We start from the raw sequence: 72,089 nt of genomic DNA, 5'->3' as shown, positions 1-72,089 counted from the left end.
AAGGAGGAAATAATGCTGAATTGTTACGAAATAATCCGGCATATTGGGAGATACAGGAAGACTTCCTAGAAAATGTGATGCCAGAAACTGGGTTTTGAAAGATTGAAGTTGGCCAAGCCCTGGCCTTGGTCAATGATTCATCAAAGGAGTTTCCGTTTCTAGACTGTATGAGCCTAAGTTGCAGAAGTATAGCCTTCCCAAGAAGTGTTCCTCTTATGAAACCAAGTTAAGAGGTAGCTATAAATAACCTGATTTGCTCACCATTCTGTCTTCAAAATGGCAAACTGAGAGAAAGCCTCCTTTCCTGGAGACAGAGAGTTATTAGTTACAGTTATTAAATAAATAACAATGACATTTCTCATTGGAAATGTAAATGGGGAAGGATTTTTCTCCTAACGTATTTTATAGGCAGTTAAGAATCGTTGGGCCAAGGGACTATACAAGGCTAGGAAAATCCACCAACTGCAACGGCTGTCAAGGCAACACACAGACGTGAGATTCTAGCATCTCCACCCTGATATTATCCCCCTTCTTCTTTGTATCCCGCTTCCTTGCAAAGACATACTAGGAACTCTCTAAATGACCAGTTCATAGACAGCTGATCCTTCATCTTTCAATCAAAGTTTAGATTGACAGAAAGTTTACAGCGCTGGGAAGGTAAAGGTGCAGCATCGATTAAGCATCTGCCATTGCTCTTGCTTTATTAAGCGTTCTGTGCACCTAATGTCATTGAATCCTCTCAGGGGCTGTTGGGATAAGCCTATTACCTCCACTTTTTATATGAGGAAGCTGAACCAAGAGAGGTAAAGTAGTATTTCTGAAGTCACATGCCTACTTCTCTGTACCAATAAAAAGAGTGAGACCACACCCTACACACGCACACACAACTGAATCCTGAATTCCATGGGGTGTTTCCTGGGCCACTTGGAGATCATAACAGCTTCACAACTTAGCAAAGCCATGGGGACCCTTGAGTCCATCCTTTCCTCCCCAGGTCTCTCAAGAAAACGTAGAACAGCCAGATCTCACCACAGCAGGTGACAACAGCCACAGTGGAGTTCCAGCCCCACTGTGGCCTCCTTCTGTGTGTTATTCCCACAGACATGAATAGAAGCAACAACTCCTTTAAGATCAGAACTTTTGTTGATTTTCAAAATTTCAGGTCAAATTCAATTTAGGGTGCTTCTTTTTTGTTTGTTTACTTATTTTCACTTCTTTATCTTTCATTATTTCATTGTTAGACAAATAAATACTTATTTGTTTTTGAAAAACAGAAAGCACAGGTACACCTAAAGCAAAATAAAATCTATAGACACATTACAAAGATAAATCCATTGATCCTCAATAAGACAATGAGTCCAGCACTTTGTTTTCTCCACAGCCCCCATCTCATGTACTTCTCAGCCTTTGTTAATAATTATCTCAAGTTTTGGGTCCAGATCATTATTATGATTATTATTGTTTCATACATTACATGCACTCTGTTTCCTGAATGGATTTCATGCTTTAATTCAGTTTTATAATCATAATGGTGACACTTAGACTTATCTCTCCTTTAATTGTTGTCACCGCTCACTGTCCATCCTATACGGTAAGTCCCGAATTGTGGTTCTTTATTCTGGTGTTCACACTATGTCTTAAAGAAATGTTTTCATGGAGGGTCTGTACATAATATATTTTCTGTCCTATATATGTCTGGTGATATCATTCTGTTCCCTTTATGCAGAAATGGTAACTGGAATATATGTATAACATTCTCGGGTCGTACCTTTTTCTTCTTCCACTTCTGCAGATGCTACTAAATTGTCTTCTGGCATTTAGTGTGCTAGGAAGAAGACTAAGGTTAGGCTGATTTTTAACTTTAGAAACAGCCTTATGTTTTATGTCTGGATATTTCGAGAATGTTGTGTTTATCTTAGTAGCCTGAAACTTTCTCCAGGCTATATCGGTGAGAGGCTTTTATCCATGGGTTGTCCTGAATCAGGGTCAGCTCTTTCTGTCTACCACAGGCTTTCTTTCCTTGTAGCTCAGGAATGGTTACTTGTGTCATATGTCATATGACATTTTCTGGTCTATGTTTCTGAAACTTCCATTATTGTCTTTCTCACCCTTTCAACTCTGTGTTCCCTTTTTCTAAATTCTGAGTTTCTCAAATGTGTTCTCCACACTAGTGATACACCTTCATGCAGGATCAACACTGCTTTCGTTAGCTTCCAACAGGGATTGAGTTCCAGCCATTGAGTACTTTTCCCTCTTGCTTTCTCCCATTGCTATCCCCACATCGAATTCTTTGGCCTCTTTTCTCTCCAGGTCTCACCTTTAGACTTTCAGCTTCTATTCCAGAGGCTACATCTTCATCCAATCTGTGCCGGTGTCATATAGTTTTCTGCAATGATCAGGTAGGTTCTGAGGTAAATCATTTTCAAGTCTTGCTCTGCCTTACTGATGTTAGTCCTTTTTTTTTGCAACATTTTTCATCAGCTCCTTGTCGTTGATGTTGATGATATTGTTGTTCCTTTTACTCATTCTTGAACAGGAAAGGTTGGTTTGTCAATGTTTGTTAACAGCCAGGAAAAGTGATTGGCATTGTACACTGCAGTGATGGTCAAATTCTCCTCTGCAAACCTCAGTTTATGTTCACAGAACCTAGTGCAGGTCTTACTTAAACCAGGCTCTCACCTGGGATGCCCATGCATTGAGTGTGCTCCTGTCTTCCTCTTCACCCATCAGTCCAGCTTCCGGTACTCAGAGATGGTGAGAGATGGCAACAGCTCCATCCCTGACCGGCAGAGCTAGCACAAGACTTCTTGCCTCTCGGCTATTTTCAGAGCTTTCTCAGGGGAATTTGCCTCCCAGAAGCCATTCAATCTCTCCCTACTATCTGCCTAGCTCTTTGCAGATTCTGCCCAGCTAATTCCCAGAATCTGCCTGGATTGAGGGAAATGGGAAGGGAGGGAACCTAAGAAGAAATAACTCTACTTAAGAGAACAATGCCTGAGAAGGGAAGAGGAGGTTGATCCACTTTCCCATTGATGCAGGGCCTGGGGCTGAGTCTGGGTAAGAAGGTGTGCAGGTACAAAAGCCTCTTCTTACCTCCTACCTTTCTAGGAGAATTTTTATCATGAAGGAAAGCAACAGTATGTCATATGCTGGAGCCAAGGTAGGTGTTTTTCCATCCAGCTCCATCTACCCTAAAACTGTTGTTAACCATTATAGCCTCTGCCATTAGATTGAATTGTTAGTCTTTGCTTTCTGCCCACCAAGTGTGTGTGTGTGTGTCTGTGTCTCTCTGACAACAACAGAAATTTATTCTCACAGTTCTGGAGGCTAGAAGTCTGAAATCAAGGTGTTGGCAGGGCCATGCTCCTTCTGAAGGATCAAGGGAAGAATTCTTCCTTGCCTCTTCCTAGCATATGGCAGGTCCCAGCAATCCTTGGCACTCCTTGGCTTGTAGCTACATCATTCCAATCTCTGTCTCCATCTTCACATTGCTCACCCAGTTTTAACAAGAAGGGTTAGGTGTCCAGCTTAGACCGTGTTCAGCCAGCCGATATTTGGGACCAGATGTCAGTGGGCAGCTTACCTCTAGCTTTTCCAATTTCTAAGCAACTGTTATCCCAAAGGGTCAAAAAAAAATATCCAAAGAAGTCACTAAAGCCCTGTTCCTCTCTCTCCTATCCAGCCTCGTTGAAAACTTGCTCACAGAGCAAGAGAAAAAAGGTGACAACGTAAGTTTTTAAATAGTAAATGCTCTTCACAGAGTTTTGCAAACTGCAAGTTTAGTTTTCACTCAGCCTTGTCAGCCTCCGCAAGCTGTGCCAGCAGCCGTTGCTCCTCCACGGAGCCCTCAGGCTGGGTCTGTGAAGTCCCATGACTCACAGGCAGCCGTGCAATCTACAGAAGGCACTTCTGTCTTCCTCACTCGGAGGCCCCGCGGGTTCATCCTGATGGGGTGGTGGAACTGGAACCACACACTTGGGGTCTGGGGAAAGAAGTTACCACACACACCCTCTGACCTTCAACTGTAAATTTTAGACAACCCTCTTTCACCTTCCATCCCTTCCAAATAGCCTCTTCTCATCCAACTCCCAGCCCTCTAGCCTATCTAAGGGCTATGAATATCATTAAGTCCACTAAAATCGCAAAAAAAAAGAAAAAAAAGCAAAATGGAAATCAAGGGCAAAATCAATTTGAAAAGAAAAGTAACACAATTAAGGTATATTCATATGCAGAACAGCATGATGGTTAAGGTTGAACACTCTGGACTCTGCCACTAAGTATCTGTATGAACTTGGGCAACGGAACCTCTCTGTGCTTTATTTCCTCATCTATAAAGTGGGACAAAGAGCACCAACCTCATAGAGTTGTTGTGAGGATTAAAGAGTTCATATGCTCAAAGTGCTTAGAGAAGTAAATGTTCAACATCTGTTAAATGTTCAACATCTGTTAGCTGTTAAGGCAAGGAGCCCTGGTGGCACAGTGGCTAAGAGCTTGGCTGCTAACCAAAATGTCGGCAGTTCGAATCCACCAGCTGCTCCTTGGAAACCCTGCGAGGCAGTTCCACTCTATCCTATTGGGTTGCTATGAGTCGGAATTGACTCAATGGCAATGGGTTTTAGTTTTTTTTTTTTTTTTTGGTATTACAAGGCAAACACTTTCAGGTATATTATTGCTAGGTGTTCCATCCTACTGTTCAGTCCCCATCCCATCCAGGCAGGCTTGCCCAGGTTGCAATACATGAAATGAATAATAGGAGACAAAGGCAAAAACCTCTCACCAGGCAGGAGAACACCATTATTACTCTCTTCCCAAAGAGAGGAGAGTTAAGCAGCCAATCTCCGTCACAGTGTGCAGAACACTCCCGGGTTCTAGAAAGGCCGGTTCTGTGTGTCAGTCCTTGAGCCCACTCGGCCATCCCTCTACACAGACAAGGATGTCCTACCTGCCTCTCCCACCCAAGGGCAGACTGAGAAATGGAGTGACCAGCCTGCTAGAGATATAGGGTTAGTCTGCTTACGCGTAGCAGCAGAATGTGGAAAGGAGAGATCACACTGAATGGACCACGTTCTGACTAGTAACTTCTTCCTTGGAGACAGACTGGAAGCCGGACATACACCAGGAGCTACCTAATAAGAAAAAGGCTGCAACATTACACCACAAACTTTGAAAAGCAGCAGCTAAGGAAAGGAACAGAAGACTCTGGTCCACTGTAACCAATTTCTCCAATACATTCTCCAACTGGAAGAAGAGTAGATGGGAAGTGCAAATATGCCCAAATAGATGGCCATGAGAAAGATCAAGGACAAACATTTGAGATAAGAATTCCCTGCATAACATTGCTGCAACAATGGGCTCAAGCATAGCAAAGGTTGTGAGGATGGCACAGGACCGGGCAATGTTTTCGTTCTGTTGTACACAGGGTCGCAATGAGTCAGAACCGACTCAACGGCACCTAATAACAGCAATATAACATTCATTCATCCATTCAACAGATAATTATTGAGTGCCTACTATGTGCCAAGCCTCATTTTAGGCACTATGGATACAGCAGGGAACAAAACAAACAAAGTCTCTGTCCTACATTTTAGTGGTGGTTCAGGGACGAATCACAGGATTAAAATTTTTTTAAAGCAAGCAGTAAAACAAACTATTCCAGATAATGTTAAGTGCGAGGAAGAAAAACATTAGAGAAGGGGAAATAGAGTGTGCCTGGTGAGTTGCTGTATAAAATGGCATAGTTAGGGAAACAACCCAAGTATCCATCAACAGAGGAATGGATTAACAAATGTAGTATAACCATACAATGGAATATTATTCAGACATAAAGAGAAATGAAGTTCTGATACCTGCTACAACATGCATGAACCTTGAAAACATTATGCTCAGTTAAATAAGTCAGACACAAAAGGAAAAACACTGTATGGTCCCACTTACAAAAAATACTTGTAAGAGGCAAATGCAGAGAGACAAAAGTGTATTCGTGGTTACCAGGGGCTGGGGGAACTCCCTGGGTGGTGCAACTGGTAAGCTCTCAACTACTAACCGAATGATCAAAGCCTTGAAACCCTATGGAGCAGTTCTGTCTGCACACATAGGGTCGCCATGAGTTGAAACTGACTCTATGGCAGCCAACAACAAGGGCTTGGTGGGACGGAGAATGGGAGACTATTACTTCAGGCGTACTGAGTTTAAGGGTGATGAAAAAATTTGGAAATGGATAGTGGTGATGGTTGTACAACATGATGAATGTAATTAATGTCATTGAATTGTACACTGAAAAATGGTTAAAATGAAAATGAACATAATCAATGTGACTGAAGTATACATGTGAGCACTGTTTCAACGCTAAATGTTCTGTTACATATATATTAACCACATAAGAAAAAGATGGTTAAAATGGCAAATGTTTTGCTATACATATTTTACCACAATTTTAAAAAAAAGCATAGTTAAGACAGGCCTCAATGAAATACTGACTTCTCAGCTAAGACCTGAGGGAGGTGAGGAGAAAGCCCTGTGGGAACCTGGGGGAGGGTACTCGAGGCCAGGAGAACCACTACCACCAAAGTCCTGAGGAAGAGGTAGGTCTGGCATATTTGAGGCTCAGCAAGGAAGCCAGTGTGGCTAGAGCCGTGGCACCAGCAATATGCGAGCAGCTCCAGGGGCCACAACATGGAGAGCCCTGGAAGCAATGAACTACTTTGGTTTTTACTCTGAGTGAGACTGGAGTCTTTGAGGGAATTTGGGCAGATATGACAGATATTTTTAAAGAACTGTTATGACAGTTGCATTGAAAATATACTAGTGAGGCACAGAGGACTTCAACAGAAATAGCAAGTGCTACAGGGGAACCCAGCGTTTTCTACTGCTCCTTGATAAGACAGTGGAATGAGCAAGGGACACATTTAAATGGCTGAGTGGTGGGCCCTGGTAGAGGACACGTAGTGGGATCTCAGAAGAAAAGCAAGTTCAGGTCAACCAGCAGCTAGAGCTAAGCTCTCACTTACCCCACACCCTGCTACTTCAGAGTCCAGAAAAATGTTCAGAAAGAAACATCCAGCCCAATAAATTTAACTAAAAGTGACAAGACCACCTGAGCAAAGACAAGGCAAAAAGGGAACAACCAAATATTTTCCCACGTGGGTCAGAGCAAGGAGAAGATCTGGGTGGAGCTCTCCATGCTAAACATGAGGAAGAAGAAAAAAAAAGGCATTTCAACCATGCAAACATTCTAGATCACAAAGGGAAAAGAAAAGTAATCTGCAAAGGAACAATAAAAAACTCACTATGAACTCATTTATACAAAACTCAAAAATAAGATGATGAAGCATGTGCTGGGATGGAAATGGAGATTACCGGGTTAGGGAAACAATCAAGGGCAAAGCAACATCCTTACAGATGAAGTAAGTAAGTGTAAACCAGCGAAGAGCAGACCAGGCATGAGTAAAAATCAAAACAATGGCATCAAAAACAGCCTTTAGAACATCACAGTGAATACAAAGAAAAAAATAAACCAAATAAATCCGTTAGAGAGAATGATTGAAAAAAAAACCTTCAAAGTAGGTCACCCATGAGGATCACTGATATTTCTCAAGGAAAATACCCAATGTATGGAAAAGAGTTCAGAGATGTAATTTCACAAATTTTTCTGATATTGGAAAAATTCTCTATTTGTAGATCTTAAGGCAATTAATATACTAGATGTCTTAGTTTCTGACTGCTGCCATAACAAAAATACCACAAGTGGGTGACTGTAAAGAATAGGAGTTTATTGTCTCACAGTTTTGGAGGTTAGAATTCCAAATTAGGGCATTCATTGGCTGTAAGGGAGGGTCCTTCCTTGTTGGTAGCCTCAGGGTTCCTTGGCACTCCTTGGCTTGTAGAGGGATTTTCGTATGGAATCTCCCTTCCCCCGTGTTTTCTTTTATTACTCTGCTCTTTTTATAAGACACCACTCAGAAGATAGACTCACTCCTCACTTACCTACATGGCTAGTGTTGTTATGCAAAAATCAGCATTATGCACAAATGGAGGATGTCCACATCAGATCACAAAATGGAAGATGACTACATCATTACATAACTGCCAAATTGCATCATTACATAACTGCCAAACCACTGAGAATCATGGCCCAGCCAAGCTGACACATAACCTTAACCATCACAGCCAATGTTACTGCCAGGCATACATCGTTAATGTGCAAAAGATTTGGATAATAGATTTTTTTACTTTCATCAATGTGAAATGTCAGGTAACGAGATAGTCGATAAGTTTTGAGTAGGTATATTAGGTTTAGGACCCACCCTACTCGGGCAGGACCTCATTAACATAACAAAAGAAAGAACCTCCCCATTTCCAAAAGGGTCACATGCACAATGACAGAGGCTAGGACTTCAACATATATTTTGAGGGCATATAATTCAATCCAAAACTACGGAAAACTAATGGAACTTACATTGAGGCATTGAATATATCCTGATCAACTTTACAGAGAGAGATTTCATCCAGGAAAAAAAAAATTAGGGTTGGAGGTAGGATGGGATAAAGCTGGATTCAAGTTTATCCACATCAGAATTCTTTCTGAAGAAATCAGACTAATGCCCTCAAAGTCCCTAATGAAGGAAAGGGTAACCCAAGTATTATAACTGAAGATATTCTCAAACATGAAAAACTCAAGGAATACAGAATCCATGAGCCCTTTCAGAAAATGTAAAGGAGGATTAAATCCAAACAACCACAAGAAGAATTTATTAAAAAAAAAAAAACAAACTCTCTAGAGTGGAGAAGTTATGGTTAAAAGAACTAGTGTTGAGGATGAAATTCATTTTAAACAAATGCTTGCAACAATAAAGATTTTGATTACTGAACACAATGTGTTATGAATCATTTTACATTCAAAATTATAAAAGCAACAAAAATCAGGAGGTAAACGAAAGGGAGATTGAAAAAGTATAAAAGTGTGAATCACCTCATCTTCCACCCCGTTGCCGTCAAGTCGATTCCAACTCATAGCGACCCTACAGGGCAGAGTGGAACTGCTCCAAGGAGCAGCTGGTGCATTCGAACTGTCAACCTTTGTTAGCAGCTGAGCTCTTAACCATTGCGCCACCAGGACCTCTCACCTTTCATAGGAGGATGCTAATTAATACCACGTTAAAAAAAAAAAAAATAAGATGTAAATTGTTTAAAAAATGGCTTCAACTTATTTGACTTACGTCAAGTTTTTACTTAACCTTAGAGGGATATTGGAGGAAACGATACCACTAGCAGTGAAAAAACATCTACATTTCAGCAAGTCCTTGAATTTCCCTTCAACTTATTTTTCTCTTGTTACATTCAAGTGAATTAAATTAATGCTTTTATTTTAGTAAGCATGCCCAGTATTATCTCTAGTCAGCTAGCTAGCTATTTATCTACCTAAATAGCTTCCCATCCTTCCATCATTTCTACACACAGACATAGCTGGAATGATGTCCACCAATTGTTAATGCTGCTTATTTCTTGCTAGTGGAGTTTTGAGTGATTTGTTGCTTTCCTCTGTGTAAGAAAATGCAACCTAATCTACAGGGACATAAAGATCAGTGGTTGCTTGGAGGGGCAGAAAGGAGAGCTAACAAAAGGGTATGAGGAAACCTTTGGGGTAATGGATATGTTCACTATGTGGATTGTGGTGATGGCTTCACACGTGTGTAACACTTATCAAACTGTACACTTTGAATATGTGCAGTCTATTGTTCGTCGATGACACTTCCTCAATGAAGCTATCAAAATGTAGGGAAAAAACTGAAACATACAATTTTTTAAAAAATCATTTTATAATAAACATTTAACATTTGATAAAAGAATAAAGTTATTTTTAAACAGCATAGGCTTCCTTAAATGTAATACGGTGATGAGTCACTATTTGATGGAGTGTGAAACCAGAATTATTATTCAATAGTAACTGATCTGTTCAGGGCTTGCTCTGTGCCAAGTACTCTGGAAAGGGCCTTATATAAACAATGCCATTGACTTTAAGTTTCACAACTCCATAAGCTTGTTCCCATTTTAAGGATGAGGAAATTAAAGTTCAGTGACTAGTACAATACCACACACTTCCAAGGCGCAGAGAGGGAGCTCAAAGCCACATTTTTTAATTCCAAGTCTATTCATCCATCTACCAGTTTTGTACTGAAGTCCCACTCTGTTCTAGGCTGTATGCAGGCTCTCTTATGGCACAATTTCTAGACTTCCTCCTGATGACTAATTTTGACTAAGAATGTCCTCTTTAGTTGATTTAAAAAGTGTATGGCAATGTTTCATACTGATTTGCAGACTCTCATTCATAAACCCTCCCAAAATGGGACATGCATTCAGCTTTCCTTTCATCTTCTCTTTGAAGATGAAATAGTTTCCGATTTTACATCTACTCTGCAGATTTATTTTATTTAAAAAATAAAATACACTGAAATTGGGACCGTGGTGTTCCTTTATGATTCTTTCAGCTGTACAGTTATGCTTTGTGTCTTTTCTGTATATGGTTATATTTCACAATAAAAATAAGTTTTAAAAAAGACTGCTTTTTATATTCTTCTTATTGTTTCCCTGCTGTCTAAATTGCCCATGGTAGAGAAGTAGAAGTGGCTAAAAGCATAGGCTCTGTATTTAAATTCTGCTTCTGTGACTCACCATCTGGGTAAGCCCTTAGGCCAAGCTCTAGCCTTCCTAGGCCTCAGTTTCCCCAGTGTCTACCTCTTACAGTCGTTATGACGATCAACATGATCTGTATGTAAAGCATTTACACAGGAGCACATTTTAAGAACTCTTTAAGTGTGGATGTTTATCATTGATGACCAAACCAAAAAAAACCCGGTGCCATCAAGTCGATTCCGACTCATAGAGACCCTATAGGACAGAGTAGAACTGCTCCATAGGGTTTCCAAGGAGCGGCTGGTGGATTCGAACTGCCAACGTTTTGGTTAGCAGCCGTGCTCTCAACCACTGCACCACCAGGGCTCCTATCATTGATGAGTATAAACTTTTCTGACAGGGAGGGAAAACTATAATAATACAAAAACAGTATTATCACTGCTTATGTTTATGCTGATATTTTCATGGGTGGGGAGGGGGATGAACGCACAAAGCACAGGAAAAGTTAATACTATGAGCAAATGCTAAATTGTGTAGATCAAATCATTAGAAGTAAAGAGAAAATGGAAGATGGAGCAATTCTGGAGAGGGGTGCATGTCAGAGGAGGCATGGCTATGGACAGGCTGAGGGCAGAAGTAGAGGATTTGAAAATCTAGTCAGTTCTTTATTTACTGAGGCCTCCTCCATGCCAGGCCCTGGGAATAAGACAGAATATCTGCCTTCAAGGATCTCACCATCTAAAAGGCAGAGACATCAAGAAAGAGATCCTTTCAAAATATTTGGTGACTTCAGAGACAGAAGTAAGTGTTTCATCAAGAAGTATTTATTGAGCACCTACTACGTGCAGGCTTTGCGGTGCATACCAGGAACCACCGCCCTCAGAGAAGTCATATCATAGTACAGGAGATGGATTATTAAACAGGCAATTTCAAGACAATGTAATAAATGCTCAAGTGAGCAGAGAGATGAGATGAGCTGGGAGAGCAGAGACGGGCAGGTCTAGGGAGTCAAGGAAGGCTTTGTGGGGAATCACATCTACACTGAGACCCCATTAGTCAAGCCAAGGGTTAAGAGAGGGAAGTTCAAGTCAAAGGAACATCCTGAGCACCGGGCACTATGAGAGCATAAAGACCACATAACTGAGAGACAACAGGCTGGAGGGGGCTATGACAGGTCAATTGAGGCCAAGTTATGGAGAGTTCGAAATGGCAGACAACAAGACAGGGAGCACTGAACATCTGCAAAGAGCAACGGCATGGTGAATGCTCTCTTTAAGGATGACCGAGTGCTTCCCTCAGAGGAAGGATGGATAAGTGGTAAGCTTATACCTGGGGAGGAGGTGACCTTGGTGTCAGAGACTGAGTTCACCGGGAGTCACTCTGCCAGGGTAACCTCCTCAAATGTCAACACCGTCTGGGCTGGAAGTTCATCGTAGCTCATTCTAAGCTCTGAGGAACCACGTGATGCTTGTAGAAAAGAATTAACTTCACGCTTCATTGAGTGACGCAGAGAATGACAGAGACGATAGAGTTCTTAAAACAAATAAAAATACCCTTAGACTCCATTGGGGTCCTTATATAAGAAATCCTCAGTGGAGAGGTAGCAGCAAAAACAGAGTAGAGGCAGAAACAGAATGAGAGAACCTTTCAGTCTCCACCGTGGAACATAAATCTGAGTTTTTTACCATTCAGGAGCAAGGTGACTTTGAGCAAATCCCTTAAATTTTTTGACCCAAGTTTGTTTCACATCAGTAAAAAAAAGAATAATAACTTCTATTTTACAGGGCTGCTACAATGATAAAATGAGATTGTCTCTATGAAATCAACAAAGCACCATCTAGCTGCAGGTCAATTTTACTATTATTATTAGAGTAACGGTAATTGCTAGGAGCTTGTACTCTAGAGTTAGACTGCTTGGGTTCAAATCCCAGCTCTTTCAATGGCTAACTGTGTGATCTCAGGCAAGTTACTTAACCTCTCTGGGTTTCCAACTTCTTATCTACAAAATGAGGGAAATAATAGTAGCTACTTCATAGGGTTTTTTGTGAGGAATAAATGATGGATCCCGGTTAAACCCTCAGACAATGCAGGCACATAGTCAACTTTCAATGACAATCGGTACTTATTGCTTTTAGTAGCAGGAGCAGCAGTGAGAGTAGTAGCAGTATTTCTGGGCTCAATGATGCTTTTATAAGATACAGATAGCGTAGAAAATAACATATTAACGCAATTAAGATTTAATTAGCACCTCAAAGTACGTTCACCCATGTTATGTTTTTCAAACCTAATAGTAAGGTTACAGCATTATTCCCAGGTTAAACATGAGGAAACAGGGACTTGGAAAAATTACATGAATTTCTTATGATTAAAAAAAAAGTTGTTGTCGAGTTGATTCCAACTCATGGCAGACCCATGTGTGTCAGAGTAGAACTGTGATCCATAGGGTTTTCAGTGACTGAATTTTCGGACATAGATCACCAGGCGTTTCTTCCAAGGTGCCCCTGGGTGGATTTGAACTGTCAACCTTTCTGTTAGCAGCCAAGTGAGTTAACTGTTTACACCATCTAGGGACTCCCTCTTATGATTACACGACCAGAAAACTCCACGGTAGGAGTTGAACTAGGTTTTCTGATGCTAAATTCAGTGCTCTTTCTTAAAAGCCAAGCTGTCTCTCTGTGTTGGGTACAGCATGCTTTGAATTGAGCTAAAATCAAACTGTAGGGTATTGATGAGTCTTGCTGTTATTTTCAAAAGCTTTTGTCTTCTCTGGTATGTCTTTCAGCTTTCTCCTCCAAGAAGGAATTTTCAATTAACCATTAGCTTATGTTGCAAACATTTGTTCTTAAATGCACTCATTCATTCTCGTAGGTGATTAAGGATGATGGGTATATAAATATACAAGTACATAAATGACAAGTCAAGCCATGTACATATGGTAATTTAATTTGGAGATGAGTACCATGTTTATGCACTTCTATCAGGCCGCCGACTTTTGATGAATGTGTAATTTCTAACCCACCAGTTTATCACTGCCAATACTGAAGTAAATACCCTAACTGCAGTACTAGAGAAAATCATCTATGCCATCCAGATAATCCACAGCTGGGAAAAAGAAGCAGTAGGGTCCTTTCTAGATTTTAAGTCTGGTAAATTGACGCTCCCCGCCTCATCAGTGTTACGCGTTTAGCAGGTGCCCAGTGATCTGGAATGTGCCAGTGGGTGAAATAATGTTGATCCTAGAGAAAAGTGTGAGATTGAGGACAAAGGTCAATCATTTGACTAAAAATTGCCTAGAATATCTCAGAAACTATCACGGAGTCACAGCATTTTAGAGCTATGTACACAGAGAGGAGGGGCACCAAATCTAGCTAAGTGAGATTAACCATAGATAAAAAGAGGAGGAAGAATGTTCCAGAAAGCAAGAACTAGATGGACAAATAGAATTGCTCTGTCCAGGGACCCACAGGAAGTTCAGTGCTATTGAAGAGATAAAATGGCAGAAATGAGGAAAGAGAGGTGAGTGGGGGACCAAGTACGGAGGGCCTTGCATGTCACACTGATGGATGTGAATTTATTCTGAGGTCCTGGGAAGGTTTTTGGCCAGATGTGTATGATGTCCTTGATCTCATCTCATAACTTGTCTGGTCTTTGTTCATTAGTGTTCGATGTGTCAAATCTATCCTTGAGATGGTCTCTAAGTTCAGGTGGTATATACTCAAGGTTGCACTTTGGCTTTCACGAACTTGTTTTAATTTTCTTAAGCTTCATCCTGAACTTGCATATGGCCAACTGATGGTCTGTTCCACAGTCAGCCCCTGGCCTTGTTCTGACAGACGATATTGAGCTTCTCCATAGTCTCTTTCCACAGAGGTAGAAGATTTGATTCCTTTGTATTCCATCCGGCCAGGTTTACGTGTACAGTTACCATTTATGTTGTCGAAAACAGATATTTGCAATGAATAAGTTTTTGGTCTTGCAAAATTCTATCATGTGATTTCTGGAGTCGTTTCTATATAGCACCAAGGCCATATTTTCCAACTACTGATCTTTCTTGTTTCCAACTTTTGCATTCCAATCACCAGTAAATATCAATGTATCTTGATTGCATGTTTGATCAATTTCAGACTGCAGAAGTTGGTAAAAATCTTCAATTTCTTCATCTTTAGCATAAGTGCTTGGTGCATAGATTTGAATAATAGTCATATTAACTGGTCTTCCTTGTAGGCATATGGATATTATCCTAACACTGACAGTGTTACACTTCAGGATAGTCCTAGAAATGTTCTTTTAACAACGAATGCAACGCAGTTCCTCTTCATTTTGTCATTCCCAACATAGGAGACCATATGACTGTCTGATTCAAAATGGCCGATACCAGTCCATTTCAGCTCACTAACGCCTAAGATATCAATCTTCATGCGTATCATTTCATTTTTGCCAACTTCCAATTTTCCTAGATTCATACTTTGTAAATTCCACGTTATGATTATTAATGGATGTTTGCAGCTGTTTCTTCTCATTTTGAGTCATGCCACCTCAGCAAATCAAAGTTCCAGAAGCTTTACTCAATCCATGTCATTAAAGTTGACTCTAGTTTGAGGAGGCAGCTCTTCCCCAGTCGTATCTTGAGTGCCTTCCAACCTGGGGGCTCACTTTCCAGCACTATATCAGACAATGTTCCTCTGCTATTCGTAAGGTTTTCACTGATCATTTTTCAGAAGTAAATCAGCAGGTCCTTCCTCCTAGTCTATCTTAGTCTGGAAGCTCCACTGAAACCTGTCCATCATGGGTGACGCTGCTAATATTTTAAATACTGGTGGCATAGCTTCCTGAATCACAGCAATATGCAAGCCACCACAGTACAACAAACTTACAGACAAGTGGTGTGTGTGTGTGTGTGTGTGTGTGTGTGTGTGTGTGTATGCATATGTGTGCGTGTGTGTATAATCAAAAACACAGTCATGTGGTCATCTCTGGTCATGAAAATTTCATTTTCTGTGTATATTTTTATTGTCTTAATATTTTCACAAAAATAAAACAAATCTTATTTAATAAAAATAATAAGGGATATTCTCTGGCATGTCATATTCCCATTGATCATTCTTTTGGAGAACTGATGAACAATTCTTAGATGATGGGGCAGTTTATCTGGAACACAATGGTTAAATAGGAGTAATTTATTTCTCAGTAAGCCCTCAATCCATCCACGGTCCCATTCTCTTCCCCCAAGTACAGTCTATGGTTTAGCATGGGTAAGCGCTCACTTACCCTACGAAAGCATACACTCCATGATGGCAAGAGACAATTACCCTGTTCCCTGTATCTTCACTAGTAAATAGCAAGATTTAGCCCCCAGAATATGCAGAGTAAATAAACTAGCATTTATGATAGGGCTTATGTTGAAGGTAGGGATGTTGATTAACACCTGGCTCTGTGGAAGGTTTTGCAAAAATTTCTGTTTCTGGTTATTCAGTGGGTAGTGCACCAGTTTCCCAAAGCCAGAGTCATGAGTTTGCTTCCTGCTTTGCTCAGCTTCTTTGCTTGGCAATGGAACAAGGTGAGCTGGATCTTGAGAAAAGCCAATGGTGGAACAGTTGTAAGCTGCACTGAATCTCTTCAGATACCATCTATCTACATGCCAAAAACTCCCAATTTTATAGCTCTATCTCAGACCTACCTCTCAAGCTCTAGACTAGTAAATTCAGCTTTCTATATGTCCACTTAGGATCCTTGGTGGTGCAATGGTTAAGCACGCAGCTACCGACCAACAGGTCAGCAGTTAAAATCTATCAGCAGCTCCAAGGCAGAAAAGACCAGTCGATCTGCTCCCATAAAGATTACAGCACAGGAAACCCTATGAGACAGTTCTACTCTATCCTGTAGGGTTGCTGTAAGTCGGAATCAACTTGATGGTATGTAACAACAACATACATCCACTTGGATACCTAACCGACATTGCAAACTCAACCTGTCCTGAACTGAACTCCGGAGCATCCCTCTCCAAACCTGTGTAACCGGCAGCCTCTCCCATCTCAGTACACAGCAACCCCATCCTTCCAGTTGCTTCAGTCAAAACCAAGGAGTCATCTATGTTGTCTCTCTTTCTCTCACATCCCACATTCAATCTGTCCACAAATTCTATCAGTACTATCTTCAAAAAATATCCAGAATCTAGTCACTCTTCACCAATCCAACTAAGACCACTCTGGTGCAAGCCACCATCATCTTTCTCCTGTATCACTGCAACAGCCTCTTGACTAGTTCCCTCTTTCTACCCACCGCCTCCTACTGTCTATTCTAAACACAGCAGCCAAAGTGATCCTCTTAAGATATAATTGTTGTACGTCACCCCTCTGCTCAAAACTCAGCATTGGCTCCCCATTTCACTCAGACAAAATAAAAGTCAAAGACTTTATAATGGCCAACACGACTACATGTGATCTGGCTCCTGCCCCATTACCTCTCTTGTTTCATCTCACTCCCTCTGACCTCCTTGCAACTCCTCCTGCATACAAGCAACAGTCTCACATTAGGGTCTTTACTCTGGATGTTCTCGCTGATAGGTGCATGTCTTCACCCAAGTGTGGCCCTTTCCAGGAAGCCTACCCTTACCACCTATTAAATAGTGCCACCTATCCTTCCACCCCCATCCCAACCTTTTCACCTGCTCTACATTTTCTTTCTTTCCATAGCACTTATCACTTTCTAAGACTGTTTTGTTTGTTTATTGTTTGCTCCCTACCCATGGCCACTAAAATGCAAAATCTGTACAGATATCTTTGTTTATTTTGCTCACCAACATGGTCTCAGTTCTGGAATACTTCCTATCACACAGGAGATGCTGAATATTTTTTAAATTGAGTTGAATCTGTAGAAACACCGGAGTCACAGATCTTCCAAAGAGGGATCACCTCACCACAGCAAAGTGAGAGATTAAATTCAGTGGACAATAACTGACCATGTTTCTTATTCCTCATTGGAAAAATCATGGTCTATTTGTCCTCACTGTCTGTTCTCTGACCATTCCCAAGGGATTGCTTGGTTCGTTGAGTTCCTAGCTAATTCCTTTCCCACCTAGCAATGCAGTTACTCAATTTGCCAACTGTATGTATCCAAGTAGCCTCTCAATTGTCTTTTCTAAAAGTCAATAGGGTCTATCTCATCATTATTCCCTAAATGGTTCACCTATGTCCTTGGATATAATTTTATTTCTTTCTTTTCTGAAAGTGTTCAGAGCTTGGTCATTTATCTAGTCAACAGGCATTTGTTTAGCCCTTAATATGGCTAATCCTTAATTTAGGAATTAGAAGAAACAAAGAGACAGGACACTTGATTCTTGTTTTACAACAAGGGATACAGATAAGAACCTAAGTAATTTTAATCTCTTCCTAGAATATAAATATCTAAGCCAGACGGTGCCTAAGAGATCAATAAGATTCTATTATACCAATACAGAAACCAAGTCCTAGATTTTTCAAAGCAATTGTATCTAGGCTTGTTTTGGTTTTCTCTAATTATTTTTCTTTCAACTGGTTTTTTTCAGTTCTAAAAATACTGTGCACCCACTTAAAAAAAAATACTATTTATGAAGCAATTTTACATTTTTCCCACTTTTGTTAACTGAAGATGCCAACTATGGCTTCTAATTAGCATGAGGAAGTATTACTATAAGGAGCCCTGGTGGCACAAAGGTTAAGCCCTCTGCTTAACCAAAAGGTCCGTGGTTTGAACCCAACAGCCACTCCATGGGAGAAAAGACCTAGTGATCTGTTCTTGTAAAGATTACATCCTAAGAAACCCTATGGGGCAGCTTTACTCTGTCCTATAGGGTCGCTATGAGTCAGAATCGACTCGATGGGAACAGGTTTTACTATACTAAATTAATCTCATTCTAGAAAAATTAGAAAAATTTGATACACTGCTGAACCTATGCATTCCTAGGAATGCTAAACATATTTTTTTCATGATAATCTCCATGATTATTTCATGAATCCTTGAGGATTCAGGGAACACAATTTAGGAAAAAATTGCTCCAGATGGGAGAATAATAATGCCAGTGTCAAGACCAGAGTCCTGAATCCTGAGACCTCTTCATGTTTCATTCATTCAACAACCATTCCTTGAGCTCCAGCTATGTTCCAGCCACTCTTATTTGTGCTGCACTGTAATACAAAGAGCTGCAGAAGCTTCCAGAATCAAAGGAGGCTGGATAGTGTGGGCTTCTGAGCAGAAAATTTTCAAAGCAGTTGGACCACAGAGAGAAAGTGGAGGAATAGTAAGCAGGAAGATGGGGGAGGTAGGATGGGATCTATATTTTAAAGAATTTATATAGCATCCTAAGGAGTTTGAACGTTATCCCATAAGCAGTAAGAGACCATTGAGGGTTCTGAATTAGGGAAATAATATGATAATTTTTAGGTTTACCAACGGAGCAATGTGGAGTGTATATTAGTCTGGGGGAAGAAATTAGGGGCGAGGAGTCAAAATCAGAGACTATCACAGCAATCTAAGCAAGAATATATGAAGGCCAAAACAGCCAAAAAGGAAGAGGGGAGGAGGATAGATGTAAATATTTAGTATATTAGATAGGACTAGGGGGCAGGAAGGAGGAGTTATAATTCCTATAGATGTCACTCCCAGATCCTTTTTGAGATCAACATCTGTCATGTTCCATGTGACTCTCTCCAGGTTGGCCTCAGCTAGTTGGACCAGAGGCAGTGACCTGACTCCAAATAGACTAGATTTTCTTTCCTAGGAATCTTAAATTAAGGCACAGAAACTGTATTGTTCATATACTAGAAAGCCCTAGAGATTAAGGCTGGAGCCACGGAGATGCAAGGACTGAAGGTGATTTCAGGCCATGAATAAGCAGCCTGCAGGTAGCTTCTAGGGTGGGGAAAGCAGACAACTCAAACAGAGAAAAAGAAATGAATCATGTCATCCCAAAGACGAAGGCGGGAAGGATAGGGAAAAGGAGGAATGGACAGAGACCATGGCAATGTATCATAATCTCTGACTAGTAAGAAAACAATTGGAAATCATTCTTCCGGTGAGACAAGACTCACGTGCCCTACCTGGAGAATGTGCTGAACAGACTGTTGCATTCCACTTCAGAATTTTTCCAGGAGACGGAAGAAGTGAACCTGCTAAAGAAGACTTATCAAGTCCCTGCTGTCATAAGACAAAATATGGCACAAAGCAGCTGTGACACGTAAGTACTTTAGAAATGTGACAAATCAAAAGTTTATGCTGGGTTTTTGTTAGGCTGTTTTTAAGAAAGTAAGCCATCCACAGCAAAAGTTGGTCTAACCACAGTCATTACATTTACACATTCTTTTAGCGGCAGTCAATTATAATGCCACATTTTGGGGTTTGGGGTTTTTAAAGAATGTTTGTGGTGAAAGAACAAAAACAAGCCTCACTGAAGAAAAATATAAATTCAATGCCCCAGCCATTGTGCCAGGTAGACACAGAGATTGGTAAAACATTTCCTGCCACGGAGAAGCTCACACTCAAGTGGACACAATGGCATAATGTTAAGTGTTACAGTCGAAGTTTGAACAAGGAACTGTAGGAACCAGGATGGAGATACTTACCTGAGCTGGGAGGAGATGGAGAAGGATTTTCCAAGAAGGAGGCTTTTGAGTATTACAAGATGAGCAGAAGTTCACTGGAAGACTAAAGGCAGAAGATTCCATGATGAAATTATCTTACATTTCCTTCCAATAGTATTTTATACATATAGGCATTGATTCTACGGTCTGAGTTTCTTTTTAATTCATGAGTTGATATTTTCCTCTTTGAGTCCTAGTCAATCTTTATCTATTTGGTGTTCTTTATGGTGATAAGCAGCTGATAGACTTGCACCCAAGTCCCAGCTCTGACATTTCCTAGGTCTGTGGCCTTCCTCAGGCTGTTTAACCTTCCTGTGTCTCACTGTTCTAAAATGGAGGCGCTATTAGTACTTACTTCATAGGATGACTTTCAGAATTATCCAATATAAAGCACATAACACACCTCCTACAATACAGAAACTATTCTAAACATGTTATCTTAAGAAAAAATTGTTTTATTTCCCATTATCCAGTTACATCATCTCAAAGTTGTAAATATGTTGATAGGTGTGATTCATTCATTTACTACCTCTTTTTAAAAATATTACAGGAAATAAAGAAGGAAAAAATTTCACTTGCTATGTCTACCCAAACAAAACATCTGCCCCCACTTGCCTCTCCAAGGTGCCCTTCCAATTTTTATCCTCCTCCCTCCCACACACATATCTACATATTTAAAATAGTTAAAATTCTAGCACACATATAATTCTACGTTCTGCTTCTTTTCATCTAACATTATTTTACAGACTTTTCCCCTTTTGTTATGTTTTCATTTTGATTACTGATCAAAAGTCTTTAGAACTGGTATGTCATAGTTTAATTTATTCCCATTACTGACAATCTTGCACCGTTGAAAATAATATTGTATTGCCTTCATTTATTCCGTAAACATTAAACATTTATTGAGCATCTACTAAGTTCAAGGCACAATTCAGCCATGTGGGGTTAGGAATCAGGAACTTTGCTTGCAAGGAGTTTTCAGTCTAAGAGGATATCTTCTACCTAGATCAAGAGGTAGAAAAATATCTACAGTAAGAGGAAGTGCATCGGTGCTATAAGAAATGACCAGTTAAAACTCTAGGGTAGAAAGAAGGAGAAATTGTTTACAGAGAGATCAAACATTTTTTCAAGGAAAAGGAAAAGTACAAACTTAGTTTTATAGGATGATTCCGAAAGAGAAATGAAAAGATGGAAAGACAAATTAGGTCATTGTTAACTAAGGCCAGCATGATTAAAGACATTAAGATGAAGAAGGCTGGAGAAGAGCAAGTGATCTCATTTGGCTAGAACTCAGAATTAGTGACGCAAAACACAGGGAGATGAAATAGGAATAGTTAGAGCCATATTGTGGAAGGTCTTGAACTCTAAGTTAGAGAGCCTGAACTACTTCCTATGGATGATAGGTTGCCATCAACTGAGGCAGCATAGACTAATGCTTAAGAGAGCATGTTCTCAATAATAGTTTGTTAAATAAATTATGATTATGTACAAATAATCGAGCACTATGAAGCCATTAAAATAAGTGGTAGAAGAATAACTAATGGCTTAAAACATATTTATAATATTATCTGCACAGTAAAATTAGATCATAACAAATTACACTATATTCAGCATGATTACAATTTTGTATTAAACAAAAAAAAAATAGAAAAAAGCTGGAAAGATAGACATAACCATTTCTTTGTAGTTATTTCAGAGCATAGGAATTATGAGTGATTTTCACTTTCTTCTTTGTGCTTTGCTTTCCTTTTTCCATTTTTAAATTGGGCACTAAATACATCCCTAATTGTTCAGCATTTAGATTGTTTCCAGTTTCCATTACTGGGAGGTAATGCTTTGGTGAACATCCTTGTACATAAATATCTGTGTGTTTCTTGTCAATTCACATATGTGGAATTTTGGGATCAAGAGGTATGCCCACAAGATATATGTTATTTTGGTATTCAAATTTTTAAGTCATTAAAAAAAAAAAAAAAAAAAGCCTGGGCTTTGGAGCCAGACTTAGGTTTGGGTGGGAATTCCACCACTTCCGGAAGTGTGACCTCAAGCAAGTTACGTTAGTTCTCTGTGCCTCCTTTCACTCTCATATGGTTTTCATTTTTTTAATGATCTGACGTGGTCTTGACTTTCAGTTCAATTACATTTTATTGTAACCCAAATCCTATGTACATGGTACTGGAAAACGCCTCCCTGCTCTGCCCACAATTCACCCTGCTGAGATGCCTCCCTGTGCTCTAATCTGGCATCCAGGGCACCACCACCTTGGCTCATGTCAGTCTTTTTCAAACGGGGATATTCACTGTACCTTCCTCAAGGGGGTGTAGTGAAGATTAAATGTGCTCTAACGCTTGTTTCCCTGCTTCCCTTTTAGCCTCCAGAGTATTCGATGTTTGCTACTTGGTGCCATCAGAGAGGCTGGCGTTTGGCTTTTCGCTGATGGGCAGCAAACGGGTGTACAGTCCTTCCTAACTGCCTCCCTTCGGGGTCTTCTTGGCCTTCCTCCTGAGCTTCCCCCAGGCCCGACAATTAGGTCTTCTTTGAAAATCAAAGATGACACGTTCAAGTGAAGTGAAGGACTCATCTAGGTGATGGGCAGGGGATGTGTAGTCTGCGAACGTCTTTCTTGGACCCCAGAACGAACAAACAATAACAAGCCAAAAGAGCAAAGGGTGGGTGAAGATACCTCAGATATCGCCGCGACGAAACGGCAGCGCCGGGCCTAGAACTCAGGAGACGGCTTCATGTGTGACCCCACACCACTATGTTCTTTCACGTGACGGCTCATCTGGCACCCATGGGCGCCGCCATCTTGGCTATTTCAGTCTTTTTCAAACGGGGATATTAATTGTACCTTCCTGGTGAGGTTGTTGTGAAGATTAAATGTGTCAGTTCCTGTAAGGGCTTACAACAGTGCCCCTTGCATGGTGAGCCCTTAATAAATGTCAGCAATCATGAATTTTTACTAATGATAACACAACAGAAAGTTTTGTTGTATTGTTTTACCCTGGAGCCTTTTTTGTTTTTTTTTTTGGTCGTTTAATGTTTTCTATTAGAACAGTGTCTCGTTGTTGTTTGCCGTGGAGTCAATTCAAACTCACAGCGACCCAATGGAACAAAGTAGAACTGCCCCATAGGGTTTCCTGGGCTGTAATCTTTACCAGAGCAGATCACCCGGTCTCCACTCTGGCAGAGCAGCTGATGGGTTCAAACAGCCCCCTTTTCAGTTGGCAGTTGAGTGCTTTAATTGTTGCACCACTAGGGCTCCTTATAATATCTCATACCCTCCAATTAATCCTTTACTTTCACAAAATTTCCTTCCTATTGCTCCTTTAGGAGGTGCTCCTTCAGGATAATTCCTAGGTGACAGGATATAAATTTTCTTTTCCTGCTCTTGATATGGAAACTTTTTTTTTTTTAAACTATTCTTTACACTATCCAATCACTAGTCATAATATGTTTTGGCATGGAAGTTAGTTAGGATAAAGTTCTACAGAATCAAACTCAATTTTGAAAAAACATTGGGATCCCTAAAGGATTTCAAGCCTCACTTTTCAAGGGAATATTACAGTTTGAACAATCATTTGTTCCCAGTGTTTCCCTCCAGGGCCTCACTGAGATATGAGATTAAAGGGGGAAAGAAGGTCTTTTTTATAAAGTGGAAGTCACTCCTGCCAGGAGCAATTGCATGTCATTGAAGAAAGCATCCTTTAGAATGTTGAGGTTTTGTAGAACATAATCCTATAACGTAAAATATTCTGTTAAACAAAGCCTTACTTGTAAGATAAGGCTTCTTCGAAATTCAGAAGTTTTTTTTACATGCTAGAAAGGAAAAAAAGTCATTTTCGGAATCGTTTGCTCTTTCCCCATACATACCTGTAACTGAGAGAAGAAATCCATGGTTCACAGGAGGGAATGATGACTGGAAATCAGGGTACCTGGTTTTTAGACTTGCTCTTCTACTAATTACCTGGGTGACCTTGTACTAGTACTTGCAACTTCTCTGAACCTCAGTTTTCTTTCTCCAGAAATAAGGCATGGAATAAGCTGATGTCCAAAGTTCCTTTTGGTCTAGAAAGTCTACCCTGCTTTTCCCTATTTTGACATTTCTCTCAGGACTTGGCTCAGAATTAGGAACCTAGTAGGTAGCCGCTAATGTATTTTTATGCAAATAACGCATATCTTCTGCGTTTGTTTGCCGCCTGCACCCTCCCCTACCCAGGTATTTTTGTAAGTATAATATGCTATTTTTTTTTTTTTTTACAGCAATATGTGGAAGAGGATTGGCATGGCAGTGCTTGTGAGGATGCCTTGCAACGGGAGAGCGTGGCTGACAAATGCAGAAGGCTCACATTATTTGTATAAAATTACGGTAAATATTAAAACAGAATTCCCCATAGCAGTCAGAGGGAGAGGGTGAAAATTCATGTGCTAATACATTTTTCCTTAAAAGTCTGTATTTATAAGGCATCTATTATGTGCCGCATCTTACTTGGTGTGGACACATGGTGAGCAAAATAGAAACAGTGTCTCTCTGTCCTTTGAAGTTTACAGGGAAACCAGATAATTAAGCAAGTGATGACAATGAAGTTTGATAGGTTCTGTGACCTTAAGTAAAGCTAGCTTTGAGATGCTGTGATTTTAAAGTTGGACGAACAGGAGAGAAGATCATAATTACACTAACAAATCAGCTCCTTTAGACAACCTTTCCTGGCATTTCCCAACATCCTTGGCCCAGGCTGGGACAGGTGTTCCTTCTCCAGACTCCCACAGCACCCTCTGCTTACTGCCACTAATTACTTGATACACTGTATTGAAAACACCTGTACGTATGTGTCTAATCACATCTTTATACTTTCACCTCTATTTTAGCACAGTTCTGGATGTCTAGTTGGGGCCCAGAAGATGCTTGTTGAACTTTATAGAACTAAGGAGTTAATTCTTACAATTTGAGAAGAGCAGTGATCAGTAGCAGAATTCAGAATCTCATCAGAGTCCAATCAGATCAGGAGTCAAGGTCTAGCTGTGGCCAACTAAGTACTGTCTTACATTTAAAAAAATCTGAATAAGGGTACTTCTCTGAAGTACCTTCATTCTTATGTAGTGATTTCTTTTACTGCCTGTCTTAGTTATATAGTGCTGCTATAACAGAAATACCACAACTGATCACTTTAACAAGCCGAAATTTATTCTCTCACCCTTTAGGATGGTAGAAGTTTGAATTCAGGGCACCAGCTACAGGGGAAGGCTGTCTCTCTGTCAGTTCTAAGGGAAGGTCCTCGTTGCCTTTCAACATCTGTGGGCTTGACATTCCTTGGAGATCTCCATGTGTCTTGGCATCAATCTTCCCCTGGGTCTAGGAGGTTCTCAGTGCAAGGACCCCAGGTCCAAAGGATGTGCTCTACTCCTGGCTCTTTACTGGTGATAGTGAGGTCCCTCCTCTCTCTGCTCGCTTACCTCTCCTTTTATCTCTTGTAAGGTAAAAGATATGATTCAAACAGGGTGTGACTTGAGTAAGGGTGTGACTTGAGTCACGCCCTTTAGTAAGGATGTGACTCAAGATACATCCCACACTAATCCTGCCTCATTAACATATAGAGGTTTAGGACTTACAACACATAAAATGGAGGATAATTACACAATACCACAAAATGGAGGACAATTACATCAGATGACAAAGTGGAGGACAACTACACAATACTGGGAATCATGGCCTAGATAAGTCGACACATATTTTGAGGGCGACACGATTTATTCCATGAGACTACCCATCTATCTTTAATTTCCTCCCTTAAAAAGATACCTGAGTGAAACTCTCATCCTTTGCCAGTGGGAATGTAAAATGGCATAGACATTGTGGAAATCAGTTCCTTCATGCTGCAGTTTCTCAAGAAGTTAAACATATAATTACCATATGAGCCAGCAATTCCACTCCTAGGTATATATCCAAAAGAATTTAAAGCAGGAACTCAGGCAGATACTTGTACACAAATGTTCTTTGTAGCATTATTCACAATCGCCAAAGGTAAAAACAACCCAAGTGACCATCAACAGATGAATGGATAAACAAAATGTGGTCTACCCATACAATAGGATATTATTCAGCCATAAAGAGAAATAAAGTTCTAGTACGTGCTATGACACAGGTGCTTGAAAACATTATGTTGAGTGAAATAAGTCAGACACATTCATACAAATGTTGTATGAAATATCTAGAATAGGCAAATGCATAAAGACAAAAGTTTATTAGTGGTTATCAGGGGTTGGAGGGAGTGGAAATAGGAAGTTATTGTTTAAGGAGGATTGAGTTTCTGTTTAATGAAAAACATTTAGAAATGGAGAGTGGTGATGGTTCCATGACATGGTGAATGTAATTGATGGCACTGAATTGTGCACTTAAAAATGTTAGCATGGCAAATATTTTGTTATATTTATTTTACCACAATAAGTTTTATTTTTTAAAGTCACCTAGAGTGGCTTAAAGAGAAGATGTTGGCAAATTACTTTGACCTCTCTGCATGAAGACATAATAGAATAACTTGACATTCTCTGACTTTTCCCTTTCAAGATTAAGGTCTTATCAGTAAGTGGTCCTTAACTCCCTTTTCAGGGGACATGTTTCTAAGAAACTCAGTAGAAGGCCAAGCTGAAGAACATACTCTCAGATAGCTCTAAGGCATTAGCATCACCTTGCTGATTGCTTGAAAGCAGACAAGCAGTCTCCTGATCAAGTTCTGGACCACCACTGCCAGGCAACCTCTTCTTCCAACTTGAATCCAGGGAGATTTCTGAGTCTGTGGCTAGCGTGGTGTCTAGGGATCTACAGGTTAGTTATCAGCTAACACCTTCGATTCCTCCATCATCTAGCCTTGACTCAACTTTCTGCCTTTTATCTCTTCAGTTCCCCACTGCTCCTGCCAAGTGGAGCCCCTTTGTTCTCTCTGAATGTCCAGTTTTCTTCCACCACCTTGTTCTCGCACAAACTGAACTCTGGTAACAATAGTCCCCTATCTTTACCTCCCAAACCATCTCGGCACATTCAAATCCTTCTCGTTGTCAAGATCCAAGTCACACAGCAAATGCTCCAAAATGTCTATAGTTCCCTCCCCCCCACCGCTAGTGCTTTATACATATTCTTATTTCCTGCCTAGTATCCTGGGCATTCATGGACTGGCCTTATCTTCCCTGCGGGCTGCAAGTTCACTGAAGGATGATTTGTTGCTGTATTTCCAGCACCCAGCACATAAAGAATACTCCATACATTTGAGGTTGTAGCATGGATTGGTCATCCCACTCTTGGATTTCTCATTCTTCAAAATTAATGATGAATCTAGTGTTTGGAAGGAGTGAGGAAGAAATGAGAGACCTGGTTGCTATACAGCTTCTCAAGTTATATCTTCTGTTTCCTCTGGCGTGCACCCAAGGCAGACTGATGCCTGGGTGGATGGCATTCAGTTTCAAGGAACAGCATGGGCAAAGGCATAGAGTTGTGGGCAAGCACTGACTCTTCTGGAAACTGTAAAAGTGACTTGGATGCAGGGTCTACTTTGAGGAAGTATCTGGAAAGGTAGAAAGCCTCAGATGACATACACAATCATATGCCATGTGAGGGGGCTGGGACTTGATCCTGTGACCAGTGAGAGCCACCAAAGGACGTTAAGCAGAGGAGTCAAATGTATGTTTCTGAGACATGAGCCTGAATGCTACCTAGACAAGAGACTGGAAGCAAGTGGGAGGACCAGCTAAGGGAAAGTTTGTTGTGATTCATTGATTGTATAATTTCTTTTGATTTACGCCCGGGGGCGGGAGAAGGAGCAGCGCTAAATTTGTATAGCATGCAAACACCTTTTTACAATTAAAAAAATCTGTGAGAAACAAATGAGCTAACTGTACATGGAAGGCTTTGAAAAACCAAGGCAACACACAAATGTAAGATATGTGTTCCCTCAGGCTAAGGGAAAATACAACTTCAGATTAAGTACTGTTTCTAGGCGCTTCATATTTATTCATTTTATTCGCACACTGATTTATACCTGTTTTTATTTGAAACATTTGTTCTTCCCCAGAAAGTGAGGGAGGAGAAGGGAAGGAAGCTTGCTGAGCTGAGGGAGGGGAGCAAGGAACAGATCATGAAATGGAAATGCATTTTAAAGTTAAAAAAAAGCTTTTTTTGTTGTTGTTCTTTTTGGTTTAACTGTTCATGCTCATGTGTCTTTGGATTCATTCATTTCTGTCATGGGAGCAATGGCTGACCTCCAATTAAATAGCTATTGCTCACTGAAGAAAGTATTTCTCTTCATCTCAGTTCCTTTTTCCTTCTGTTCTGGATACTCTGCTTTCCTGTGACTGCCATTTTGAGAGCTCTAAAAATAATGTGTAAAGAGACCCATTCAGTGGAGAAATCTGAGGTCAAGAAGAGTTGCTGCCTTGCATTGTTGCAGCTCTTCCCTCTGGACTGTGCAGAAAGAACAATCTACGCAGACCCAAATGGCAGGAAGTCTCTTGCTGAGTCTGGTGTGAATTGTCTAGACTCTATTTTCACATCTAAGATGTGGCGTTAACCATAATAATAGCTAACGTTTGGTGAGCATTACTCTACATTCTATTCCCGGGACCAGAAGATGATGGCCCATGGGCTGAATCCAACACAACACCTATTTTTGTATGGCCAGAGAGCAAAGAATATTTTTTACATTTTTAAAGGACTGAAAAAAAAATTAAAAGAATAACATATTTTGTGACATGTGAAAATGATACAAAATCAAATTTCAGTGTTCATAAATAAAATTTTATTGGAAAACAGTCATGTCTGTTCATTTACATGTTGTCTATATCTGGTTTACAGCTGCTTTCCCCTGAAAAGGCAGAGTCATAGTGTTAGAGACCATCTGGCCCTTCATAGAAAAAGTTTCTGACCCCTACTCCATCCTGCCAACAACCCTCCAAGTGAGCTGTCACCAGTGTTCCCATTTCACTGGTGAGGAGATTGAGTGAGGCACAGAGATTAACTTGCTCTGGTTAGCTATCACATAGATAGTAAGTGGAGTCAGGATCCATACTACCAATGCTACAGTCAGGCTACAAAAGCTGCGTTCTTGTTCTCTATGTAATACTGCCTTCTAACCTTCTGCTTTGCTCCTCAAAACCATCATTCAAAACCCAAGTGAACCAAGGCACAACAATGGGTCTCTATTCACCTGGAGCAACACAGAAAGAAGGAGATCCAGGAATAGAGGAGGAAGTGGATGTGTGGCCAATTGCCTACATGAACAACTGCCTCCTCTGCCATGAGACCAGAAGAACTGGATGGTGCCCTGCTACCATTACTGAACATTTTGATCAAAGATTCTATAGAAGAATCCTGATCAAAAGAGGGAAAATGTAGAACAGAATTTCAAATTTTCATAGACTTTCTGGAGCCATGGAGGATGAATGAACCCCCAAAACTAGTGCCCTCAGATAATCTTTAAACCTTCAGCCAAAAATATCCCCTGAAGTCCTCTTAAAATCAAACAATAGTTTAGCTTAACTAGTAAAGAATGTCTGCCTTGTGTATTATGCTCTTTTAAGAGCTATCTACATGGGATCAAATTGACAATAGCAACTGGAAAGATTGGATAGGAAACTTAGGGGGCAGTGAGTTTATGTTAATGGGGGGAGGAGCAACTCAGCAAAGGAGGGTGAGAATGGTTGCACAACTCGAAGAATGTAATCAATGTCACTGAACTGTACATGCAGAAATTGTTTTGCTGTGTATACTCTCAACAACAAAAAACTAAATTATAAAAAAAAAAACAACTGAAGCCCCATCCCCTCTGAGAAGCCTTTTTCCACTGTTCTAGCTTCTGTTAATCTGTTTCTGCTACCAAATTTCTGTATCACTCTCTGTTCTATTCCTGTTGGCTCTAAGTCATATACTATGCCAGTCTCTTATTTACCTGTGTATCTCTCCAAAGAGAAAGAAAAGCTTGTTGAGAGTGAACCATGTGCCTTTTTCCTTGCTCCATAAGGTTTTCAATGTCTCGTTTTTTCAGAAGTAGATTGCCAGGCCTTTCTTCTGAGGTGCCTCTGAGTGGATTTGAACTGCAAACCTTTTGGTTAGCAGCTGAGCGTGTTAACCATACACCACCCAGAGACTCCTGATTCAGGGGTAGGTGCTAAAAAAAATGTTAGTTTATTGAAAGACTGTGTCTTAACTGTTTGGCAAGTGTGAGTCTTCTACCCTCTACTGAAGTAAGCTCATTTACGACAGGGACAGGGATGAAAACCTCCACTTCATATGTTTCTCAGTCTCAGTCTCAAGCGTCCATTATTGTAGACCCCCTGCATTAAAAATGAAAGCAAAGACTTACCCTTGTTTATTGACAAAGGTGTTTCACCCAACCTACCAAGGGGGACTGCTTGCTTTGGGGCTCCAGACATGCCACATCAGGGTGTTCTTCCTCAGGTCAGCCACTCCAGTGCTAGCTGGGTCTTTCTACTTCTCTCCTCAAAAGCGTACATTGAGTCACCATTATCTACAGAACCAAGTCCAATATCTTCAGCTTGGCATTCAGAACCCTGGTGGGTTTGACCCCAAGGCAACTTTCCAACTACATCTTCCACTCTGTTTTCCTACATCCTGGCTTCCTCAACATTCCCTCAAACCTGCTATTCCACCCTGTGACCATGCCTTTGCCCATGCTGTTCCTCAGTCCTGTCTGCCTCCCCACTCCAAGTATCCATCCATCAGTATCTTCCAGTGCTTAGCACCATGTTGAAATGCCACTCTCTGATGACAATATCTCACTTGTCCTACAGTGCTGAACACAGCAAGTGCTCAATAATGAATTGTTCACTGCTTTGGTTACAATCCTTATCCATCCATCTGCTCTCACCTGGATCCTTTGTAACTAGATGGGGATGGGGTACCACAAGAGGTGAGGGAAAGGAGCAAAAGCCTATGCACCTTCATGTCTAGGCTCATTCATTCATCCAGCCAACATTTATTAAGCACCTGCAATGTACCAGATACTGTGTTGAGAATTTTACATATATTATCTTTCTTAATATTTACAACATCTCAGTGAGATGGATACTATTATTATCTTCATTAGACAAAAGGAAAACCTGGGCTGAGGGAGATGGTACAACTTGCCCAAGGTCATAAGCTCATTAGGCAAAAGGGGAAACTGGGCTCAAAGAGTTTGTGTATGATCTTAGAACAAAACTCATGGTCTTTCCACTATGTGTTATCACACTAAGATGAAGACCCTGCCATCAAGGGGCTCACAGACTTGGAGGGGAGATGAGTTTTACACCTTGTTCACTGATATGGTCACCCATTTATTCTACACATATATGAAGTGCCTCCTATGTGCTAAGGGTCGCTGGGTGGCACAAATGGTTTGTGCTCAACTACTAACCTAAAGGTTGGTGGTTCGAACCCCCCCAGTGGTGCCATGGAAGAAAGGCCTAGCGATCTGCTTCTCTAAAGATTACAGCCAAGAAAACCATATGGAGCAGTTCTACTATGTAACACACGGGGTCGCCATGAGTCAGAATGGACTCGACGGCAACAGGGTTGGGATTTTTGTTACACACCAGGCACTGTGCTAGGCATCAGTAACACAACAGTGAACAGCAGGCAGGGTTCCTGCCATCACAGACATTAGATTAACCTGTGGGAAACATGCAATAAACAAGTGAATGAAGAAAATAATTACAGCTTTTAATAAGTGCTATAATAAAAATAAAAAAAAAAATTATGGATAACATTGTGAAGAATGGGAATTCCAGAACATTGAATTGTACTTATGAGGAACCTGTACATAGATTAAGAGGCAGTCGTTCGAACAGAACAAGGGGAGACTGTGTGGTTTAAAGTCAGGAAAGGTGTGCATCAAGGTTATATCCTTTCACCATACTTATTCAATCTGTATGCAGAACAAATAATCTGGGAATCTGGACTATATGAAGAAGAATGGGGCATCAGGATTGGAGGAAGACTCATTAACAACCTGCGTTATGCAGATGACACAGCCTTGCTTGCTGAAAGTGAAGAGGACTTGAAGCACTTACTGATGAAGATCAAACACCACAGCCTTCAGTATAGATTACACCTCAACGTAGGAAAACAAAAATCCTCACAACTGAACAAATAAGCAACATCATGATAAATGGAGAAAAGATTGAAGTTGTTGAGGATTTCATTTTACTTGGATCCACAATCAACACCCGTCAAACGACACATTGCATTGGGTAAATCTGCTGCAAAAGACCTCTTTAAAGTGTTCAAAAGCAAAGATGTCACTTTGAAGATTAAGGTGCGCCTGACCCAAGCCATGGTGTTTTCAGTTGCCTCATATGAATGCGAAAGCTGGACGATGAATAAGGAAGACCGAAGAAGAATTGATGCCTTTGAATTGTGGTGCTGGTGAAGAATATTGAATAAACTATGGACTGCCAAAAGAAGGAACAAATGTGTTTCGGAAGATGTACAGCCAGAATGCTCCTTAGGAGCAAGGAGGTGAGACTATGTGTCACATATTTTGGACATGTTATCAGGAGGGATGAGTCCCTGGAAAAGGACATAGTGCTTGGTAGAGGAGAGGATCAGCGAAAAAGAGGAAGACCCTCAACGAGATGGACTGACACAGTGGCTGCAACAATGGGCTCAAGCATAACAACAATTGTGTTGTACACAGGGTCACAATGAGTCGGAACTGACTCAATGGCACCTAACGACAACAATATAATGAAAATAAAAGGAGTGATGTGATCAAGAGTACCTGGGAGGGATCACCAAAAGGTGTAGAGTCAAGGCAGGGCTCTTTGAGGAGCTGACATTGAAGTGAGACGTGAAGGGTGTCATGGATTGAATTATGTCCCCCCAAAAATGTGTGTATCAATTTGTCTGGGGCATGATTCCCAGTATTGTGTGGTTGTCCTCCATTTTGCGATTGTAATTTTATGTTAAAGAGAGTTAGGGTGGGATTGTCACACCCTTACTAAGGTCACATCCCTGATCCAATTGTAAAAGTTTCCCTGGGGTGTGGCCTGCACCACCTTTTATCCTAAAAGAGATAAAAGGCAAGGGAAGCAAGGAGAGAGTGGGGAACCTCATACCACCAAGAAAGCAGAGCTGGGAGCAGAGTGTGTCCTTTGGACCTGGGGTTTCTGTGTGGGGAAGCTCCTAGTCCAGGGGAAGATTGATGAGAAAGACCTTCCTCCAGAGCCAACAGGGAGAGAAAGCTTTCCCCTGGAGCTGACTCCCTGAATTTGGACTTCTAGCCTACTAGCCTGTGAGAAAATAAATTTCACTTTATTAAATACCATCTACTTGTGGTATTCCTGTTAGAGCAGTACTAGATGACTAAGACAGAATTTGGTACCGAGAGAGTAGGGTGCTGCTCTAACAGATACCTAAAATGTGGAAGCGGTTTTGAAACTGTGAATGGATAGAGGAGAGGCAGCCACAGAGTACCAGCAGCAGCAGAGGACCTGAAGTAGCAGAACCAGGAGACCAGCACGAGACGGTGAGACGGTGCTGGAGCCGACCTACAGAGCCAGACAGCTGAGTGTCTGTGCGCAGGAGGCTTCCTGGCAGAGTCGGGTGCCTTCAGGCACTTATCAGTGGAGCTACAGAGCTTTGGAACAGTTGCCCCATCCAGCAGGGCAGATGTGGGCATGAGGCCCGAGGAGCCGAGAGGCCAAGAAACCAGGAAGCAGAAGCTGAAGAGACAAGGAACACAAGAGGGTGAGCTGCCTCAGTCTCAAAATGTATGGTCAGGACCTCTGGAGTTTCAAAGAGTTGAGCCATGGCCACTGGTGTTTCTAAGGGTGGAGTCGCCACCCAGATGGACTAGAATGGTGCACCTAAAGCCGAGGGAGCAGAGTTGCCATTCCAGTGGCCTGGAAGGCGGAGCTGAGGACCCAGAGTGGAGTGGCCTCCACTCAGAATCCCGAGAGTGTAGCCAATACCTAGAGTCTGGAGGGCAGGGCCATTGTGTGAATGGGCTCAGAGAACAGAGGATTATTTTCAAGCCTTGAGGACTAATATAATGTGTTCTGCTAATTTGCTTGGTGCCTGTTATTCCTGCTTTGCCTGAAATTTCTCCCATTTGTAATGGAAATGTCTAGCCTGTGCCTGGTCTGCCATTGTACCTTTGGAAGCAGATAACTTGTATTCTGGATGAAGAAGAATTTTCGGATTTTGGACTTAGAGTTAAGACTTTTGCTATGATATGATGGGATAAATATGTTTTACATGTTGCAAGGATTTGATTTTTGGGGGGTCAAAGGGTGGAATATCATGAATTGAATTATGTCCCCCCAAAAATGTGTATGTCAGTTTGGCTGGGCCGTGATTCGCAGTATTGTGTGGTTGTCTTCTATTTTGTGATCGTAATTTTATGTTAAAGAGGATTAGGGTGGGATTGTAACACCCTTACTAAGGTCACATCCCTGATCCAATGTAAAGCGAGTTTCCCTGAGTGTGGCCTGCACCACCTTTTATCTTACAAGACATAAAAGGAAAGGGAAGCAAGCAGAGAGTGGAGGATCTCATACCACCAAGAAAGCAGTTCTGGGAGCAGAGCACTTCCTTTGGACCCGAGGTTCCTGCATGGAGAAGCTCCTAGTCCAGGGGAAGACTGATGAGAAGGACCTTCCTCCAGAGCCAACAGAGAGAGAAAGCCTTCCCTTGGAGCTGACTCCCTAAATTTGGACTTCTAGCCTACTAGACTATGAGAAAATAAATTGCTCTTTGTTAAAGCCATCCACTTGTGGTATTATTGTTAGAGCAGCACTAGATGACTAAGAAAAAGGGTAAGAATGAGATGAGCTGTGTGGGGGGTGATTTCCAGGAAGACGGAAGAGGGAAGAGCTAGTGCAAAGGCCCTGAGACATGTAATTGTTGTTGTTTGCCATCGAGTCAATTTCGTCTCATAGAGACCCTATAGGACAGAGCAGAACTGCCCCTTAGGGTCTCCTAGGCTGTAATCTTTATGGGAGCTGATATCCAGTCTTTTCTCCCACAGAGTGGCTGGTGAATTCGAACAATCAACCTTTTGGTTAGCAGTTGAGCACTTAACTGTTGCACCACCAGGGCTCGTGAGACATACAATAGAATGAACTTATTCACAAAACAGAAGGAGGCCGTTGTGGCTGAGGAGGGGGAGAGATGGGAGGCATGGTGTTAGGTGAAGCTAGGGAGCTAGACAATTGCTCTCTGTGACTCCAGCTTGCCACATCAAAAGAAGCAGTCCATCTGACATGGACGTAAGCGCTTGCTGAATTACAAGCATCCTGTAAAGATGATCGATTAGCACAGTTCCACAAATCACTATCCAGATGCTTCATTATTCCTCTTTTTTTTTTTTTAGATTTTTGAAAGGTAACAGTGCATATATAGAAATTATGAAAAACTCCCAGCAGGATTATAAGAACACCCTATAATCAAACAATTACTGTTTCTGCTGTGAAGCAAGTGAATAGCCACACTAAGTGGGATAAATAAAGACTATAGATAAGTTAAGGAGCACGGATGGCGCAGTGGTTACACACTCGGCTGCTAACCGAAAGGTTCGAACCCACCAGCCACTCCACCGGAGAAAGATCTGCTTCCGTAAAGATTTACAGCCTTGGAAACCCTATGGGGCAGTTCTACTCTGTCCTATTGGGTTGTTATGAGTCAAAATCAACTCAACAGCCGTGGCTTTGGTTTTGGTTTTGTTTTATAGATAACTTCATGTCAGTTCAGGGCAGGTTTTAGTGTGAAATAAGTTTAAGTCAGGTCAGATTTGGCTCCAAATTAGTTCAACATTGTGGTTTTCACAGCTTTGTGGATTTTAGAATTACAGATAAGGAATAGTAAACTGGTATCAGCCCCATCCTTGCTCTTCTGTCTGTCTCTCCCCCCTCCACCCTATCTCCGGGAATGCTCCCAGCACAACTGCTTGGGTTCATACCTACCTTGTTATTCTTCATTCTTCAAAGCCCAGGTCATATGTCCCCTCTGAGAAGCAACCCTTGAATGTACCTCTCTCTCCGCGTCTCCAGGGGGAGTTAATTATCCCTCGGCCTCCTGTGTACGTTGTACATTTTGTTGTCACTATTGTGAAGCTATATTGTAAGTCTGTGTGTTTATGCCTCCCTGCTCTCACTAGGTCTAAGCCCTTGAGGGCGGCAACCATGACTCACTCTTCCCTGCATTCTCAAGACCCAGCACAGTGCTTGAATGAAAAACGTCACTCAAGAAGTGTTTGTCAATAATGAGGGAAGAGCAACTCGGAAAAGGTGGGTGAGAACAGTTGCACAACTTGAAGAACACAATCAATGTCACTGAAATGTACGTGTAGAAATGGTTGAATTGGTGTACGTTCTGCTGTGCATATTCTCAACCACAGCAACAAAAATAAAATAAATTATCAAAAAAAATTTTTAAACCACAAAAAAAGAATGTCCTTTTACACAAGCCACCAATAAAGGTTGCAACAATTTTTTTCAAATGTAAGAGATAAAAAAAAAAGAGAGAAGCGTTTAGCAAATTAAATTGCACTGACTGTCCACCCAAGTCTCTCTCCCACAGCTGTGACCCTTGTTTCAAAGCATTCCCTCACCCCCATCCCTGTTTTGTGAAGGTAGGACAAGCACTGTGACCTACTCAAAAACTCAGTGGCTTAACTCAGTGCGTGCTTACTTCTCACTCAGTTTGCAGCTCAGTGTGGGTCAGCAGAGTGTTCTGTCCTTCACAGTGATTTAGGGACCCTGGCTTCTTCATTCAGTGGCTCCACCATCTTCTAAGCCTTGGATTTCTCCACTGGATCCTCTGCATCCAGTCGGCAGACAAAGGATAAGAGAGAATATGAGAGTCTTGTGGCAGGGAAGGGTCAGACCTGAAGTGGCATTCACCGCCTCTGCCCACTTGCTATTAGCTACCACTCAGTCACATGACCACACCTAACTGAAAAGGAGGCTGGGAAATTTCTTCTGGTTGTACGCCTAGGAAGAAGATGAAATGAGTTTGGTGAGCATTTATCTAGTCTCTGCCACATTCCCCATCAGCACAACTTACTTTGCAATGGGAAAACAACTTATTTTCTGTTGAAAGAACCCACCCACTGTTCAAACATTTCATAACAGCCATTTTTGTGACTCTTGAATGCCAAGTCTTACTTAGTGCAGGCCCTCTGTGAACTCCCAGGCAGCGCCCGTGATGATGACAGGTTTCAAGAATGTTAAATGTTCAGCAAACCATGCAGACACCTCCTATGATACCCTCTTATCATCCTCAGAATTGTTGCCTTCCATCATACACCTTTTGGGATTTTCTGCTTCTTGCCTGAACTCTTTGAGTAACTGGGTTCATTCTGATCAGACTTGAAGACAGAGGAGCCAACTGACCTCAAAGACTTTTCCCAGCCAAAGGGATGATCAGCAAAGAAGGGGGAAATGTGTGAACCCGAGGAAGTAAATCACAACTCATTGAAAAGGTCAAAAAAGGAAGTTCATCTGGATTAGTCACAAGCAGTTTTGTTGTTTTCTTTTTTTTAATTTTCAAATGAGGAACTCTACAAACCTGGGTGGGGTTTTCAACATGATTGGCCTAGCTGAAAAAGCGGGGGAAGTGAAAGTCAAAGGGGGGAATGGAAGTTGATTTGAGGGGCAAAAAGTTATATAATCACAAATGTTCTTGCTTGTTTTTCAAGTCATTAAGATCTGTGTTTCAAACAGAAAATCTCTGATGAGTTAGTGAGGTGGTCATGAAAATAGGCCACTCTGATCTCCTGCTGTGAAAAAGATAGTTGACTGGACGCTACAGCTGCTGGATTCAGGACTGCATTCGCATGAAAGCCACACTTCCTGTGGGCTGCTACCAGGCATGACTAAGCATGACAAGGATAGGCCCATTCCTGCAGGACACACGACTGCTCTGATGGGCACTTTTGGTTCAAGGACTCCCCACTGGCCTGACCAAAACCCCCAGCCTAGAACTGAGCCTCTGATTCTCTTTCTCCTCACTCTTCCTTCCTCCTCTCCTTTCACAGGTGTGAGACCTACATTGATACATGAAGGCTCTCCTTGCCTCCTCTACATCCTTCCTCTTTTCCTTCACAGGTGTTTCCTTCAATAAATCTCATGCACGTCTAATCCCTTCTTAGTGTGTGCTTCTCAGAGGACCCAAACTTCCACATTGGTCCATTCAGACTTCTAGGTGATCAAGTCAGAGAGCTTTTTAAATGTCTCCTCCTACCTTTCATTTGAATTTTATTTGGAGGGTTGGAAGGAACTGAGAAGAACAATCTTTCTCATACTCCTTGACCAAAGAACTGCTGACTCCTGAAAGAACTCTCAGTCCACAGTGAGGAACCATAACAATAATTACCACAACAAAATCATTTCAGTTTTCACTCTGCAATAGCAAGCTAAACGATATGTGTGAATGTTTGAATGCTCACTTTGAGATTAGGTAGCTCAGAATGGCAAGGTGACTTGCCCCAAGCGCCGGTGTGTTAGTGCAGAGGTGTGGTAAAGATTGCCCTCACCTGGCTCCTGGTCCCGCAAGCACGCCATGTTGCCACACTATGTAACTCCTTATTTCATACTCAATGGTAGGACAAAATCAGTTCTGGCAACCTGGAGTGACCATTTGGAGTGACATATTCAGTCCAATCAACCCAAAAGATTTTTTGTTTTCTGCAAGCCAAATAAATAAATAGATAAATAAATCTCAATTCCACTGGGGTTTTTTTAACCACCTTTAATTGGCTAGTATAATCACGCAAAGTTGTTTTCAGCAACATGAGGCCCCATCTGGTTGTGAATAGATCCCCCACACCCAGCACGGTGCCAAGAATGTGGAAGGAACTTCACAACTACGGACGGATTGTTGTTGGATGGGCTGATATTGGGGTTTCCCAAATCTAGTTTTCAAAGATGACAACTACAACTGTTCCTGTAAAAAGTACTCATTTCAACTGCAAACGGAAGAATATAACATGTTGGCAAAAGCAATTACAGATAGAATGTATTGAGTCCTTTCTAAGTGCCAGACACTGCACTAGAGACACCCTCAATTATTGCCTCATTTTGCAGACGAAAAATTGAGGCTTGGAGAAATTAAGAAATTTACCCAAAATGTCATACCTAATACGTGACAGAAATCAGATCCAACCCAGATTAGTCACCCACTTTGCCATTCTATCTCCTTCCCAGGAATACTGTAGATATGGGCACAAAAATCTCCACTTTGGCTTAGCAATGGGGATAAACACGATTGAAATCATGAAAAATCCAGTAACAATCACATATTAAAATATATATATTTTCCAGTTCTTCACCCAGACTAGATTAACAAAGTGATATCTAGGAAAGGTACTTAGACCTCCAACTCTATGAGTTAAATAAGAGAAGTTTATCATTAACTCACTAAATGCTTTATAATGGATGCTTTCAAGGCACGTGGTGCATTTTAAATTATGTCTGTTAAATATTTTCTGCAGATCCTTGTTATGTTTGTGACATACTTAATAGGGGAGCTTGAAAAACCATAAGGAACTGCCCAGAGAGAGGGTTAAAGGGAACAAGATTATTTTGAGTTCCAGTCTTGCCTGGGATGGGCCTGGTCGTACCTGTGCACACAGTCCTTGAGTGCTCCATCAGCCTCACACACACTGTTCTATCCTGGACCACATGGGATCTCTCAACCCATCCCCAAGGCTGGAAAAAGGACAGTATGGTGGGTCATACTTCTTAATGTGTTACCAAATCAAGGAAGAGACATCTTCAAACAGGAAGAATAGCTCCATTGACACCTAAATCAGACCCAGAAAAATGACAGAAGCAGACGAGTCAACGGGGAAAAGGCAAAAAGAAAGACCTTCTTTTCATTATTTATTCATTCATTGCTTTACTCAGTCCCCAGCAAATATACAAAATACTAAAAAAAAAATTTTTGAATGTATACTGAGTGCCTATTTTATGACAGGCACTGTGCTAGGAACTGGTGAACAAAATCAACACGTTCTCTATCCATGAAAAATAAAGAGGGACAAGAAAGGAGATATGGCAGACCCTGCCTACCCAGTGGCCATACTCCCTCTTCACTTGTTCCAGCCCCAGGAGATGGGCTATGATTTTTCTAAGCCGCTCATAGTAACTCCACTCCCTTTCACTGTGATTGGTTTAGGGCTGGACCTGTGACACACTTCTGGGTGATGCTATGTAAGAGAAAGTTTGCAAGGGCCCTTCTTAGAAAATTTCCCTCCCCTCAAAAAATATAAACACATGTGGAGGAGACCTTTTTGCCACCTGCCCCTTTCTCTCTTGGCTGAGATGAGCTCCTGAGAGGACATGATGCTTGGAGCAGAGGCAGCCATATTGCAACCATGAGGGGAGCCATTGCTGAAACACAAAAGATAGAAGAACAGAGAGATGTGCAGGACGTGGGTCCTTGATGGTACCCAAAGCTGACATGCATCAGAGTTCAGCAACCATGTGATCAGCACAGACAGGCTTGACCCTTGCTACAATTTGTGGAGTATCATGTTCTATTCATACTTACAAAAATAAAGATAAAATAAGGTCCATTCTACACTACCAAAGCACACTTGTCTTGTTCTTTTGACCCCATCATATCAAAAGAAAAAGAAACACTCTTCCCCTACACACCACACCACCAAATCCAAGAAACTAGACTATCTCTTTAATATCTTTTCTAGGAAACCACTTATTCTAGATAGATATATCATATTACAAAGGTCCTACTTGAGTGATAAGCAAAGGGTCAGTCCAGTCTCCCAAATTCCAAGTTTTCTCACCACAAAGTAGTTCCAGAGTTACGTAGAGAAGCTGCACCGGTACCAGTTGCCATCGAGTCAACTCCAGTTCATGGCAGCCCCATGTGTGTCAGAGTAGAACTACACTCCATAGGATTTTTAATGGCTGATTTTTTTGCAAGTAGATCACCAGGCCTCTGGGTGGACTCGAACCTCCAACCTTTTGGTTAGCAGCCGAGTACACTAACCGTTTGCACCACCCACAGACTCTAGAGAAGGTGCACAGTTACTAGGAAGCAGGAGCTAGAGGGGAAAATATGTGGGAGGGCTCTCCCCACTCATACTTTGTAGAGAAATATTATAACCAAACACAAACTCTGAGGCCACAGATTTCCCTATAAGCACACTGTCTCTGCCAGGAAAATACTGCTTATCTTCAACACTGGAAAGAAATGAAGGCAAGAGCTTTGCCTAGAAAGTTCAAGAATATTTACAGTCAGCTGCTGTGGTTTAGCACAACTCTTTGGATTCACACTCCTCAGATCATCTAGTTAAGGGGTGCAACCCGCGAGCCAAATATGGCCCGCCACGTGTTTTTGTAAATTAAGCTTTACTGGGACGCACCCGCGTCCATTTGTTTACATGTTGTCCATGGCTGTTTCCACACTTGTTTTTGTTGTCAGTTGCTGTCAAGTCAATTCTGACTCATGGCAACCCCATGTGTGCAGAGTAGAACTGCTCCACAGAGCAGTGACCTTTTAGAATCAGATTGCCAGGCCTGTCTTCCAAGGTGTCTCTGGGTGAGTTCGAACTGCTAACCTTTTGGCTAGTAGTTGAGCATTTAACAATTTGCACCACCCAGGGACTCCATTTCACTCTGTTGTCGTTAGGTGCCATCGAGTTGGTTCCAACTCATAGCAACCCTATGTGCAACTGAATGAAACACACCCGGTCGTGCGCCACCCTCACAATCTTTTCTATGCTTGAGCCCATTGTTGCAACCAGTGTGAATCCATCTTGTTGAGGGTCTTCCTCTTTTTCACTGACCTCTACTTTACCAACCATGATGTCTTTTTCCAGGGACTAGTCCCTCCTGATAACATGTCCAAAGTACGTGAGAGGAAGTCTCATCATCATCGCTTCCAAGGAGCACTCTGCCGGTACTTCTTCCAAGACAGACTTGTTTGTTCTTCTGGCAGTCCATGGTATCTTCCATACTCTTCGCCAGCATCATAATTCAAAGGCATCAATTCTTTTTCGGTCTTCCTTATTCATTGCCCAGCTTTCACATGCATATGAGGTGATTGAAAATACCATGGCTTGGGTCAGGTGCACCTTAGTCCTCAAAGTGACATTGCAAGAGAGATTGTTTGGCCCACAAAGCCTAGAATATTTACTGTGTGACCCTTTATAGAAAGGGATTGCCAGCTGTGGCCTAGTATAATAATATCAGCAATAATTATCAGTTATTGAACATCTACGTTCATCACCACTTTTAGGCCTCAGGACCTCTGAAGTACCCAACCCCATTTTTTCTAAAAAGAAGGAAAATGAAGCTTAGAGAACTTTAATAACTTGCCCAAGGCAACACAGATAGAGCAAAGATTTAAACCCAGAAGTTACATTCATTTCATGAATATTTATTGAGGACCTACTATGTGCTGGCCATGTGCTAAATGCAAGGAACACAATGATGAACAATAACATTGTACAATCTTTGCCCTCGTGGAACTTATAGTGGGTGAGGAGAGATTGATACTAAACAGATAATCATACAAATGTATGTATTATATCAGATTACCAATTATGATAAAGGCTCTGGGAGAAAAGTTATACGGTATTAGGGAAAAAAACAAACAAACAGGGACCCAGGTTAAGTCGTACCCGTGAAGGCTTTATTGGAAGGTACAATCTCAGGGCAGCAAGAGAAAAAGAAAAGGGGAAATGAGGCAGAGAATGAGGAAAAACAAATACAAGGTGGTGTTTTACCAAGCTGGCCACACCTCACAAGAAAATATAGCCAATGGCTCAGAAGGATGGGCCATCCGGAACAAGTGGGTCTTGGAGAGTCCATCCAGGGGAAGAAAAGGAGAGAGATCCACCTGCAGGCTCCTCATCTCCTGACTTCTCTGGGGAGGGCTGAGACAGCCTGAGGTGTCAGGAGGCCAGGTGATGGACAGTAGGTAGGCTCCCCATTGAGCAAGTTGACAAGGCACAGAAGGTCAGATGAAGCTGAGGAAATTTAGAAGACTCTCAAACTGGGTCACTCAGGCACCCAGGTCAGGGAGTCTTCCTGAGGAAGTGCTGTTTCAATTGAAACCTGAAGAATGAAGTGAATGAATGGAAGGAAACAGAACTTACGTTGAGGGGAAGGCAAGTGTAAAGGCCCTAAGGCAGAAAAGAGGTTGGCATATTTGAGGAACTGAAAAAGACCTGAGGATCAGGAGTCAGGTCTATATACCTGATCCACCACTTACAAAATCTGTGACCTGGGGCAAGTTTCAGAACCTCTCTCAGCCCCTGTTCCCTCAACTGTAAAATGAAGAACATAACAGCTCCTACATCATAGGTTTGTTGTAAGGATTAAAAAACATCATTCACTTACAACAGTTAACAGAATGTCTGCCTCATAAGAAGCAAACAATAATGTTAGCCATTATTTTTTATGATTATTATGCTAAGCCTCGGAAGAAGGCCCTGGTGATCAGTTCCTGAAAGGTCGCAACCTTGAAAACCCTATGGAGCAGTTCTACTCTGCACACATGAAGTTGCCATGAGTATGAATAGATTAGGTGGGTAGGGGTCAGGACTTCTGGTCAGAACTCCTGCTGAGAATTTGCATTTCTAACAAGTCCCCGGGGGATGCTAATGCTACTGGTTAGGGAACAATTCTGAGAACCAACCACTAGTAGAGCAGTGGTTCTCGAAATGTATTATACATAAGAATTACCTGGGGATCTTGTTAAAATGTAGATTCTGATTCAGTACATCTGGGGTGGAAATGCAAATTCTCAGCTGGGGTTCAAACTGGAACGAACCAGTTTAAAGCCCTGATATGGGTTGGATTTTTAGTTTTTACTGTTACTACTTACACTGGTGTATTGAATTAAAATAGCCGAAGGATGGCCCTGGAATTAGCATTGTTAACAAACTTCCCGAGATAGTTTACATTATAGTTCACCAAACAAAAAAAACTTATTACCTTCGAGTGGATTCCAACTCAAAACAATCCTATAGGACCGAGTAGACCTGCCCTATGGGTTTCCAAGGAGCAGCTGATGGATTTGAACTGATGACCTTTGGTTAGCAGCAGTAGCACTTAACCACTGGGTCACCAGAGCCCCATTATACTTCAAAGTTCTCTGTAAAATGGTTGTGTATCCCCACCCTTGCCATCCTCCTTGTCGGTTGAGTGAACTTCCCTATCTTATTGCCAGGCTTGGCCAACTGACTTGCTTTGAGCCACATCCTTGCAGAAGTTGAATGTGATTGCGTAGCTGACCATGGCCCCTTGCACTCCTTCCTTCTGCCAAGAGAACAGCACGTTGGCCGTAGGAGCTGCTCCTTCAGGCGGGGTCACAGACTAAGGAGACATACAGGGCTGACCCACAGTCAACAACCTGAAGCAGAGCCACAGCTGAACTTTCAGCACCAGGTGACATGAAGGGGAAGGAAATGTTAGTTGTTATAAGCCACTGAGATTTAGGAGTTCTTTGTTATGCAGCAAAACTGATTGATACACTGCCTACATCAATCTTCTCCACAGAAAATTATGAAAATATAAAGCCCTGCAGGTCTGCTCTGGGCTCTTAGGGGAGCTCCTTTTCTATAGGGATGGGTATCTTGGCGGTGACTCAGGGAGATACAAGTATGTAAATCAGGGCAGGGGATGTGGGAGATTAAAGTATCAACAAATTAGCTCTTCTAGTTCATAGTGAGGATGGCACAGGACTGGGCAGTGTTTTGTTCTGTTGTACATAGGGTTGCTATGAGTCAGAACCAACGTGACACCACGTAATAGTAACAGCTATGCTAAGAAATGCCTAGAACAAACATGAACGTAATCACTAAAATCTCCACACGCTCTTCGGTAGCATGGACAGCCCCTTCCTGGCTGGGACACACAACCCTCCATCTGCCTGTACCACCTGGGTGATTTCTGTTCCCTGTTCCCTTCTGTGCATCTCCAGATGGGCATTTTCATTTTCTGCTGATAGCAGAGATATGGGAGTACTCCTCTGACACATATGGGGTGGCCATGAATTGGAATCAACTAAGAAGCAACTGGTTTGGTTCTTAAAACTAGAGGTCTCCCAGCATAGGGATCCAGGGAGGGCCTAAGGGGGAGGAGGAATAAAGACAAGAGGTGGCAATGAACAAATAATGACAGATCCATATGGCAGCAAACAGCTGAGTCAGCATCATCTCTCACTGGGGCTTCCCTTTAATTTCATGACTGGCTTACTCTCCTGGGAGCCAGTCCTTGAACAACATGATAACAACAACACAAAACTCATTAATTGGGTATTTACTATGAGCCAAGCAATATGCTAAGGATTTTACATACATTTCCTCTTAAAAAAAAAAAACCCACAGTTGCCATCAAGTCAATTCCAACTCATGGCAACCCCATGTGAGTCAGAGCAGAACTGTGCTCCACAGGGTTTTCAATGGCTGGCTTTTCAGAAGTATCTCACCAGCCCTTTCTTCTGAGGCAGTGGTGTCATTACGGGGATGTGGGGGTACAGACCGCACCAGGTAACACTGTCAGAGGGGGCGACACCAAAACGACTGTCTATAAAATTTTTCATGCAGTGTTTCAGCAGAAATTTATTATTTTTTATAAAAATAACACTATAGTTAGTTATAACAACAAAAACATTTTTCATAAGCCCAGCTTACATGTATTGCTATACCTGCAAGGCTAAAAGCTCTATGCTAATTTACTTTTCGAATCGTCTAATGCTGTCACTATTATCCAATTACAATGATGCTTCGAATCACATGGTTTCGTCTCCATGCACTACAAGTGCTCACTGTTGTTTTTGTTGCTGCCAGTGTTTTTATAGTTGCTGATTTTGTCAAATTTTCTGTTCCTTTAGCTACAGTATTGTGGTAATTAGTATTTGTGAACCTATCTCAATAACCTTTTTGAGAATGAAGTAGTATTTAAAGGAAAGAAAGGAGTGATACGGGAATTACGATTTACAAGTAACATTGGTATAAAAAACATTAGTAAGGATTCTGTATGGTCTGGTACAGGAGGAGGCCCATGGGGGGTGGGAGGGAATGATACCATAAGTTACTGCACTGGGTGACACCAACCCTAGTAACGAGTAACGTCACTGTTCTGAGGTGCTTCTGCATGTACTCAAACCTCCAACCTTTCGGTTAGCAGCCAAGCATGTTAACTGGTTGCACCATCCAGGGACTACTCCTTTTTTAGAACCTCCCTCAAATCCTGTGAGGTAGGAACTGATTATCTTCATTTTATAGATGAGGAACCAGTTTCAGAAAGGGGACATAACCTGCTTAGGATCACCGAGCTGTTACTGGCAATGCTGGGCATCAAACTCAAGGTCACCTTTGCCACATTGTACTGTTACAACACGCTGGAGCGCTTCTAGCCTGATAAACGATGATGGCAATGACTATGATGAGTAACAGCCATGGTTTTCTGGAATGGTGCCCTGAAGTCATCACTGTCTCCTATGTCCTCCTCCCTTCATCTCCTTCCCTCCTGGGACCACCATGCTCCTGACTCCAGGTCATCTTCTCAGAAGATTATGACAGCTACCAAGGAGAGTTTCTCATGAATCAGAGAGTGCCTCTGAAACCTTTGTAACTCACCCTTCTCTGGGGGAAAATGCAGCTACAACATACTCAATAACAAGTCAGAGGCCTAGGTTTGAGTCCATAATTTGTCACTAACTATATGACCTTAAGCAAGGCATTTAACCTCAGTGAGTTTTAGTGGGTAAATGATTATTGTTAATGTTAGCTGCCATCGAGTCAGCCCCTGACTCATGGTGACCTCAAGCACAGTGGGATCAGACCATTGTGATCCATAGGGTTTCCATTGGCTGATTTTCCAGAAGTAGATCACCAGGCCTTTCTTCCTAGTCTGTCTTAGTCTGCAAGCTCCACTGAAACCTGTTCAGCATCATAGCTACACACAAGCCTCCACTGACAGATGGGTGGTAGCTGGCCAGGAATCGAATCCGGGTCTCTGGCATGGAAGGAGAGAATTCTACCACTAAACCACTAATGCCCTCAGGTAAATGACACCTGTCATACAAACACATCATATTCTTTTTTTTTTAAATTGTACTTTAGATGAAGGTTTACAGAACAAACTAGTGTCTCATTAAGTAGTTAGTATACATATTGTTTTATGACATTGGTTAACAACCCCACAACATGTCAACACTCTCCCTTCTCAACCCTGGGTTCCCTATTACCAGCTTTCCTGTCCTCTCCTGCCTTGCAGTACTTGCCCCTGGGCTGGTGTGCCCCTTTGGTCTCATTTTGTTGTATGGGCCTGGCTAATCTTTGGATGAAGGGTGAACCTCAGGAGTGACTTCATTACTGAGCTAAAAGGGTGTCCGGGGGCCATACTCTCAGGGTTTCTCCAGTCTCTGTCAGGCCAGTAAGTCATCATATTCTTGGATGGTGGCTGTGATGGTCACATCCTAGCTCTTCCTACCTTCTCCCACCACATCCTCTCTCTGAAGAGATTCTTCTTCCACTTTCAACTCTATTTCCTACACGCGGTCCACAAGCTCAAACTCCAGTGTTCCGAGGAAAAACTCTTCCCAAGACTCTAGGCTCACCTGGTACCCACCGTGCTTTGTCTAAGTCCTTTCTCTCCTTAGAGCACAGCAGTACAGTACAGTTCTGGGGTATGAATTAGTTCTGGAAAGCCTGTTAAGGAGCCCTAGTGGTGCACAGGTTAAAGTGATTGAGTGCTAACCAAAAGGTCACCAGTTCGAAACCACCAGCAGCTCCGTGGGAGACAGATGTGGCAGTCTGCTTCCATAGAGATTTACAGCCTGGGAAACTCGCTGGGGTTGCTATGAGTCAGAACTGACTCGATGGCAGTGGTTTGGAAAGCCTTTAAAACCCGGATTGCTGGGCCCCATCCCCCGGGTTTCTGATTCTGTAGGTCTGGGTGAGGCCAAGAATTTGCATCTTAACAAGTTGCCAGAGTCTCTGGGTGGTGAAAACAACATGTTCTGCTGCTAACTGAAAGGTTGGAGATTTGAGTCTGACAGAGGCACCTCGGAAGAAAGGCCTGGTGATCTACTTCTGAAAAATCAGCCACTGAAAATTCTATGAAGCACAGTTCTACTCTGACACACATGGGGTTGCTGTGAGTTGGAGTCGCCATGAGTCAGGGTCGGCTCCATGGCAGCTGGTTTTAATAAATTGCCAGGTGATGCTGATGCCGTTGGCCCTAGGACCACTTTGAGAACCACTGGTATACTCTATTGTATTTAACAAGCACCTGCAGAACTAGGATTAAGCAATCAGGCTGCCTCAAGTTAATTCCTAGCTCTTTCCAGCTATGCAGCCTTGGGCAAGTCCATCTCTCTGAGTCTCAGTCTGCTCACCTGTAAAATAGAGATGATGGTGTGCTGGCCTCATAAGGTGGCTGCAAGGAATGCTCCAGCATGTGGGCCTTCAGCTCTACACCTGGCACTTAGCAAGTGCTTAGTATATCTGACTTGTAATTCCAGGGATTCTAAAGCCCCTGGGGCCCTCTATCCTTCATCCCTTTACTAGGATACACTCCACACCTCTACCCCAGAAAGAACATCTATTGTTGTTATTGAATATGTCTCTATCCCATGAGCTGCAAACTGGTAATTAAATAAGACAATGAGCCAAATATTCCCAACACTTGGGCTGGTGGCTGAGAAAAAGTAAAGCTTCTTAGATGGTCACGGTAGGGAAAGAGCTCAGGACAGGGAGTCAGAAGACCAGAATTTGGATCCAGGCTCTGCCAGTTCCTGGCTAGGTAACCTTAGGCAAGTTTAATGTCATCTCTGACACTCAGTTTCCTCACCTGTTCAATGCAGACAGTAACGTCCACCTTAAACTAATAGAGCTGCCAGATTTTTTTGTAAGCTGCGGTCCTCTTAGTTGTGAGAAACCCAGCAGCTACCTAAATATTTGTGTCCCTTACTGCTCTGGGCAGTTGAGGTGGCACTGCTGATAAGCCGGGCCCAGTCACTGTTCCCTGCCTCCTGATGGTGCCACCACCTGGATTCTGTTACATAATGTACCCTCACTTCTGAGAAAGGCCAGGTCACTCCACCCAGCCAACATTTCCCAGCCCCCACCTACCCGTGTTTCCAGGGAATGCCGTTGTCCTATGTACCCACCTGCGGTCCATTCCAAAAGAGTAATGTTTAGCAAAAGCTAAGTAGAGCCACAGTCAGCTTGGGCCACAAAGCCCAAGAGAGATGAAGCCCATGATGATGCATCCATTTTCCTTCATCTTCTCCCGACTCTGAGAAGTCAGTTTCAACAGTCACTGGCCACGCTTTCAAAGACCTCAGAAAATCACACAAGAAGGCCCTATGGACTGTTTTTATCATTTTGTTCCATTTCTCCTGTTTGCTTAGTAATCCTGGTAGATAGCTTCGTGCAAACAGAAAGCTTTTAATTCTATTGAGTTCTCGCCTGGGACATTGGATACTTAGGGTTCATGGGTAGGTGGAGAAAATACTTCAGGTTTAAACTTCATTGTAAATGGACTTATAACAGAGGAAACAACACCCATTGACCATTCATTTATTCACTTGACAAACACTGACCAAATGCTTACTGGATGGCAGGCAGAGTTTTCCAGTGTTGGGGATACAGCAGAGAACAAGGCAAAATCTGTGCACTCGTGGATCAGATACCTAATCAGGGAACAATCTCGATGACACATATAATTGATGGCAGAAACTTTGGCCAATGAGCACTGGCTGTGTCCTCAGTAAGACGGATTGATCAAGGTATGAGTGCAGAAAGAACAAAACTTAAAGAAGACACCTCTCCTTGCTTTTTCACTGTGTCACAAGATACTGTGCCCCTTTATACAGATCAGGAAACAAGTGATGGAAAATGTTTTGTCCAGTTCTTTACATTGGCCATGTTACATAAGCCATTTGTGTGTTTATTCATTCGCTTGTTGGGACCTTTATACGTCCCCATTTCTAAGTATACTGCAGTGACAAGATCACTTGATCTAGTGGAGACAGGTAATTACCGTTCAGAATAATGAGTTATAGGAGACTGAGAATAATAGGGTACAAGGGGAACAAGATATATAAAACTTGAGTGTGCTTGGCAATATGACTAACATATACTGGGACAGTTTCAATGTTTACACATATTCATGTAGCCTTCATAACAACCCTACCAGGCGGGTAATACTATAAGCTCCACTTTATAGCTGGAAAATTGAGTCACAGAAACATTAGATAATTGACCCAGGTCACATAGCTAGTAAGTGCCAGATATGAGGAGGGAACCCAGGTAGTGTTTAATGGCTGTGTTTTTGGCCTCTCCAACTCTCTGATGAGCATTAACGATACTTAGATATGATAAGAGCTCAACTTTGCTGACAGCCCAGATTCTCTCGCCCCACAAAAGCCCTCAGAAAACAAAACTACTGATCCAATGGGATTCATTCCAGGGCTAGGAGAGGCCAGCAAGAGGTTTTCCAGGATTGGGTACCCATAAAGGTTCAATGCCCTTTGTGCCAGAGAGGCAACATCATATAGAACAAAAATACTAGGATACTGAGAGACAAAGACCTGGTTTCTCCCCCAGCTCTGGCACTCCCTGGCCATGTGACCTCTAGTAAGTTCCTGGACTCTGGTTCCTTTTCAGTTCAATGGGAGAAATGATACAACCTCAGGACATGATATGAGTGGGTTAGATGTAAGTATACTTTATAAATTGCCATTGGAGTGGTATATTTCTTATCTTTCTTAGTACCATTTTCATCATTGTCATTGACATCGTCATCACTGGAGGCTTTGCCCAGGGTAAGCAGTGTGAAGAGTGTGAATGAGGCTGGGCTCAGAGTCCTGAGTCCAAGGTCACCACGGTAGGCACAGCCCAAAGCCCTAGAGAAAAAGAGAGCCCGGCAGAGTCTGGATCCAGAAGGGGAATCATCACATCAGTGCAGCTGCTCCTTGATGACCTGGTATGAAGTAGGTACGCTAAGGAGGTACTTTACAAAGACCAGCTTAGAGCTGCCACACTTCCCCGCTGACCCGCACAGAATTACCACACCCAGTGCCATTAAATGATCCTATTTGCATAGGCACTGTGTCCCCGTTAGCTAAGGCGATAAGAAATTCTTTCTCAGCATTGATGCGGTGACATAGCATACTCCCTAGAGTTTTGTATTTTTGGTTTCTCTTGCATCTCCGGTCTTTTTCACACAATCCCCACTCTTCATTCTCCCTGCTATGCTGCCCAGGTAACTAGCTTTTCTTGCCTGCTTCCAGGCATGTCGCAGATGGGCGCTCGCCATAGGCTTAGCTCCAATTAATTCTTTGTTTTGTTTGATTTCTAGCCAACAGCCAGCAACTCCCTAGGTTTTACTCCCAGTTGCTCAAATAAATAAACCAAATGTTAATTTGTTGCTCATCGGTTAAGATAAAGGGCAGAAATGGTGTAACCAGAAAGAATCGTGTTTTTCTAGGCTTCCATCGTAGCTCAGTAGTGGTGTTGGGCTTTGTTTTGGTTTAGTGGGGGGGAGGGGGTCCCCCTTCTTTAATGTCCATTATTTCATTTGATTCTCCTGATAGCCTGGCAAAGTAGGCAGGACAGGAATTATTCTCCATGTTTCACAGAGAAGGAAACCAAGCTTGGGGAAATCAAATAACTTGTCCAAGGCCACACAGCTCAGAGGTAATTAACTGAGGCAAGAACTCAGTAAAGGAACCCTGGTGGCACAGTGGTAAAGTGCTTGGCTGCTAACTGAAAGGTCGCTATGAGTCAGAATCGACTTGATGGCAATGGGTTTTTTTTTTTATTCTTCTTCTTCTTTTAGAACTCATTAAACTTCACTCCAGGTTCAATGAAATTGTTGCGAGTGAGAGTCTGGCTTCATTTCCCATCATATGATCACATGGGATAACTTTACATGATATGTTTCCAAAAGACATAGACATTTTCTAGATTTCCCAGAATATGTTCTGTGGAACAGCAGTTATGTGAGATGCACTATAAGAAAACAATTCTTTGCTGACGGCCCAGCAAAGGTTTGTAATATGTTATATATCACATCCTTGTCTTGGAGAGGCACATGTTGATTAGCAGATTAAGGGCTCTGAGACATCCTGCTGTACAGGACTTTTTTTTTTTTGACACAGCATTGTCCAAATATATTTGAGTACACAAAGTATTATTTTATTAACTCCTATTGATTTCTTTCAAAACAAGTATTCAGAGAACATGCTGTGAAAGATGCCAATCTAATGATCCTCAGTGCAACCCCAAGGGGAAAGCAAAATAGGTACTCCTGCCTTCTTATAGCTGAGGAAGCCAAGGCCCACAGCTTGTATAATGACTGGCCTGCTGTCCCTGTTTGGTGGTGGAGACAGAGCTCTTCCTAGACTACTGTTTATGCGCCACCACCCAACAGGGAATGTGTCTGATTAAGTGCTTTATCATCGAGCATAGATTAAGTCCTTTAGGTAGGTACGAAAGAGGAATGCAATGGTAGCTGGAGTCCCCTGGATGGCTTCCTGGAGGCTTTTCTTCTTCTTTCTACCCAGAGCCTGAAGTAGCAGATGATCATGGTGGCCTTTGGTGGAAAAAAACCATCTTTTCTGGTTTTCACTACTTTCAGCCCATTTGACAAGGCTGCAGTAGGAGCTGGCCCCTTTTCTGCCCCAAAGAAGGACCATTAAGCAAAAGTCACTTGCTCTTCTAGATGGAACCATCCTCTGAAACTTGCTTTGTCTGACATACCCCGTCTTTTCTCCTCCAGTTGGGAATGCACAAAACACATCTTCCATCTGGACCTTTTTTAGACCATTCTCCCCAAGGCTGGTGTTAGGTTCCTGTATGTGGCAGCTTGTGTGGCTAGTGGCCTCCCCACCATGCATGTGATAGGTCCACAGGGTTGAACTAGCACTCTCTATGAGGGCTCTCCCATTTGCTGAGCAAATGATTTCCTGTTTCAGTTCATGAGGTTGTTTTTTTGTTTGCCCAGGGCAAACATCCACCCATCACTGGTTGCCTTGGTGCAGGTGCTGTAAGAGTCCCCCACTGTGGAGACCCTGCTCACCTCTTTCTTTCCCCAGAAGAGGTCACTGCCTGATTAAGAAAAACAGTAGCGTTACCCCTGCCCCCAGGCCTCCACTGCCATCAACCCACAGTTCCTCAGTGGTTAATAAGCAAACCCAAAAAGTCACCCTATTTTCCTAATGTTCTTGCCATTGATTTTCTCATCATTATAATTGTGAAAAATATGCATGGTACCATCTGATTATCACCTCGTCGGTCTTGCTTTGCAAAGACCCCAGCATGACAATCATTTTATTTGCTCTTCAAAATGATCCTCGGCTGCTGCTTAGCATAGTTTATTGACGAGCAGACTGAAGGACAAAGAGATGAACCGGCTTACACAAAGACTATCAACTGCTAAGTTTGGATGAGAACCCATGTCTCCTGATAAGCAGCTCAGGTGCTGAGAGAAAAGATGTCAGAGTTTCATTTGCTGAGCCACTCTTCCAAGGCAGAAGTGAAAGACTGGGGTGCGGTAACACTTCAAGTTGAGAAGTGCAGTCAGATGGGAGGTGAAGACAGATGGAGATGATTTGACAGCCAGTGGTTTAGCTAGAGGGCAGCTCAACGTTCTTTCAACTCCAGGATCCTCTGAAAGCAAACAATGGAAACCATGGTATAAAGGGAGTAGCAGGCAAAGGCACCCACCAAGCTCAGGGCCAGTCATGGGGATGGGATCAAAGAGCAGACCAATGCTTCATGGATTGAATGCAATGCCTAAGACACATAGTATGTCACTCTGAGTCCTTGTATCAAGCAACAGAAAATTGCAGTGGTGGGGGGTGATTTATTAGAAGTTTATCAGAAGTTCATAGCAACAGGAGACTTCGAAAACAGGAACTATTGCAGAATGGAAGGTTAAGAAGAAGGAAGCTCAACAGTGATCTTGTAGGAAAAATGAAGAAGGCAGCTGGGTATTGTTACCAAAGCTGCCTTGACTGTGAATTAAGTCTGAATGAATCCAATTTAGCTTTGGGACATAAACTCAGAATCCAACATCCCAGAAGCAAGGGACAGAAGCATCCAATGGGCCAAGCCCTGGGTCTTTGTGGAGCTCTGGCAGCCTTGGGGTGAGGAGAAGAAGGACGTAAACTCTCTGACTTCCATACTAGGAAGAGGCCGCTGCATTGCAACAAGACTACGAAAACAAAACAAACAAACAAACAAAAGAACAAGGGATTCTGTACCAACAAAGAAGGAGACAGGATATGCTGGACAGCTCCCAAAATAAAAGTCTTCCAGGGCCCACCACACAAGAGGTTGGTGGGCATCTGTATAAGTCCAATAGTTCTACCAAAGAGTCCAAGAAGATGCAGACTCTAGCATCTTGGTCAATATTAATTGTAGCTACAATTTAATAATCACTATGAATTGGGCAAGGTAATTGGCACTATTTACATATATAATCCAATTTCATTTTCACAGTTATCCTGTAAGGAGCTTTATTAATTCCATTTCACAGACAAGAAATCTGAGGCTTAGAGAGATAAGATAATGTTTCCATGGTCACACAGTTTACAGCTAGGATTAGAATTCAGATCTACTGGAGCTCTTTCCACTGCCTGATACCATGATCTCCAGGCCAACCTAAATTTCCCCAGCATGAGGACTTTGATGGAAAGAGAGCTGAAGATTCCAAGCAGTCAAATTGGAGAGGACACTGTTGATAAAGGTTTGAACCAAGATGGGAACTGAAGTCATCGAAAAAACTGAGAGGAAAGCAATACACTAGTGGGGTAATCCCAACAGGACATCATTCCCAATTTTCATGTTTTAGTGGATGGCTCAGACAATCAACAAGCAAATATCTGTTAAGCAAAGCACCATGCTATGAGTTATGGAAGATGCAAGGACATGTAAGCCAAGATCTCTTTCTACTTTCGTTCAATCATCTTGAAATCTCATTGTTTTCTATATGCTTGAAAAGGGAGCTAGAAATTTGACTTATGTTGGTTCAGATATTGAGTGTCTGGGCCCCAGGGAGGGATAGTCAAGAGAGTTTCACAAAGAACTAACTGCTGAGCACTCCACTGAATATTAGGTTTGAACAAGTGAAATGGAGAAGGGAGGGCACACCTGGAAGGGGGATGGTCAAAGCAAAAGGCACAGAGACAGTGAGGAGATTGCCCCAGCAAAAGTTGAGAGTTTACAATATCATGTAGTCTGAGAGAAAACTAAAAAGCTGATTGAAACAAGTGGATGCAGGGATTTGAATCCTAGGTAAAGGAGCTTGACATTTATATTGAAAGTGATAGAAATGTAAGGGAGGAGTTTGAACTAGTTAGGGACATGTCCAGAACCCACTATAGTTCTTGGAGCCTAGCAGGTGTTCAATACAAGTTTGCTAAGTGAATGAATGAATGTTACGTGCAGGATGTGCTGGCATGGAAAGAGAAGGAAGTCAATCACATCAGTTAGGACCATATCGCAACAGCAGTCTAGATGACAGAGGATGGTATTGATAGAAAAGTTATAGAAAGTTATGGAACCAATGAAAGAGGCATCATAAAAGGGGAAAAAGATTATTCTAAATCTACCATTAGCTCCCGAGTGGCAGTTTACACCAAAAATGGAGAGCAAAAACCTTCTAATAACTCCCAAATCCAGGAACCCATAATTCCACAAATGGAGCTAAAGGTGTCACTGGAAGTCCGAAGATATAGTTAGGGAAGGAAAAGGAGAAGCAGTATTTTAAAAACAGGAAGTAAAAAATATAAAAACTAAGACATATTACAGCTTTGGAGACAAAGTCTCACCTTTCCTCTAATTGTGTAATTGATGCTCAATCAACCTGTGGTGAATGAAGAAACACAGAAAAGTCGGTCTTCTTAAGCCCAGGTTTCAGATGGCAAAATTAAGGCTCAGAGAAGTTCAATATCTCACAGTGACCGGATTCCAGCTCAACTGATTCTAAATCCTGTGTTTCTTCTATTATCCCATATAGCAGTAAAAGAAGAAAGGAGGAAAAGAGAGAGAGATGAGGAGAACAATGAAATCCTAGGAAGTCTCGCCTGTACACACCTCAAAAGAATATCTGTTAGGGCTGTATCATGGCTAGGACACATGGTTGACTATATATGAAACTTTTCTCTCTGCCACAGACCTGAACACTCACCTGCTTTTCTCGGAGGGTCTGCAGTGAATGATGATTCATTTTCTCTCCTAAACAAAAATGCATAGACTGCGTATATATAGTTGGTATTTTTTAATAAGGCTGTGTTAGGTCAATAAACGCCCACTTTCTGCATTTCTCCTCCCTGCGTTGGTCAGTCATCAAATTCCCGCAGATGCTAGGGAGCTCTCTCACCCAAGCCAGTAAGGCCCAGAATTACATAAAGCTACAGTCATTCCCATCAAACAAGATCTTAAAGCTGGGAACAAGTCCCATAGCTTCGGTAGTTTGGTTTCTTAGCAAGAGCCAAAACGTTGAGTTCCCCTCCCTGGAAGCCTCTGAGATCCAAAAGAAGTCATGGAGGGAGTGTTCCCTGTACGTTTGTGACGTGGGATTTGCCAAGGAGTCAGCAGAGCTTTTATAAAGCTTTACGAGACACAGTGGAGTACAAAGGCGATGAGCCACAGTTGCCTTCATAAAGACCAGCTGTTGCCATCAGCTCTCTAATGAAGGTTTAACAGAAAAGCTGGCCAGACTCCGTTCTGCATCTACCAGGTCTCAGGAAGCCCCAACAAGCAATGCTTCTTCATTATGATTCATTCAGGCCCACTGAGTTCCGCTGACAACTTGGGAGTGGTCCAGAGTCATCCTCCCCAAAACTGGCCGCTTACTGGAAATGATCACCTGAGAAATGTTCTTGAGCTTTAAACCACAGCAGCTGGTTACACCCCATGAAAAGCTCACGAGGCCAACGGCCCTTCACCTGTGCCACCATCTGCCTTTTCTCCAATTGCCTGCCAACACCGTCATCCAGTCTTGTGCCCTAAGAAAAGTGGCGTCTTTCTGAAACCAGACCTCAGTATTATTGGGGTGGGTGAAGCCGTTAAAGACCAGAGCCACCCAACAGTCTGGGGTGGTGCACTGGTGCACCTTGAATGGGTTCCAGTAATGCTAGGCTACTGTTCCCCTCAACCATCAAAGCAGCTGAAGTGCCCCTTCCCCACAGAAGTTGGTCCCCAGCAGATTCTTCTCTTTACTCCAGCAGTTTACCATACAAAAGTGATCATTTCTTATGTGTACCATGAAGTTAAAAACAAAAGTTGGGAAGCATTGTTATAGATTATTTGGAGAGCAACTTGGTAAAAGTCTTTTTGAAGGACAATTAGGCAGTATTTATCAACAGCCTTAGAAAGTGCATGCCCTTTAAACCAGAAATGCCACTACTAGTCTATTATTCTATGCTAACAATTAAGTGTGAAAAGATAAAATCATGGGAGTGTCCATCACAGTGTTGCTTATAATGTCAATTCCTTCCATGAGCCCTTCTCCTAGTTTCTAGTGTCTGCCAGTGATCCTTGACATTCCTTGGTGTCTGTCCTCCCCTTGTGTATCTCTGTGTCTATTCTGCTCTTTTTATAACGCAGAAATTCTTAGGCTTAGGATCTACCCTATTCGGGCAAGACCTCATTAACATGACAGAAAAAAAAAAAACCTATTTCCAAACAGGGTCATATTTACAGGTACAGGAGTTAGGATTTCAACACATACATTGGGGGGACACAATTCAATCCATAGCATGGACCATGGCAGACGTGTGAACAATGACTGGCAGAAGCAGAGAGGAGGGTACTCTTGACTCTGTCAAGAGGGAGAAGGGCCTGCCTAGCAAAGCCCAGTGGACACTCATACCTTCGTCCCGTGGTTGGCAAGCATCATTGCCAGCATGCTTTCAGACTCTCCTAGGGGGCTTCATGCTGCTGATCTAGAAGAGGGAAGTCCTTGGCCTTACTGTTTGAACAAGACCTAAGAGGCAAGACTGTCTGAATGCTACACCGATGTTCCCTGAAGCACTATTTACAACAGCTAGAAGGTGGAAACAACCCAAGTGTCCATCAACAGACGAATGGATAAACAAAATGTGGTCTATCCATACAATAGAATATTATTCAGTCATAAAGAGAAATGACGTTCTGATACCTGCTACAACATGGGTGAACCTTGCAAACATTATGCTGAGTGAAATAAGTCAGACACAAAAGGACAGGCAGTGTACGATCCCCTTAGATGAAGTATCTAGAATAGGCAAAGGCATAGAAGCAGAAGTTTATTAGTGGTTACCAGGGACCGAGTCCCTGGATGGTGCAAAGGGTTCATGCACTCGGCTGCTAACTGAAAGGCTGGATGTTTGAATCCACCCAGAGGTGCCTCAGAAGAAAGGCCTGACAAGCTACTTCTGAAAAATCAGCCATTGACAATCTTATGGTGCACAGTTCTGCCCTGACACACATGGGGTTGCCATGAGTTGGGATTGACTGGACAGCAACTGGTGGTACCGGGGGCTGGCAGTGGGAGGAATGGGGAGGTATTGCTTAAGGGAGTACTGAATTTCTGTTTGGGGTGATGAATCACTTTTGGAAATAGAAAGTGGTGTTGGCTGCACGACATGCTGAATGTAGTTAATATCCCTGAATCACACACTTAAAAATGGTTAAAATGGCAAATTTTTTGTTAGGTATATTTTACCACAATAAATCTTTTTTTTTTTTTTTTTAAGGAAAATAAAAAAAAAAAAAAAAGAATCTCTAAGGGGATCCTCTGAGACCACAGACAGCCATTCCACGTGGTCATGATCAGCCATTTCTCCTTCTCTACCAGACCAGTGATAACGGCCAAGGTGGCTGAAGTGTACCAAATCAGCTGGAACTATGCACCGAGGCTGCTGTAAGACCCAGCACAATAGAATTCACCCCTTACTTTGTGCTTCACCTCTTCTAAAAGCACTGTCAGTGGAGGCTTGTGTGTTTCTATGATGCTGAGCAGGTTTCAGCGGAGCTTCCAGAGTAAAGACATACTAGGAAGAAAGGCCTGGTAATCTACTTCTGAAAATCAGCCATGATTGGATGTGTTAAAATAAAAATCATGTTAAGCCAATAACAGAAATTGATTGAAGTTTATTTAATATACGATTTGCAAATCAGGGTAACATTTCAACTAGAAAGTCAAATATGAGAGAGCCTCGAAATACCTCTTACTCAAAATCTTATCAGCATTGCCATAGAAAAAAAGGGTCAGAACAGAACTGATAAACAAATTTGTGGTCAGGATGGATTTTTCATACGGCATTGTCTTAAAAAACAAATAAAACAATTACCGGTTTACCCTAAAACGTAACTCTCGGTCTGACTTTTGGAGTCTGCTTCCGGAAACTGACTGCACATAGATAATTTTCCAAAAGAACCCAATACTTAAGGCAAAAGGAACTCCGCTGAGCTGCTTACTAGGCTATTGTTTGACCTGAAGGTGACTCTAGGAAACCAGTTTCTTCAAGGCTTAAGGTTCATAAGGACCCCTAAGGGCAATGGCTTGAGTGGGTTACCCCAACTTCCATGAAAGCCAGAAATCTCAATTCCAGGAGAATTAAAATGACTTTGTCAGATGTATACACACAAATACACATGCCCCACTCCCATCCACTCACACACATACACACCCATGCGCGCACACACAGATTCTCCGGAAGCAAATGTTATTTTAAAATGTTTGAGGGCAGTGATCCTCTACAGCATCAGACCTGTGGGTCTATTGAACTTGAATTACTGCAGCAGCAATTTTCCTTTCAAGCAAAAATCAGATTAGTGTCAATACGTATGGTCTGGATGCAATGTCACTGAGTAAGGATTTCGCGTCCACTGTGTCAAATCAAGCCCAGTGCACAACTGACCCGTAATCGGCCTTTCTAAGAGCATTTAGCCTCCTGGCTCCAGCCTCTCACATATCTAAGAACTGTATTGGGAGCTAATGGCAGGAAGGGAGGCCGTGTCATTCAACTTTATTGGGCAATCATTAGGACTTCCGCTAATGCAGAAAGCAGGAAAGCTGCAGCTGACCTCCCTAAGGCTGTCTGGGGGCCTGGGGTCCAGGGACTACCCTACACAGAATAAATATATAAATATATCTGAAGTTGCCTAACTTCCCAGCCTGACCTAATTAGTAAACACCTTCAAAGGGATCAAGCTGACTTCTGAGACAAAGTCTGCCACACACAGCAAAGGTGGGCAAATAAATATCTAAAGGGCAAATTCTGTGTAGGTGGAGGTGGGAGTGGGAAGCAGATTAGGAGCAGATACCAGTTAACTTTGGGAGCTCTGTTGTGTAATCGCCCTTGCCCTTGTCCTTGCCCCTCCCAACAGTCAAACTTCTCTAGGGCATCTGTGGGACCTGGCTCACTCAGATAGCCACCCCAGTCGACAGAAGGAACCACTCACAGACATGGACACCCTGAATCTGATCACTTGTTCTTGTTATTAGCCACCATTGAGTCAGCCTCAACTAACAACAACCTCATGCACAACTGAACGCCATCCCCATGATCCGTTGTGGATCAGACCATTGTGATCCATAGAGTTTTCACTGGCTGATTTACCAAAGTAAGATCTCCAGGCCTTTCTTCCTTGTCTATCTTATTCTGGAAGCTCTGCTGAAATCTGTTCAGCATCATAGCAACATGTAAGCCTCCACTGATGGATTGGTGGTGGGTGCATGTGAGATGCATATGCTGGGAATTCAACCTGGGTCTACCGCGTGGAGGTGAGAATTCTCCCACTGAGCCACCACTGCTGCCCTGGTTGGCCATAGCCCCCGTCACTCAAGACCACAGTTGTTTTAAGATCTGTTTAAAGGTTTAGAACAGAACAGTGCTATTCAACAAACTCTTATTAATGTGCTAAAGTTTTTTAATACAATGATGATTTAACCTAAGCTGCTGACTCTCCATTGGTGGTGTTTCAGGCAACACCTGCAGAAGGTTGCAGAACTCTGCGGAAGACCGGCCTTGTCTATAGCACTTCCTGATGCTCCATGCCTTGCGGTCAGTTATCACACAGCTTCTCACCACCCTGTGCTGGAACAGCAGCTAACAAGACCCCTTGGGTCACACAAAACTTAAAATGTACCAAAGGGCATGCCAGAACAAATGAATTCTAATCACTCTTAACCTCCACTGTTAACACTCTGGGAGGACCTCAGACAGAAACATTTTCACAACCAGATTTAAACCTAGGAGGTCATGGAATGTGAGTTCAGTTCTCTGGAATGGTTCAGACAGTGCTTTGAACCAGTCCTTCTCATTTCAGCCATGGCCGAGGAAGCGCAACTGGAACAGACCAGAATTTTTAAAATTTGGGTGAACTGGAACCATAACCAGAACAGGAGAAATTATAGGTCAAACCCCTGCTAGAAACTTAATCTCCCTTTTAGGAAACAAGGGCAGCATAGGCATTGCATAGCAACCAAATCTCTTGTCCATAGGATTTTGAGCAGAGTTGGAAACAGCGGTGTCCCCACTCAAAGATGGTGGCCGACTACGTTGCTTTGAATGCTTTCACTCTCCACAGTCCTGCCAATAATCTCATCTCATGCATCAGGCTCCTAAAAGGGCTCACTACGTCTCTTCCGAGTCTCCCATTCCAGGGCTTTGACCCGTAATTTTTCCCATTTCAGTTATCGTTCCAGTTCACCCAAATTGTAAAAATCTGGGTCTGTTCCAGTTTGGCTTCGTCAGCCGTGACTGAACTGGTTTGAACCAGTTCGAAGCCCTGGGTTCAGACAGGGAGACCAGCATGAACTTTTTAATACATTTCTCATGGGGGGTGGAGGGGGCAAGCTTTCATGGAGCACCTGCTACATGCCAGGCACTATGTTGGGTGTGTCCATTCACTATCTCAGTTAATCCTCATTACAAGCATGCAAACTAGGTATTCTTACCGTCATTTCACAGAGGAAGCTAAGAACATCAGGTGGGATGCACACACCCTAGTCTGTTTATTATTATTATTTGTCATGTTTGTTTGCTTGGTTAGTTTTGGTTTCTTTGTTTGGTTTTACTACTGTACTATATATACCCTGATGGTTCATTCAGCAAAAACTGCGAAACACTTGACAGCTAGAACCTTGTATGTCTTCTTCCCACTGTATTCCCAACAACTACTGAGTGCTGGACCCATATTCATTCGTTTGCTCATTCACTCATTCAATACATATTTATCAGACATGGAAATACAGCCATGAACAACACCAGAAAGGTACCTGTTACCATGGAGCTTACATTCTAGCAGAGAGAGGCAATCAATCAATCAATAAGCATACCAAAAAAAGAAAGGAAGGAAGGAGGGAAAGAAGGAAGGAAAGAGGGAAAAAAGGAAAGAAGGAAGGGAAGGAAGGGAAGGAAGGAAGTCACCAGAAAGTGAGGAGTGTCACACAGAGAACTAGGTTTGGAAGATATGATGGAGAGAGGCAGGGTAGTACCTCAGATTGGGAGCTCAGGACAGGATTCTTAAAGCCAGTGACTTAAGCTGAGGCCTGAATGACAAGAAAGAGAAGGCCATAAGAAGATGAAGGAAAAGAGATTTCAGACAAAGATACGGCAAAGGCCCTGAGGTGGGAATGAGTTCTGAGGGTTCAAAGAACTGAGAAAAGGCCGATATGGCTGGATGAAGGGGAGAGTTGTACAAGATGATGTCAAAGAGGTAGGAAAAGCCAGGTCACACAGGGCTTTGTAAGCCAGGGTGAGGCCCATTCATCAAATATTTATTGAGTGAATAAATGCACAGGCCTTGGGGCGCTTCGGGAATGTAAATACCAACTGCCCTTCTGGAGTTTACAGTTGTAAAAGAAAGACAAAAGAAATCCAAATCTTTACTGAGACCTTCTAGATGCCATTGTGCATGGGGTCACCGTGAGTTGGGGGCCGACTTGATGGCAGCTAACAGCAGCAATAGATGCCAGACACTGTGATGGAAGGAATAAACCAGTTGCTGTCGAGTTGATTCTGACCCATGGCAACTCCATGTGTGTCAGAGTAGAAATGCACCCCCATAGGGTTTTCAATGGCTGATTTTTCAGAAGTAGATTGCCAGGCCTTTCCTCTGAAGCACCTCTGGGTGGACTTGAACCTTCAACCTTTTGGTTAGCATTCAAGCATGCATGCTAATCATTTGCACCACCGAGAGATTCCCCATGGATATGGAACTCCTACTATCACCACGTGTTCCACTGTCAGAGAGTTCTTCCCTGGCAAGAAGATCACGTCTTAAACGCAATGCAAGTCTACTTCCCTGATACACTATTCCTAATCCTAATTTTGACTTCAGAAGTATGCTGGTCACTATTGCCAGGCAGCAAACAATTTCAAAATCTCAGTGGCAAATGACAATAAGCATTAATTTCTCCCTCACAAGTGTGGGGGCTAGCTGGAGAGGTTCTGCTGCATGGTGGCAGGGTGGCTCTACTGACACGTCTCTCATTCTGCTCCTAGGACCAGTTGGCCAACTGGGACTTGTTCTTATCATGGTGATGGCAGAAGTATAGGAGGGAAAACAGAATTACCGGATGTCTCCTATAGCCTCTGGACACGCACTCTGTAACTTCTGCCAACATTTCACTGGCAAACCAAGTCACATGTCCAAGCCCAAAGTTAAGGGACAGGAGCATACATTCCACCCACCATGAGGCATGGTAATAATGGATTTAAGTAGGGGTAAAAGCCGAGGCCTATTATCCTGTCAACCATGGAAGTTACAAAGAATTAATCCCACTTCTCCTACTAATGACAGCCCATCAAGTTTCAGAAGGTAGCGCTCATGTTGCTGCACCCATCCTTTCTTTTCCAGGCTAAATGTCCTTAGTTCCTTACCCAGTAGGTTCTCACAAAACTTCCCCCATTCTGACCTGAACTCATTCTAGTTTGCTAACGTTTCTAGCAATCAACTCTGGTTATATCACCTAGTATGGCTTAACCAGTGCAGAGCAATGGGCGCATCTGACAGGTTTTGATGCCTAACAATCACCCCAAGAGTTAGCTCACTATTCTGGAGGTCAGCTAGTTGATTCTTCTAGTCTGGGTTGGGCTTGGCTGAACTCAGCTTGGCTTGTTTATGCATCTGCAATCAGCTGGCAGATCAGCTAGAGGTTGGTTCGTCTAGGACAGCCTTGGCTGGGACAGCTGGGACCTCCATCCATGTTGTCTCTTTTTCTAGAGGAGGCTAACTAGACTTATTCACATGTTGGTCTCAGGGTTCCGAGAGTACAAGAGTAGCGACTGCATGCCTCTTGAGGACTAGACTCAGAACGGCACAACATCACTTCTGCCACATTTCGTTGAGAATTTGCAAGTTCTGGCCCAAAGCAAGTCACAGGGCCAGCCCAGAATCAAGAAGTGGGGAAATACACTCCACTTCTTATGGGAGAATTTGCAAATTACTGGGGCCATGTTTGTAAACTCCTGCACAGGGCTCCCCTGTACCATATGTCTATGAATGCTTACCTTGGGTTTGGGGTCATGCCACACTGTTGACTCGCAGACTTAGAAATCAATTGATATGAGACGGTAAGTCATGAACCGTTGCCAAGTAAATTCTCGCTGTGATTTTATTAATGCTGTTGATCTTGTGAACCAAAGTGTAACATTTTGTATCCAATTTTTTCTCGGTTGCTTCAGCCTTACTTGATTCCCCTATCCCTTTTTATAGTAATTCTTTGTATACCTTTTAAATAATTTGCCAAATCTTGAACAACATCTTCACGTACTTCCTTACCATATCTGATATAAGCAATAAGTTGTTATCTGACTGATTCTAACAAAAATTTGACAGGCATAGATACTTTCAAACTCCCTGAGGGACCGAATTACTGGGCTGAGGGCTGTGGGGACCATGGTCTCGGGGACCATCTAGCTCAACTGGCATAACATATTTTATAAAGAAAATGTTGTACATTCTACTCTGGTGAGTAGCGTCTGGGGTTTTAAAAATCTTTTGAGTGGCCATCTAAGATACTCCACTGGTCTCACCCCGTCTGGAGCAAGGGAGAATGAATAAAACCAAAGACACAAGGTAAAGATTAGTCCAAATGACGGGCCACAAGTACTACAGCCTCCACCAGACTGAGTCCAGCATAACTAGATGGTACCTGGCTACCACCACCGACTGCTCTGACAGGGATCACAATAGAGGGTCCCAGACAGGGCTGGAGAAAAATGTAGAACAAAATTCTAACTCAAAAAAACAAAACAAAACCCAGACTCGAACACCCTTTTAGCTCAGTAATGAAGTCACTCCTGAGGTTCACCCTTCAGCCAAAGATTAGACAGGCCCATAAAACAAAATGAGACTAAAGGGGCACACCAGCCCAGGGGCAAGTACTAGAAGGCAGGAGGGGACAGGAAAGCTAGTAATAGAGAACCCAAGGTTGAGAAGGGAGAGTGTTGACATTTCGTGGGATGGTAACTACTGTCACAAAACAATGTGTGTACTAATTGTTTAATAAGAAGCTAGTTTATTCTGTAAACCTTCATATACAGTACAACAAAAAAATTAAAAAATCATTTAGTAAAAGAAAAAAAAGTTTGACAGGGATGACCATGCTTTCTAATCTGCCTGAATATTCCATGGCAGCTATCATAGTGCCAGGAACACATCTGATCCTTGGTAACCACATGAAGCCATACCAGAATGGATTAATGCTCGGTGCAACACGACTGCAATGGCATCAACCTGTGGTGCTTCAACTGTTTTTCAGTAGAGTCCTTTGTCTATTATTATTATTTTTTAAGATGACATGTTACATGGAAATCCAACCTGAAAAAAACACATAAACGTAGAACCACTTTAGCTAGAAGAGGGATATTCCTGAAGCCCTTCCTATTCAACTGTCCTGGCCCAATATCCACTAAGGTATTTGAGGCTCCTTTAACACCATGGAACAAAATTTGGAAACCACAGGATACAACCAACATTTTTCAAACTTTGACAAACAGGACCCTCAATAAGAAATACATTTTACATAGTGACCTAGAACACACACGCATATAAATAATTGAAACAACTGTTTCCATTCATTTTATTTTTTGAATGTTGGTCACGAACTACTAAATTGATTTTACAACCCACTAAACAGGTCATGCCTCACAGTTAGAAACAATTGGAACAGAGGATCTCTTGAAGAATTCTTTTTAACTTTTAAACTCTATAAGTCAATGGTTCTACAAGTTCCATAGCCTCAATTTCCACTGTTTATTCTCAAAGCTGAGGATGAGGTGGTGATGGGCACACCAAAAATAGGGGAAGCTAAGTTCTAAACAAGCCAGAATAATGGTGCCCTGGGTAATGGAGCCCAGTTGACTTTATGGACACTAATAAATTCAGTAGATCCCAATGGTGAGGAAGGTTGCCTAAGCTGAAATTCTAGTTCTGTCAATTATACAATGGATTACTTGGGGTTGTTAGCTAATCTCTCTGCACTTGAATTACTTCCTCTGAAAAACAGGTCTAATAATTAGCTGTTAATAGCATTAAATAAGATAGTGCATGTCGTGGATTGAATTGTGTCCCTCAAAAATATATGTCAGCTTGGCTAGGTCATGATTCCCAGTATTGTATGATTGTCTACCATTTTGTCATCTGATGTGATTTCCCTATGTGTTGTAAATGCTATCGCTATGATGTAATGAGATGGATTAGTGGCAGTTACATTGATGAGATCTACAAGATTAGATAGTATCTTAAGCCAATCTCTTCTGCGATATAAAAGAGAAGTGAGCCGAGAGGCGTGGGGACCTCATGCCACCAAGAAAGCAGCACTGGGAGCAGAGCACATCCTTTGGACCCAGAGTTCCTGCATGGAGAAACTCCTAGTCCAGGGGAAGACTGATGACAAAGACCTTCCTCCAGAGCTGAGAGAGAAGAGAAAGACTTCCATTGGAGCTGACACTCTAAATTTGGACTTGTAGCCTACTAGACTGTGAGAGAATAAATTTCTCTTTGTTAAGGCCATCCACTTGCGGTATTTCTGTTATAGCAGCACTAGGTGACCAAGACAGTGCATAATGAAATTAGCACAGAGTCTGGAACATACTGTAAGTGTTCAAAAGTCCCCAGTATTAATAGGAGAGTGGGTGGCTTTATTTTTTTCAAAGGAGTGGGCTCAGTTATCAAGACAAAAGATGGAGTTCTCTTTCTCTCCCTCACTTCTTGACTTAATAGTCAGAGAGATCTGTGCTCAAATTCTTGCTCTACCTCTCAACCATTGCATGGTTTTGGATGAATCACTGGCATTTTCTGAGCCTCAGGATCCTCAACTGTGAAATGGGAAAAATAAAACCTATCAGATAGGGTTGCTGTGCCCATGAAGATAGTTGAAATAATGAATGTAAAACACAGTACTACCGACATAGTTTAAGTGTTTATAAGAGAGAGGCTGAGACACAGACATCACTAAGCACCCTGACAATATTTGGGGAAAAGAAGAACAAAGTATTTGAAAAGCAACATACTTTTAAAATGATTGAAGAACATTCAAGTTGTGTAAGAAACAAGCAACCGCAATTGAATCACAGTGATAACCTCAGCTGTGATTTATTGTTCTCGAATGCACAGCCCTACCAAGAGGTTCCAGAAACATGAAGTCAGAAAAATTAATCACTCTTTCATGGGTGTATGTGTGTGTATGTGTATGTGTGTTGCATATGTTTGCCCCTGCAAACACTTAAATTGTCTTTTATGCATTACCAGGTGTGAGGTTACAAGATGATTAAGATAAGTCCCTATCATCAAGGAATCTATAATCAATCAATATTTCAATCTCTCCCTCTCTCTCCTTTTTATTGAGCACTTACTGTGTAGCAAGCACTGTGCCATGTGTGTTTTGGGGGGTATTTTTTTAATTTGTTATTTTGGTGAAAGTACACACGGCCAAACAGACACCATTTCAACAAGGTCTGCATGTTGACATTGGTTTCGTTCTTCAAATTGTGCCACCATTTTCGCTATCATTTTCCAAATTATTCCACCACCGTTATTTTAGACTTACTGCCCCCTAAGCTTCCCATCCACCCTTTTGAGTTGCCATTATCAATCTGATCTCACATAGGTAATTCTTTAAAAGAGCACTATGCTCAAAGCAGATGTATTTTACTAATTAAGATAGGCTACTGTTTGGTTCAAAGAAGACTTTAGGAAATAGTTTTGGTTTGAGGGTAATAGTTTAAAGATTATCTCAGGGAAATAGTTTCCAGGGTTCATCCAATCTCAGTGGCACTTCTGGTTACCTCCATGAACAACTCCTTCCTTTGTTATGAGACCAGAAGAACTGGATGGTGCTTGGCTACCATTACGGAACGTTTTGGTCAAAGGTTCTGTAGAAGAATCCTGATCAAAAGGGGAAAAATTATATAACCGAATTTCAAATTCTCAATGGAAGCCATGTGTTTAAAGAGTTTCCAGGTATTATTTCACATAATCCTCATAGCAACCTGATCAGACAGGTTTTGTTATTCCCACTTCACAGTTGAGGATCCTGAGACTATGCAACTATTAAGAGACAGAGCAAGAATTTGAACTCAGATCTCTTTGACTCTTAAAGCCGAAGTCCTCTGCCACCTTGCAATTTCCACCCCCGTGGAATAACAGATGTAGCTATAAAGATCACAAGATATAAAATACCAGCTGTGCAGCACCTATATGTGTGTATCATAATAGCATGGGGTAATCTTTAAGAACATGAGCTTTGGAGTTAGCCAAACCTGGGTTAAAATTCCTGCTCTACCGGTTAATAACTCTGTAAGGTTCAAGCAAGAGAGGGAATCAGATAGGTTTCTGACGTAATAAAGTTTATGTAAATGCATACACCAAAAAGAAACCCAAACCAGTTGTCATCAAGTTGACCCCATGTTTGCAGAGTAGAACTGCCCTCCATTGGGATTTCAAGGCTGTGTCCTTTTGGAAGCAGATTGCCAGGCCTTTCTTTCCAGGTGCCTCTGGGTCGGTTCGAGCCACCAACCTTTTTGTTCGTAGCGGAGTGCTTACGGTTTGTGCCACCATCATAAATTCGGTGCTGAAAAGTACCTTAGAAAACATGGAATCCAATCGCCTTACATTGCAGTTGAGAAAATCAACACAGGTCGGGGGTGAGAGCATAGGAGTTTGATGCCTAAGGTCTTACTGAGAAGGAGAGGCAAAGGCATATTAGAACCCATGGCTCCACGCTCCCTGCTCCCGCTCTTCCAGCACCTCACCCTAGGCCATCTCTCTCTAGAAATGCACCCAAATTTTCCAATGGTTACTCCCAAAGTCAAAGGAAATGGCTGTCCCAGGCCCTTACAGAGGAAGAAAATCCATCTCATTCTGAGATTCCCCTCTCTCTGCTCATTTGAGGAGGTCAAGAAAAGGGCAGGAGAATGCTCTCATGCCAGGACTCCTGGGTCTCCACATCCAAGAATGCAGCGGAGGTTTACATAAATCAGACTGCAGGCAACATTTCAGGCAGGGCCTCCCCACTGCAGGCAAGATTTCAGGCAGGCCCTCCCTGTGCTGTGCTGTTTTCCCCTTGAGGAAACCATCAGTTGGCCTGTTGCTAAGAGACCAGTTTGGGTGGGAAAGGCCAATAGGCACATTTTTCAAACTTATCTGCAAAACCAGTTTTTGCTCTGCTCCCTCCAGGGGTTCAGCTTCCTTAAGAACAGGATATTACAGATAGGCAGATGGGGAGAGTGAGAATAAGTTTTTTTGAGAAACGGACTGAGCTTTTCCTGGACTTTCAGTGTCATCCAGGGTGCTGCCAACGCTGGGACTGATGCAATGTTTGGGAAAGAGCCGCAGAGTACACATGACTCAACAAAACGTTACAATTCACATTCCTATCTCTTGGGAAGTCACACTTATCAGCACCAACAAATGCCATGTGGTCAGCAAGAATGCTTGGGCTGCGTTTGTCATCGGAGAATTAAAAAGGAAAAAAAAACAAGAAAGGGTTGCGGGGAGGTGAGTGTTTGAATCACTCCGGGACTTTCCTTTTCCGTGGCATTCCAATCGAACAGCCTTAAACCTGGCAAAGCCAAGCCCATTGCTCAATGGGAGAAACATTCGCTTGGAATGTGGGACATGTGAACTTGGCCACCCCCTGCAGCTTCCCCGCGTGGCCCAGCAGCAGAGGCAGAGCTGGGGTGAGGGTGGAAGGAGGCACATTTCACAGAAGGGCGGGCAGGAGACACAGAAGGTGAGGCTCTGGTCAGCGTTCCTCCCCCGAGGTCTTTGTACAGCTCACAGTGCCTTGGGATGAGCTGTGCAGGATGGAAAATGAGCCCATGGGAACCAGCATTGGATTTGTTTACACTCAGAAGAAAGCAAGAATGTGAATCAACTTCCCCCTTCTTTGGGTTTGCACTTCGCAATCTGAAACAAGAAATAATAGCTGCTGCAAGCCTTGATTTGCAAAGAACTCTAACAGCAGATATACGTGGACATCAGATTCCCTGTCCTCCACCCAGCCCAGGGACCCCTCCCACCTCGGCTCAGGTAGTTAGGGCAGCAATGCTGGTCACAGGACTAACTGAGAACTGTTTAGACCTTGCAGCCTGTTCCACAGCTCGGTGCCCTAGTCACCAGAACGTTGGAAGGTAGAGCATTCTGAGTAGCCATATGCAAATCACATCTCCGTCCTCACCTCCACAACCAATACAGAAGAAAGGAAGGCCCCACAGCCAACTGTGCTATCAAGAGTGGAGAATAGTGGAAATGAGTGCATGGTGCTCTGTGTATATGGCGCAGGGGGCAGGGGGCAGGGGGGTCAGGGATACACAAGTTCTCAAAAATAAAATCAGTTGCCATTGAGTCAACTCCAACTCATGGTGACCCCATGTGTGTCAGAGCAGAACTGTGCTCATAGAGTTTTCAATGGCTGTGACCTTTCTAAACCCAATCGTCAGGGCTTTCTTCCAAGGCACCTCTGGGTGGACTTAAACCTCCAAACTGTCAGGTAACAGCCGAACACTTTAACCATTTGCACTACCCAGGGACCCCTCTAGAAAATAAAAGCACCTAAAATAGATTCAATGCTTGCTGAGAACAGGCAGGTGGTGAGAACTTGACAGTTTCATCCTGTTTAATTCTCCCAACAACCCATGAGGTGTATACAACACCTTTTCTTCTCATTCCCATTTTGGAGATGAAGAAGCGGATGGAGGCTTAGTCTTGTCCAAAGTCACAGAAAAATTAGATGGGACAGCCACACTGCCAATTTAGGCAATTGAGTCGGTAGCCCAGGTCCTGGCCACTGTGCTTCCCTGTGTATTGATTACCATTATACAGTGGCTGCAACAATGGGCTCAAATAAAGCAAGGATTGTGAGAATTGCATAGGACCAGGCAGTGTTTCATTCTACTGTACACAGGGTCACTATGAGTCAGAGCTGACGCAACAGCACCTAACAACAACAAAAACTCCAAATTTCATGCAGCCCCTCAGCCTAATATGAGATTCCCTGTGGGTCTCAGAATCCAGGTCTACAGAATGAGCCCAGAACTGCCAGTTCTTAACCTCCCTCCTTCCCTCCTCTACCCAGAGAGCCGTAGAAAATGGGTGAGGGAGACTTCATTGTATATATGGGTCACCGCCCTCATCACCATCTACCAAATTGGCTACTTAACACCCCGATAGCTGGTCTTCCTACTCCAGTCTCTTCCATTCAATCCATCCTCCCCACTGCCCCCAGACCACCTCCTAAAATAAACAACAGAGCAGGGGACTCCTCTACTAGAAAACCTTCCATGGCTCCCTATTTCATAGAGAACAAAGCCCAAATTCCTAAGCATAGGATCGAGGTCCTTGGTGAATCTAGCCCTCATTT

At 42.5% G+C, this 72,089-nt stretch overlaps 1 long non-coding RNA gene across 2 annotated transcripts; it reads right to left on the bottom strand.

Annotated features, from left to right (window-relative positions):
- Positions 1–35,947: 35,947 nt before the first annotated feature.
- On the bottom strand, positions 35,948–41,770 carry LOC111819953 (uncharacterized). 2 transcript variants are annotated; one of them, XR_002823528.1, is made up of 4 exons: positions 39,854–41,770; positions 38,768–38,918; positions 36,922–37,050; positions 35,948–36,306 (listed from the first exon to the last, which is right to left on the bottom strand). It is a non-coding gene; the product is annotated as an uncharacterized LOC111819953 (long non-coding RNA). The 2 variants fall into 2 exon arrangements; XR_002823527.1 differs by having other exon boundaries at positions 36,922–38,918.
- Between the last annotated feature and the right edge of the window lie 30,319 nt (positions 41,771–72,089).

This window comes from Trichechus manatus, unplaced genomic scaffold, assembly GCF_000243295.1.
Source record: "Trichechus manatus latirostris isolate Lorelei unplaced genomic scaffold, TriManLat1.0 scaffold00022, whole genome shotgun sequence".
NCBI classification, from domain to species: Eukaryota; Metazoa; Chordata; class Mammalia; order Sirenia; family Trichechidae; genus Trichechus; species Trichechus manatus.
This window is presented reverse-complemented; position numbering and strand designations above follow the sequence as displayed.